General features: G+C 42.0%; 2 protein-coding genes across 2 annotated transcripts; both read right to left on the minus strand.

The window, feature by feature from the left end:
• Nucleotides 1-15537: 15537 nt before the first annotated feature.
• Nucleotides 15538-41128, minus strand: BBOX1 (gamma-butyrobetaine hydroxylase 1). The gene is made up of 7 exons (XM_066320473.1): nucleotides 40756-41128; nucleotides 38984-39098; nucleotides 26525-26723; nucleotides 23046-23151; nucleotides 19751-19947; nucleotides 18901-19067; nucleotides 15538-17766 (listed from the first exon to the last, which is right to left on the minus strand). Exons 1-7 carry the CDS (start codon nucleotides 41002-41004, stop codon nucleotides 17603-17605), a joined length of 1197 nt encoding a protein of 398 aa, XP_066176570.1. The 5' UTR covers nucleotides 41005-41128; the 3' UTR covers nucleotides 15538-17602.
• A 10200-nt stretch (nucleotides 41129-51328) lies between these two features.
• Nucleotides 51329-55847, minus strand: FIBIN (fin bud initiation factor homolog). The gene has a single exon (XM_066320468.1). It carries the CDS (start codon nucleotides 55822-55824, stop codon nucleotides 55201-55203), a length of 624 nt encoding a protein of 207 aa, XP_066176565.1. The 5' UTR covers nucleotides 55825-55847; the 3' UTR covers nucleotides 51329-55200.
• Between the last annotated feature and the right edge of the window lie 16242 nt (nucleotides 55848-72089).

Genomic DNA, 72089 nt, shown 5'->3' on the forward strand with positions numbered 1-72089 from the left:
GAAGCCCCCTCCGAGGCCACCCAAAGAGGCTTGCTGCACTCTCGCTCTTCCTGTGTCACTGGAGGCACGAACGATAGTCCACAGATTTCTCTGCTCCTGGAGAGCACCGACAGCACGCAGGGCTCCTGTTCCAAGCAAAGACACAGAGCCCCTCTCCGAGGCCACCCAAACCGGCTTGCAACATTGTCCCGCTTCCCGTGCCACTGGTGGCATGAAAGATGGTCTGCAGCCTTCTCTGCACCTGGAGAGCACAGACAGCACGCAGGGCTCCTGTTTCGAGCAAAGCCACATATTACCCCTCCAAGGCCACCCAAACTGGATTGCAGAATTTTCCCTCTTCCTGTGCCTCTGGAGGCAAGAACGATGGTCCGCAGACTTCTCTGCTCCTGGAGAGCAAAGGCAGAACACTGGGCTCCTCTTTTGAGCAAAACTAAAGACTCCTCCAATGCCGCACAAACTGGCTTGCAGCATTCTCCTGCTTCTCGTGCCACTGGTGGCACAAAAGATGGTCCACAGCCTACTCTGCTGTGGAGAAGCACAGACAGCACGCAGGGCTCCTGTTTCGAGCAAAGCAACATATTCCCCCTCTGAGGCCACCCAAACTGGCTTGTGGAATTTTTCCTCTTCTGGTACCTCTGGAGGGCACGGACGATAATCTGCAGCCTTCTCTGCAAAGAAAGCACGCTGGGCTCCTGTTTCGAGCAACGCCACAGAATCCCCTCCGAGGCCACCCAAATTGGCTTGCTGCATTTTCCCGGTTCCCGTTTTGCTGGAAGCACGAACTATGGTCAGCAGCTGTCTCTGCGCCTGAAGAGCACAGAAAGCACAACGGGCTCCTGTATTGAGCAAAGCCACAGAAGCCCCCTACGAGGCCACCCAAACCAGATTGCGGAATTCTCCCGCTTCCCGTGTCACTGGAGGCATGAAGGATGGTCCACAGCTTTCTCTGCTCCTGGAGAGTACACGCAGCATGCTGGGCTCCTATTTCGAGCAAAGCCACAGAAGCCCCCTCTGGGGCCACCCAAACCAGCTTGCGGAATTCTCCCACTTCCAGTACCGCTGGAGGAACGAAGAGTGGTCTGCAGCCCTCTCTGCTCCTGGATAGCACACCGGGCTCCTATTTTCAGCAAAACCAGAGAAGCCCCCACTGAAGCCACCCAAAGAGGCTTGCTGCACTCTCGCTCTTCCTGTGTCATTGGAGGCACGAACGATAGTCCACAGATTTCTCTGCTCCTGGAGAGCACAGACAGCACGCAGGGCTCCTGTTCCAAGCAAAGACACAGAGCCCAAATCCGAGGCCACCCAAACCGGCTTGCAACATTCTCCCGCTTCCCGTGCCACTGGTGGCATGAAAGATGGTTTGCAGCCTTCTCTGCACCTGGAGAGCACAGACAGCATGCAGGGCTCCTGTTTCGAGCAAAGCCACATATTACCACTCCAAGGCCACCCAAATTGGATTGCAGAATTTTCCCTCTTCCTGTGCCACTGGAGGCAAGAACGATGGTCCGCAGACTTCTCTGCGCCTGGAGAGCAAAGGCAGCACACTGGGCTCCTCTTTTGGGCAAAACCAAAGACTCCTCCAATGCCGCACACACTGGCTTGCAGCATTCTCCTGCTTCTCGTGCCGCTGGAGGCATGAACGATGGTCTGCAGCCTTTTCTGCGCCTGGAGAGCACAGACAGCACACCGGGATCCTGTTTCAAGCAAAGCCACAGAACCCCACTCCGAGGCTACCCAAACCGGCTTGCAACATTCTCCCGCTTCTCGTGCCACTGGTGGCACGAAAGATGGTCTGCAGCTTTCTCTGCACCTGGAGAGCACAGACAGCACGCAGGGCTCCTGTTTCGAGCAAAGCAACATATTCCCCCTCTGAGGCCACCCAAACTGGATTGTGGAATTTTTCCTCTTCTGGTACCTCTGGAGGGCACGGACGATAATCTGCAGCCTTCTCTGCAAAGAAAGCACGCTGGGCTCCTGTTTCGAGCAACGCCACAGAAGCCCCCCTCCGAGGCCACCCAAACTGTCTTGCGGCATTCTCCCACTTCGCATGCCGTTGGAGGCACAAACGATGGTCCAAAGCCTTCTCTGTGCCTGGAAAGCACTGACGCTGCGCCAAGCTCCTGTTTCAAGTAAAGCCACAGAACCCCCTCCAAGGCCATCCAAATGGGCTTGCTGCATTTTCCCAGTTCCTGTTTTGCTGGAAGCACGAACTATGGTCAGCAGCTGTCTCTGCGCCTGGAGAGCACAGAAAGCACAACGGGCTCCTGTTTTGAGCAAAGCCACAGAAGCCCCCTCCGAGGCCACCCAAACCAGATTGCGGAATTCTCCCACTTCCCGTGTCACTGGAGGCATGAAGGATGGTCCACAGCTTTCTCTGCTCCTGGAGAGTACACGCAGCACGCCGGGCTCCTATTTCGAGCAAAGCCACAGAACCCCACTCTGAGGCCACTCAAACCGGCTTGCAACATTCTCCCGCTTCTCGTGCCACTGGTGGCATGAAAGATGGTCCGCAGCCTTCTCTGCACCCGGAGAGCACAGACAGCACGCTGGGCTCCTGTTTCGAGCAACGCCACAGAATCCCCTCCGAGGCCACCCAAATGGGCTTGCTGCATTTTCCCGGTTCCTGTTTTGCTGGAAGCACGAACTATGGTCAGCAGCTGTCTCTGCGCCTTGAGAGCACAGAAAGCACAACGGGCTCCTGTTTTGAGCAAAGCCACAGAAGCCCCCTCCGAGGCCACCCAAACCAGATTGCGGAATTCTCCCGCTTCCCGTGTCACTGGAGGCATGAAGGATGGTCCACAGCTTTCTCTGCTCCTGGAGAGCAGAGACAGCATGTCGGGCTCCTGTTTCGAGCAAAGCAACAGCAGCCCTCTCTGAGGCCACCCAAACCAGTTTGCGTAATTCTCCTGCTTCCTGTGCCGCTGGAGGCATGTACGATGGTCTGCAGCCTTCTCTGCGCCTGTGGAGCACAGACAGCATGCCGGGGTCCTGTTTCGAGAAAAGCAACAGAACCCCCCCTCGAAGGCCACCCAAACTGGATTGCGGCATTCTCCCGCTTCCCATGTCACTGGAGGCACAAAGGATGGTCCACAGCTTTCTCTGCTCCTGGAGAGCAGAGACAACATGTCGGGCTCCTGTTTCGAGCAAAGCAACAGCAGCCCTCTCTGAGGCCAGCTAAAACGGCTTGTGGCATTCTCCCACTTCCCGTGCCATGATGGTCTTCCATATGGTGGCAGCAGGCCAGGCCACAGGACCCGGACCCCTGTAGCAGGGCCAGGAGAGGGCTGCAGCCTTCCGGGGGCCAGAGCAGGTGGCATCCGAGCCCCTTCTCTGGGGGCCAGCGGCAGCCGCCAAGTAAGTCCTCACCTCAACCACACGCTGGTTCTTGTCATGGCAGTGGAAGGAGAGCAGGAGCAGGCTCCGGTGCACGTGTGACTTCAGAGCCTTTTTTTCCCCTTTCTGGGAAAAATTCTAGCATCTCTCGGAAGATGAACATGGAGCACAACTGCACTTGGCTATCACGCAGTATGAAAGGAAGAGACAAAGATCACACAGCATGGGCTGCTTCCCACCCACCTGGGCCCAGGCCTGAAAATGCACAGGGCACGCCGTGTCCGGGTAGCAGCCAGTGGCCGTGGCTGGAGGCACGGAGCCTTACGCTGTCAAAGAGTGCCAGGAGCGCCTCACCCAGCTGCAGGGCCGGGGGGAAGTTATCAGGGCACCATTGTACAGGAACAAACAGCTGAGGAGAATGGTGGTCATCCTAAGCATGTCCCCATCATTTTCCTGCAGGAGCTCCACCAGCCTTTCATGCAGGCTCCACATTGTTCTGGCCTGTGTGGAACACGAGTGTGTGAAGGGCCAGGCTGCTGCCGCAGGGCCCAGAGGCCAAAGGCCTGTGCCCAAGCTCTCGGGCAGCTGAAGCGGGAGGCAGGAGAGCTGGGAGCAGCTGCCTCAGCACCCAAAGCCTGGCCAAGCCCAAGCAACTGCGTTCCCCAGCCACACGACGGCAGCACGGCTTCGGCCGCTGCCCCCTTCTCACCATCCAGAGATCCTTGCCGAGCACCACGAGGCCTCTGAGTGCCAAGCAATGCCGCTCCCTGCACTGGCTCTGCAGGTTCCATGAAAGGACCACCAGGACGCTGTCACGGCATGCACTAAAGTTCAGGCACTCCAGGATCTGAAAGGCACAGGCCCGTGGAAGGGGAGGTGGCGGGCAGGAGCCCGGAACCCCACACGGTGGGGCCCAGGCAGCGGTAGGGGTGTGGGCACCGTGTCAGGCATCTCTGGCTGTGGGAGGACAGAGAGGCGGGTGGCAGCACTGCTGGGGAAACAGAGGGGCCCGAGGGTCCTGGACCTCTCTGCCTGTCTGGCAGAGCCCATTGCACAGGCCGTGCAGGGCGATGGCCCTAATGGCTGGTGAGCCCTGAGCTCTCAAGGCAGGCGGGCCTTGTACCTGTCACATGTTGGGGCACAGCGCAGGAGGGTCAGCACCACGTCAGCTGGGTGTTTTTCAGCCAACCTCACAATGTTCATGGCCAGCCTGGTATCCACATGTGCCTGGGATGCCAGACTCTGGTGAATGTTCCTTACAATGGCTGGCACCTGGAAGAGGCACGGGGAAGACTTGGAGCGCTGTCCAAGGGAGCAAGTTCCTCAGCTTCCGCCAAGAAGTGCTTCCCTTCCTGCCACACTGTGCTGGCCTCAAAGGCTGAGGGGGCCCAGTGGCTGTGCCTTGAGGGGACACAAGATCTTGGAAGGCCTCCAGCCCTGGCCCCAGGCTGTTTACCTGCTGCTCAGAAGAAATACCACTCTTCTGCAAAATATCATTAGTGGGAGCTCAATCACCCGGCAGTCAGGCTCAGCCTCTGTTGCAGTGGTGCTGGTCTTTCTGTGCCGAATGCGCAGGAACTTCCGGAACATCTGCAGGAGAACAAAGGACAGGGAAGAGAGACATGTTGCATGGAGTTCTCCAAGCGTGGTGCTCGGCTGAGCAGTGACAGCAGGCCCAGCCCAGGCAGGGATGGCTGCAGGTACCTTCAGTGTTCTTTGGAAGAGGCCACAGGCAGGCTCCTGCTTTTGTGTGCAGTCTGTGGCTGCATCTGGCAAAAAGCGAGAGCAGCCAGAGCTGAGGGGCTGCAGGAGAGGCCGGAGAACACGGCCCAGCCCTGTCCTCCCCAGGCTGGGACTGCCCCAGGATGCCCCAGGGGATACAGCACGGGCACTGCTAGGTTCACCCTGGCCCCCCTTCCGTCCTGTCCTTGGGCATGTCCACAGCAGGTGGGATGGGATGGGATGGGATGGGATGGGATGGGATGGGATGGGATGGGATGGGATGGGATGGGATGGGATGGGCCAAGCTGTCTGCAGCCATCTTGCAGTGGCCCAGCTCTGCATCTCACCATCCTGCAGTGGCTTGAACTGCTCCACCTCTTCAGGCTCTTGTGCTGGGGCAGCTCCAGGGCCTTTCTTTCTTTTCCCCCGAATACTTTGGACAGGCCAAGAAATCTGCCCACCATGCCGCAGCACCCCTTAGAGAGAGGCCTCAGGAAAGCTCTGGGTCAACAAGTTATGCAGTTGTGCTTTGAAAGCACCTGCGACAAAGAAGCCTCAGGAAGGCTGCAGGACAGCAAGTCCTGCTCTCCGGTCTCGAGGGCTCCTGCCACAATGACAGGAGATTCTTCATAGAGGATTCAGGTCACTCAATCTCTCAGTCTGGCCTGGAGAGCACAGGCCACTGCGATAGGAGATGCCTTGGAAAACCTCCGAGTCGCCAAGCCTTGCAGTCTGGCCGTGAGGTCAGCTGCACGAGTCACTCCTCAGAAAAGCTCCGGGTCAGGCACAAACGAGTGCGCTGTGCGGGGGCTCCTCACAGCACTGCTCTGGCACGTCCTGTCCCGTCGCCTGCTCCAAAGAATGTGGCGTGGCTGCGTTGTTGCCAGCACCTATGTCACCACGTGTCACAAAGCGTCCTTGGACACCCTGTACCGTTCCATGCCATGGTGACCATGGGGCTCCAGCGTGTCACAAAGGGCCCTTAAACACACCACCACCTGCCCTGGGGCCACTCCCAGCCCAGCCAAAGTGGCCAAGCTTGGAAGGAATCCCTCGCCCCAAGTGTCTAAGACGGCCCTGGGACAGGATCTTTTGGAACGGCTCACACCATGGGCAAACGCTGCCCTGCTCTGCGGGCTCAGGGCAGCAGAAGGAGCCCCCAGGGCTGCCGAAACAGCCGCAGCAGGAAGGGCACGGGGCCTTGCACAGAAGCTGGCACGGCCTCCTTGGGACACATCCCATCTGGTGGCCACCCTAAACCTGTGGGTGTGACACAGACAAGGAACGTGTTGGCCAGGGCACGAGTGCTGCTCTGACCCCTGGGGCTGGGGGAGCACTGAAATCTGCAGGTGTGGCAGAGTCCCCGCCCAAGTAGAGCTGCCACTCCCCTTGAGCCCAGGCAGCGCTGGTGTCATCTCCTGCCCCAGAGACCTGTGCCCTGGGGGGCTTCTCTGCCACAGGGCAGCCTAAGCCAATGTGCATTGAGGGCAGTGCACCTTCCTACACAGGATGTTGGCAGGAGCACCTGGAGCAACTGCTGGCAACACTTGGTCTCTTGTCAGAAGCTGTTACTCCATGCTGACATTGTTTTCTCATTGGAGTGATTTCCTGCAGCACAAGATTACCTTCCTGCAAAGGCATAGAAAGATCTGGCATTTAAGAATCCTCAATTCAGGAAAGCTTTTCTTTCCATTGCTCAACTCAAGTAGTTCCAAAAGGTTTCAGACTTCCTAAATTAATGGGAATGGCCTGAGAACCTGATAGATTTGGAAGTTTCCTTCCCATCTCAAAGCAGCAACGCATTTGCCTTAAGGTCATCCATTGAATGTCACTTCACAAAACATAGGACTACACAGAGGCAAGAGAAAGGCTTTGCTTTGGTTTCAAGCATTCTTCTGTGAAGGGATGATAAGAACCTAATTCTCTTAAGGAATAAAAGCTCTCAAGGAATGAAAGTCCACTCAGTGTTACAAAAGTAGCCCAAACAAATGAGTCGATTGCAAAAGGGCCTAATCCTCCCCCTGCTACAAATATCTAAGTGGCCAATAAAGTACAGCTTTCCCATCTCCTTCGCTGCAGGAGAAGCAGGAATTCTAACAGAAAAGGCCCAAGTATTCATTCTGTCATCCATAACCAAAGCTTTTCCAAAGCACAGATGCTGCCTTCAAACTGGCTCCAATTCCAGCCTATACCTCTCACCTTGCAGACAACTCCTTCCCCAACACGCCCACCAACACCAACCCCAGTTCAACACCCCACCAGGACCCCCAGCTGTCCCCATCCCTCTGCAGGGCTTTCCCACCCTCCAGCAGACCCCCTGGTTCCCTGCACGTGCCGTGGGATGGCACTCAGGAGGATATGCTCCAAGGCCTTCCCCGGTAGCAAGCTCAGGCTGCCAGGCCTGGAGGTTCCTGGATCATCCTTCCCACCGATCCTTCCTGCGCACGGCTGTTCCATTTGCACATCTGCGCTCAGCTCAGACTTGTCCACTTAACCAGGACTGCTGGTAAAGGACGGACATTAGCCCGGCTGGCTTGTTCTCCAGCTCCCTTTTACTCTTGGGGACGGTAGAAGATTCCAAAGGAAAGCAAGTGGTGTTCACAAGGAATGGGCAGTATCAGGCACCTTTGGTGAGATGCCTCAGGACTGCTGTGTCCTGAGGGAACAGCATTGGCCTAGATCTGTGGGTACCTGTGCAAGCTGTAAATCCACTGCCTCATATCGCCAGAAGTTTTAACACAGCAGACAGGTAAGATGTGAGATGTGTGTGCGTGAAGGCCTCTTAATCCACAGCTCTCAGAGACAGGTTTTGGGCTCACAGCTGAACAGAGATGCTCCTGCTCACAACTCTGTCCAAAGGGGGGAAACACACCCTGCTGCAGGTCCTTGCCTTGGTCTCTGGTCCAGGTCCAGGTGGATTCCAAACCTGCTCTTCAAAGCCTTCTCCCTTCCCCTGCCACTCTTCCAAGTGTAATGGGCCTCAAGGACTGAAAGGACCACGGAGAGCTAAAGGGGGACACTTGCACCTTCCTCACAGGGAGCTCCTCAGAAAGCGCTTTCCTTGAGAAATAAGCCCCTTTCCCCCAGAGGCATTCCCCAGATTGGGAGCTTTCCTGGGGAACACAAACAGACTCTTAAGAAACCCTGGCAAGGCTGAATTCCTTGTGGTCCTTTCTGGACAGGCACTCCAGCTCTAGCGCGGATTCCCCCCAGTGTGGTTCCAGGTGGAGGTTCAGACGTGCAGCCCCAGGCCCTCTACAAACACAAGCTGCCCGCTGCCTCCTCACCTGCCCCAACTCCTGCCTGCTGTCACAGCAGCAAAACCAGGCTGTTCCTGGCCACAGACCAGAGCCCTGTTCTCACAGGATGCTCTTGCCAGCAGCTTCCAGGACTCTCCGCTGCACGTGCAGCACTGTTCACACCTCTCACCACAGCCTTTGGAACACAGAGAGCACAACCTGTCTGGTGCTGCTATTAGCAGACTGGTGCAGGACTTACCATTTACCACAAAAGAGGTTATCTATTGTATCAGCTGGTACAGTAATTCTGTGCATTCTGCCCTCCACATGATTCCACGAAAGGAGTTATCTCTGAAACCAGAGGTGTGATACAATAAACATCCCCTCTGATAACGACCTACTTGCCTTGAGGAAAAGATGTGGAGAGATAAGCTGGAACTTCTGACTGACAGACACTTCACATTACAAGCTATAAAAGCTACACAAACTTTGACCGAGACAGAAGTCTCCTACATACACCCTGGAAACATGTAGGACTTCTCCTTGAAGTTTGGACACGTCTTTGTGGATATTTTAAAGGAAATTGAGGGAAAGGACTGTGTATTCCATCGTCAATTAGATGGAAGTCACATTAATTCCTGATCTATACTATTTCTTTGCTAGCTGTAATGGAGGTATCTTTTGTCATCCATTGCATTTTTTATCTACTAGTAGCTCTTTTTGTTTCATCCTGTGTAGCAAGTAGTCTGTTTAAAGTCTTATGTCTGTTAATCCTTTGTCTATTCAATAAATAATTCTTTTTGTAATAGACCTAACAGGCCATTCTTAAGAACTTGCAAATGAGAGACATTTGGGGTGCAGGCTGCCTCAAACAGAGCTGCTGCCAGAAATCTGAGTCAAAGTGAGGACTTGTCTACATTCATCTCCATTTGTAAAAATCTGCACAGTTGGCAAGATATGGCAAATGATTTAGAAAAAGACTAGAGATGTACCAGATTAGTCATGGGAGCATGGTCTGCTTAATGACCCTTACCAGTACATAACTGGTTTGAGTGGGAAAAATTTCAAGAGAAAATACATGAAGGGCAGGAATCGCTGAGTGATGAGAGTGGAGAAAATATAATTTCTCATCCACTTGTATTATGCTTAAAATCTGCATGCCAATGGTAGGAACAAGTTATAAGAGAAAAGGACAAATTGAAAGAAGAGCTTAAAGAATCCAAAGAAATAAAACAAAAGCCTTAGAAGAAAAATTAGAATTGACAAAATGAAAAAAAAAAACAAAATCTTTGAATGTTAAAGAAATTCCAGAGTTGCTAACATTCTAGGAAGATGAGGATGGCAATATTCAGAAAAACTGATGAATTTGGTGATGCAAATATTGAATTGGATTCTGCTAAATGCACAGAACCCCCATCTATTAAAGAGGAAAAAATTCCAAAATTTAAAATGAAATTAATAATTAGAACTGAACTCTTAGAAGGATCCCAAGGTGGTCGGAGGAGGAATACAGTCAAACCTTTCCCCTAGCATTCCCTACAATTGGCAAACTTTCAGGAAAAATATAGACAAAAGGTGCGAGAAACAGAAACTGAGTATCTGGTGAAAATTTGTTTCTTAGGGAAAAATGGAACATTTTAGGATAGTATGGAATGTTTTGGATTCTGGGCTGTGAGTCTTCTTTCACACTATAGGACAGACCCTGCTGACAAAACCCATTCAACAATCAGCACAATTGCATATTGGGCAGGAGGAAGACATATTCTAGAAAAAGGGGAACCTACCTCAACCTCTACATTGTCAGCTAAGAATATCTCTGCTGCTGCTGCTACAAAAACTGATTGCTTACCAACAAAACACAGGCGTGCAGATGAAATCTCTGTAGAAAAAAATCTTAATGTATCACAACCTTTTCTGAGAGGGACCCCTACTGTACTAAGAGATAGTTTAGTGGGGAGATGGCACAAGATCAGGGGAGATGTTGTGTGCAGTTGTGCAATGGGAAACGACTCCTCACTTTCAAAAATTTCAAAGGCTTATTAAAAATCTTAACAAAGTAGAACAAAAGGACTGGATAATAAAGGCCTGGATAAAAGGACTGGAATAAGGAAAAATCTACAGTGCTGGGAGCATAGGACTAAACTGCCATGTGGTCATCCACAAAATGGCTACTCAGCATTTTGTACTCCTGGTGTTGCATCAGGCAACCCTGGCCTCTCCCAAAGTCTTTCTTGCAACTTGATTGGAGGCCAGGTGTTGCCATGCCCTTTCTCCTAGTAACAAGCTTTCCCTCCTCCCAAATACCTGATCCAGTGTCAACAACGCAAGGGGAAGGGGAAAGGGGACTTCGTGGAGAACAAATCACAGTAACGTAACTATAGATCAATAGAACTTCTCTTAACACACACATAAATTAATCCCTTAATTGCGAGAGCCAACGGTTGTATTACCTATCTACAACAATGCTTTGCACAGCCTGCAAACCCCAAGAAAATCAATCCCTACATTGGGAAACCTCCTACACCATGTCGTAAACTCTACAAGAAAAATGGGCTGGAAATAGCACAAAAGAAGACCAAGTATTGAAATATAAGAACCGCCTCTGAAAGCAAAGAAATGCGGAAAACTGCCTTGGCTTCCCAGTATGGAAAGCTGCTTTCCAGGCAGTAGAGGGGCCGGGGTTCGGGGGGGTGGGGGGTGGGGGCTCAGGGGGAGAAGACGTTGCTAATTCTAACCCAAGCACCTCATAGGAAAAAGGGATCCCTCCCAACCCTTCTTAAAACACAGCAGGGAGAAAAAACAAACTCTTAAATGCTAGATAAACTTCCAGCCTCCTCCAAGGCATTCCTGCATATCCATAGGCTTCTGATAAGAGGGATCCTTACATTTAGCTGTAGGAGCAGAGAGACAGCCTTTGAAAATTTGTATTTAGCACTAAAACTTAAAAATCTCATTGATTACTCTTACAGAAGCCAAAAACTAAACTTATACTTTAAAAACAAAATTGAAATTGTTTAACTAGCTTTAATTAAAGGTGTAACGTGTTGCACTGCAAAAATCTGTTTTGATGTAATTAAAAATTTAGAACGAAAACATTCTATTGAAAATACATTCAGTTTACAATTCTCCTGTTTTGACTAACAAAAAAAAAAAAAAAAAGGCAAACAGGAGCTAGTGTTTAACAATTAATTCTCAAATCTTAACACTAGCACGGAACATTTCATTACAACTATCCCAAATACCACCACACTGTAAGCATTTACACATTCATAAACCACACTTTGCATGTTAGCTGCCTACAGGTAAGTTCCAAATTCCCTCAGAAAAGGTGAAATTCCTGGAAACTGATCCTAAATGGGAAAATCCCAAATTGGTGATGGCTTGACAGCCATAAGTAGGGTTTGCTCAGGTTCTTAGAATTCCTTTTTTTTTTTTTTTTTTTTTTTTTTCCTAATGTGTGCGTGCATGCAAATTGTTAAAAATGGGCCAGGAGACTTGCTCCTTTGAAAGGCCTTTATTAGTCAGCTCTTTCAAGGGGGAACTCGAGGGGTCGCCTGCGCTGTCGCCGCTCCTGTTGCCGTTCTCGCTCTTCTCTCCCTTCTCGTTCCGGCCACCGCTGAGGATCAGGTGTCAGACGAATCTGCTGCTCTTGCTGCAGAGTCCGGAGTTCCCGGCCTCGTGGGAATCCCCAGGAACTGTACTGCGCTCGTGTGGTCTAGGGGCGTCACTGTTTCCCAGTCTCTTTGTGGTCATGGCGAGGTGGCAGAAGCAGAATTCAGTCCTTAGGTAGCTGAGGGTCTTCTCATTGTTGTAGTGTCTTTCTTTTATCTGGATTTTGTGCTGGGTCCCGGCTTTTGGGTCCGTTTGCCGGCAACTGCACTTCTGTTTGGAGCGGTGCATCATGGAAGTCCTTGGATTTTCCTATTAGGCGGGGCAGCAGTTCGAGGAGCTGGTGGGGAATGGGGACAGCCTAGCCCGACAGAAGGGGAAGGGAACCCGGGGTTTTAGAGGGGGTATACAACTTGGAATAGGGTTTTGAGGGTACAAATTTTGGTACAAACAGCATAACCTTCTCAACAGATGACAGTCTGTGCCAAAAATGGGAGTTTCTCACATTCTATTCATTTCAGGAGCAGCTGCAGATGAGAGCTGTGAGGATGAGGAGGGCTCAGAGCACCCCAGGTGTGAGCTGTGAGGATGAGGAAGGCTCAGAGCAGTCCCGGGTGTGAGCTGTGAGGATGAGGAAGGCTCAGGGCCACCCCAGGTGTGAGCTGTGAGGATGAGGAAGGCTCAGAGCAGTCCCGGGTGTGAGCTGTGAGGATGAGGAAGGCTCAGAGCAGTCCCAGGTGTGAGCTGTGAGGATGAGGAAGGTCAGAGCTGTGAGGATGAGGAAGGCTCAGGTGGCTCCTGCCAGGGCTGTTGAGGAGGGGCTCTCCCTCAGTTCCCTTTGGCAGGGGCTGCTGGAGCAGAGGGGTTTGTGTTTGGCTCCTGGGGTGTCTCATGGAATGCTGCTGGGATTCTCTCCGTGGCTCTGGATGCCCTTGGCTGTGGAGTGTTGCCCAAAGGAGGTGCCGGGGGACAAACCTTTGTGCCAGGCAGCAGCACTGGGTGAGCCAGTGTGGGATTGTAGGGGGACTTTTCTCCTTTCCCTCTGCAGTTTCATCTTGCCAACACCTTCCCCCGTGCCCCTGGAAAAAAATGGGAGTTATGAGGAAAAAAGAGATTTAAATTGAGGGAAGAAACTCCTCTTCCCTTATTGTCTGTGTTTAAATTGGCGGGAGTCTCCCTCCACCTGTGTCTTTATTAAATAGTGGTATTTATATGTGGTTTTTATTCAATACCACATTCTTTGGTGGTATATAGTGTTTTGTTTAAAACTTTGATGGTGTTTATTATGTGTAATTTGGTTTTTGAATGAAGATAACTTTATGGATGGGTTTGTTTGTATTTGAGGTAAAAATAATTCGAGTAGCTTTTTTTAATAGACTCCTGATAGGTGTTAGTGGGGTTTTGTCTATTGTGTGTAGGGATTGAGATTGGGCAGGGCCAGCTTGGCTGGTGGAGGTTTGGGTGTTTTGTTAGATGCAGTTTTTAATTTTTGGAAGTTTTCTCTGTTTAGTGGTTTTAAGGTAGTTTTTAATAACTTACTGTGTAGATTTATTTTGTTTGTAGATAGTGTATGATAAGGGATATGGTCTATTTACTGTAATATTTCTTAGTTCAGGTGTTGATCAGGTTGTTTTTGAACTGAGTTGATTTTTTTTTTATGGGGTATTTTATTTTTAAAGACTATGTTTTCTGAAGTTTACAATGGTGTAATGGGTTCTAATGTGAGGTATAGGGCAGGCTTTTAATTATTTAGTAGTAGTTTTTATTATGGTGAGTATGTAGTTTGTTTTGGTGGGTTTGAGGTAGTGTGATGTAGTTAATTTGTTAGGATTTTTTAATAATTAAAATTGGTTATTTATTATTGTATTATAGGGGTTTATTTATTTGCCTTGTTTGATTGCAGTATATGTTTCATAGTTATGGATAATTTGGGAGCTATTTTTATGGTTAAATTGATCTTTTGGTTTTGTGTGTATTTATAGGTGGTATTTTTGTATTGATGGTTTGAGGTATTATGGGTTTATTGAGTTAGGAATAATTTTTTGTGCTGTTATTTGTGACATTTTTAATTTTGTAGTTTGATTTGTTTGTTCTGATGTTTTGGGAGTGTGGTTATTGTAAGAGGATAAATATGAATGCAAAAACAATAAACGTCAGTACGGCATTTATCACTGCATCAGTGTGGATGTGTCGTAGCTCGGTCCGACCTCTCAAAGGGACCCTAACTTTAGGGCAGCTAGTCCAATTTTCTTCCCACAGTGGGCATTTGGAAATCTCTCTGCACTCTGGTTTACCAGCCAAAATTATTTGGCACATGCAGCAGGTGGCTGAATAGCAGCAGAGTGGAGCCTGTGCTGAAGTGATCCACAGAGATGTGAGTGTACTGATCTACCCAAGATGCTACTCACTTTCAGCAAGCTTTAAACAATAGCTGAAAATCTGCTATATAAAAGAAGATTTTTAAAAGGATAGCTGAAAATGGTGCTTTGGGATTGGATCCAATATCCATTGCTACAAAATGCAGTGGAAGAAGAATGCTAGAACAAGAGAGAAAAGGCATACACAAATAGTAAAATGGGTATGTATTTTTTCCTGTTTCTCCACCTGTGCTGGATGCAGCCAGCTGCTCACCACAGCCTGGTTAGCTGATGTATCATGAACACCACAAAGCTAACACAGCATTAGAACTTCTGGATTGCAACAGCTGAGTGAAATCATGTCCTTTAACACCCTCTGGATACAGCCCAAAAGCTTCTTCAGTGTGTCTTGCAAACACACACTGCCAGCTGATTCTTTTCTTGCTGCTGTAAGATGGGGAAGAAGGCTGAGCCTTTTAGACTTTGATGGTTGAGGTTCCCATGCTGGGTGACCAGCCTGTGTCTGTACTGCAGCTCCGTCAGAAGCTGGGGCTATCTTCAAGCTTTGCAATGTCATTCTTTGTGTGTTTTTGGAACAGAAGAGGAAAAAAACAAACAAACAAACAAAAAAACCCCCCACATTTGGAGCTTCCTCTATTATTTAACCTGACCAGGTATTAATAGTCATCAGGAGATCTACTTCACAGATAGTTACAGAAATACTTTTTCCAGTATGACTAAAGTATTAGGCAAAGGAATTTAGAATTACAATCTCTGACATAGATAGTAGCTGGATTGTAGAAGTTGAGCAGAGAGTTTTCAGGCACAAGTATAAGTTTTGATTTGCATTTGGTTTGTATGAGTAGTCAGACCCTTTTCCAGTTTAACTGGATATTGTGCTCATGAAGGCATTACAGGAATTAGATTTTTTTTACTTGTGCAGGGCTTCATGTTTCCACTCATGAACAGTTTTTACCATTATTTGTACTCCATTCTGTTCAAAGCTATGGGTTAATTATATTTTAACTATATGTTAAGTATATAGGACAAATGTGAATGGATTCAGGTCTAATAGCATTTACAAATATTTTTAACTGACAATAATGACTTCACATCTGTGTGCAAGATGACATGTGTGAGATTAGATACATGCCCAAACCAGCAATCAGTTCCACAACAGCTTTTAATAAAAGAAAATTTGAATGAAAGTGTTCAGAAAAGTATAGAATACAAGTGGAAAATTATTGACTGGTATAAATCACAGGATGTCTTAATAGTTATGAATTGCAACATTCACTCTATTTTTATAAGGAAAATATCACAATTAATGCAGAACATTGCCAGAATACATGAATATAGGTATTAATCTTTCCTCAGCTTTTTCCTCTTTTATAGCAGAGACAAAAAAAATATTTTCCTCTTGTTTCCAGAATTAATTATTAAAGGAGGCACTGAGAGATTTCATTACCCCTAAACCCCAGTTTTGTTAGACTATTTCATGAGGTCATAACTTTGACAATGACATTTCACTATTTAATAAAGAGGATTAGATTCAAACTGCCCTATGACAAAAAGGCCTAATTGAGTTTTATCTGATTATTCAGCTGATATCTGTTGTTAAATGATGACTAGAAGCTATGCATGTGTTTGCAAACTGATTTTAGGTCATAGAATCATAGAGTGGTCTGTGTTGGAAGGGATGTTAAAGATCACCTATTTCCAGATCCCCTGCCATGGGCAGGGACACTGTCCACCAAATCAGGTTGCTCAAAGCTCCATCTAACCTGGCCTTATTTTAATTCTATGGTTATTTAATTCTGTAGTTGTAGTTCTATTATGTTACCCTACTAAGAGGAGACTAAGATTTATTTGACTTGGAAGGAACAGTTTGAAAATACACAGCTGAACGGAAGGATTTGGGGGTGGAAGAATGGTAATTCTGTCCAGCTCACAGCATGGTGAGAGGCATCCTGTTAACTCTGCAGCTGTAAGAACAGTGAAAAATAAACTCAGTGGACATGTTGTTGAGTATGAAAACAAGTACTTGGGAAATTCTTTCTTTTTCCATTTGATGTCTGAATATAGGGAAAGAACTCCACTACTTTGACTGCAGTAATTTCTACACAGTGTAATTTTTATTCAAAATCCAGAGTAGCAGAAAACATCCTAAAATTTTATTTGAGGTGTAACAAAAATGGATTTGAGTTCAGTTGCCACCTTTCTGTCACGTGCAAAGTCAATAGCCACTTCTGCTTTGTAGTTTCTAGCCACCAAGCATCATAAGCATTCTTCCTCTCGCATTTACTCAAAAGCCTGCTGTACAGATTATACATGGCATCTGATAGAATTTCTGACTCTCTCTGTGACTTCTACACTGAGAGTGATTTATCTTCCTAATGCAGAGGAACATTAATACGATGCATTCTTTGGTAAGTTTGTAGTTTCTGAGCTTATGGACTTGGAAATGTAAGAAAAATTATTTGTGGCTGTCATAGTCAAAACATATACTGGGGGATATAGAGAATACAGCCTCTGTTCAACGACATCATGTATTACAGCAGAGTCCTACCTAGAAAGGTGTGTATTTAAAAATAACACCACAGCAGTGCCTTTTTTATTTTAATAGTGAATTTTAGTTATGATTTATGCAATAAAGAATGCTTCTCTGAAAATAGAGGAAGGTGCCATTCATAACAAAATTTAGTTAATAGTACTTTTTTCATTTTACCTTTCAAGCTTTCTAAGGAGGGCTGGTAGATATGTAGAGGAAGGCATTGTGATCCCCAGTCAGTTAAGTAAAGTGATAATCTTTCAAGCCACTTTGCACACTGATTTTTAAAAAGGCACATAAACTTACAGACATAGCAATGTATTTCCTTGATTCAAAGACCAGGGCACAGATAAAACTTAAATTGTTATGAACAAAATGTTTCTTAGCTTATAGAAATCAAAAATATATTCATGATAGACTCATGGAATGGTTTGGGTTGAAAGGGACCTAAAAGACCATCTTGTTCCACCCCCTCTGCCATAAGCAAGGATACCTTTCACTATCTCAGTTTACTTCAAGCCTCATCCAACCTGCCCTTGAACACGTCCAGGGACTGGGCAGCCATAGCTTCTCTGAACAACCTGTTGCAGAACCTCAGCACCCTCAGAATGAAGGGTGAAGAATGTCTTCCTAATATCTAATCAAAACCTACCTTCTGTCAGTTTAATGCCTGGGTCTATGACAACCCTTTGTCAAAAGTTACGTTAGTTTCTGAACAGAAGACTAATTTTTTTTTTTTTTTTTAATATTGCTGTTGTCACTGAGGTAAGATAATCTACTTTTAGCTCATTCTAGTTAGAAGAAAGGTCAATCCTTTTCCTAAGGATCCGGAGCCTTGACATGACCACATCCCAGTCTGCATAGGCACCCTCCAGGTGACGTGTCACTTCTGAACCTGATGGGTAGCTTTGACGACCATGAAGCACACGCCAGTTATCAAATGTCACTATGTCTCCTATAAAGAGATTGCACAATGGTCAATGGTTGGAATGTTACAGCTGATTCCTTCAAAAAAATATGGAGGTAGATTCGTATCAATAGTTAGGGAGCAATAACTTTAAGTAGCCCAGTTTGAGATACACAGCAACAACAGAGTAATTTTAATTTTCTCAACCAGAGAGGCCAGTTCCCTTTTGTCATCTCTTTCATTTCTTGTATAATGAGGAGTTAAAAATCAGAGTGCTAGAGGAGTCCACACTGAGAAAATCAAGCCTTAAAGAGAAAGGCAACTACAGCAAATCCATACAGGTGAAATAAATAAAATGGGTGAAAGCCACTAGGATAATTTTTATTTGATCAGTCTGGTACTATTTGTACTATACGCATACATACTATCCCCATTAAGATAATTTAATGAGAAAAAAGTCCAGACATTGAAAGTTAGGAAATCACATAATTAATGCTAGAATGCTAATTTAATTTTTCTCCCTTGTGTGCCACCATTATGATAAATCTTGAGTTGAATAAACTCAAAGTCTTTCTTATCTTCTCCCCATTCCCTCTACCACCACTTTGATGCATTAGTCAACAAAATGGATGGCCCTAATGTACTGTAAGGCACTTTGTTTTTCCATTAATGTGATCTTACGCATTATTTTACTGTGCGTTTCCGATGGAGAGAGATTAATTTCCTCACAGACATCTCAGACACAAGTATCATAGTATATGAGGCAGTCAGACACACCAATGAATTCACTTTTGAAATATCTCTTGAGAGATTCATATCTTTATTTTAATGCTGGGGAATGAAAGAACAGAGATTAAGGCCACACATGATATTGCACATGGTATTTCCCATCTATGCTGCTACTGATACATCAATTTCCAATACGTAAATGTAGCACAAAATGCTGGTTTGGGTTTAGTATAAAGATACATTCGACTAATCTATAGGTAGACTATTCCCTGCTATATTTTCTTCTTTAACAATAAGAAAAGATGTATATGAGATGAACTCAAGAATACAGTATGAAATGAAGTAGATGACAGAAAGAAGTTCCTCTCACTGCTAGTGCTAGCAGTGTTCAAGTATTTTGACTGTCAGGAAAAATATGTGAAAAACTGTTGTGAGGAGAAGCAACTTACTGACCTGGTTTCAGCTTGTAAGTGAACTTGTGTTCTGCACTGTTTAATAAATCATTAAATTCCTTTAGAGCTGCATAAAATGGCCTCACTTTTTCAGCTGGTATATCAAACACTGTGTCTCTTGTTGCATTATTATAATTGATGCGAATTGCTTGGCCTCTGGAATCCACGCTATGAAACAAAGAAAAAGGAAAAAAAAGAAAAGGAAAAAAAAAAGAATGTATTCTGTTGTTACTGAAACAGTTCAAGATTGTTAAACTCAATATAAAAATAATTGAATTCTCCTGCTGGAATATCAGTATGTTTCTACAGTAAAATTCAGATTGATTGGATTTTGCTAATTAAGCTTAACTAAGAAAAGGGATAATCAGGAGAAAATGCAGACACTTAATTTGCTCAAAAATCTATTGTAAACTTTTTAAAATAAACCATAAACGTTATAAAATCAGAAAAGAGTATGAGCATTTGCATTTCATCTTTTGATAGTATATAATTCTTAATCTAAATGTTTCAAATTATGACCTCTCCTTGGCATGATATATATGTGCATTGGCTGGCATTTAGTAACAGATTTGGCTGTTGCTATTACTATAGCGATTATTATATTACTCTAATTACCACCACTTCTCGTTTGTGTGTGGCAAAACAAAGTAAGTGGTAAAATGCACTGAACAAATTCCCCCAAAAAACAGACTACAGACCCCAACCAAGCAATCAACCAACCCCACCCAAACCTAGAACTACAGACCAAGTTAAACCAGTGTTTTCCCACAAGGTGGCAGGAGCAGACCTCCTACCAACATGTAATTCATCAGACGACAGGGATTTTTTCAGGTGTTATTGAAACTACTCACTCTATAATCCTTTGTTTACAGTGCACAGCAAAATCACAGTAATCCACTCCAACATCAATGTAGTCTACAGCAGTAGAGGACAGGATCTGATATGCCTCAGGGTTTTGTTTCTTCAGCTTGTTGGCCACATGAAATCCATCTACAACTTCACTTTCACCTCCTGCAGTTGCTTGCTTTATACAATGAAGAAACTGAACCTGGAATGAATTAACAGCTCTTGAAAAAATAAATAGCTTGCATATTTAACAGTTTATTAGTATCAGTTCTATCATACCTGTGGTTCTCTTATTCTGGTTGTTTGTTTTGGGTTTTTTTTTCCTCCAGTTACAGACTGAGTTCTCATTTACCGCAGCTCCCCAGCACTGCCACCAGTATCACAAAGGCAAAAAATTAAAATAGCATGTTCATAAATTCATCCTATTTGGGATATCTTCTAATGCTTGCAACCTGTGGGTCAGTGGCAAAGAGGTTTTGCTTCTTTCCTTTGAGTCCCTCTTTCTGGCAGTCACGTAATTTTAAATGCATTTCAGTCATATCTCAACAGGCATATTAGCTTTGTCCACAGAAACAAAACCTGATGTGAATTATCCCCTCAGTGAGGGGAAGAAATGGCTATCAGAGAAGGCCTGTCTCTGTGATAAAGCATCATTAAGACAGTTTTGTTTCACTTCAGAATGAATTTGCCAAGGTGTAAGATGGAGCAAAAAGCCTAAGCTGGGCTCTGGGTTGCACTGATACAAATCTGAACTGCTGGCACAAGCAGTAAAACTCTCTGTGGCTACAGATATCACACAAACTCTAACTGCTCATCCTGCAAATGACACAAAATACACTTACATCAAATGTTGTTACCTTTGTCATTTGGCCCTTCCATGATGGTGAATTATTTCTGAGACCGCTAGGAGAAAAAAATAACCAAACCAAACAAAAATCCCCCAACAACAACAACAAAGAGCAAGCAAGCAAATGAACAAAAAAAACCCCCACACAATCCCCCCAAACAAACAAACCAACTCACAAAAATCCTCCAACCAGCCAACCAAAATAAAACAAACAAAAAAATCCTCTAACCCAAAAAAGCACCCCAACACATCAACAACAAAAACCCCAACATAAAAACACCCCACGAACACAAGAAGCTGAAACAAATAAACAACAAAACCAAAAAGTCAGACAACTCACCAACCAAAAAGCCAAACCAAACAAAAACCCCCTCAGGATGGGAAAGAGGACTGGAACAGGGTTTGTTCTCCTTACCAGCTGGACCTGCAGATCTTTGTGATGGTGAGGAAGGGGGAAACCGAAGCTGTGGGCAGGGCAAATAGCCCACTGAAGGGAGCACAAGGCAGTAAGCTCTTTTTTTTGTGGCCACAGCTGGCCTTGTGTAAGGTGAGCACAGCTTGGCCCAGCTAAGGAGGGCTGCAGTAAGTTATGTTATGGTCCTAGGAAATCCTAAATCAGGGTTTTTATGGGACAGTTCTGAAACTAGTGATCATCAATTAATCACAACATGTCTAAAAGTTTGTAATAAATCACAGAATCACTAGGCTTAAACAGACCTTTAAGATCATTGAGTCCAACCCATGCCCTAACACCTCAAGTAAACCGTGGCACCATGTGCCACATACAATCGTTTTTTTAAACACATCCAGGGATGGTGACTCCACCACCTCCCCAGGCAGACCATTCCAGTACTTTATCACTCTTCCAGTAAAAAACTTCTTCCTAATATCCAACCTGTATTTCCCTTGGCACAGCTTAAGACTGTGTCCTCTGTCAGCCTCTGTCCTCTGGCTGCCTGGTAAAAGAGACCAACCCTCACCTGATACAACCACCTTTCAGGAAGTTACAGAGAGTGATAAGGTCACCTCTGAGTCTTCTTTTCTCCAGGCTAAACAACCCCAGCTCCCTCAGTCGTTCCTCACAGGGCTTGTGCTCCAAGCCCCTCACCAGCCTTGTTGCCTATTCCGGACATGCTCAAGTGTCTCAATGTCCTTCCTAAACTGGGGGCTCACACTGGACACAGCCCACTGAGGCCACAGCACTTGGCCTCACCAGTGCCAAGTACAGGGGCAGAATGACCTCCCTGCTCCTGCTGGACACACCATTCCTGATCCAGGCCAGGAGCCATTGGCCCTCTTGGCACACTGCTGGCTCATGTTCAATTGGCCATTCACCAGAGCCCCCAGGTCCCTTTCTGCCTGGGCACTGTCCAGCCACACTGTCCCCAGCCTGCAGCATTGCATGGGTTATTGTGGCTTATATACGACTTACGAATTCAAATACTGCGTAATAACTGGATATATAAAGAAAATGGCCCATTCAGGACAATGTTCAAAAACATTTCAATGTACTTTAATAGTTTTATTTCCAACAAGCACATTTGAATGAAAAAGGTTACACTTTTTTTCTCATGTTTCATAGCAGAGTGTGAGCTTTGGCCCCAACAGGACAGTGAGCTAATTCACATCTGGTCTCTAGTATTGGAGCCCTATTCCATTCTTACTCCACATCAATGAATAGTATCTAAATGATGAAAAGATAATCTTAGTGTGAAGTATTTGGTACTTCCCTATGGGTAAGTCACATTGGCTTTTTATTTAAATACAGAAACAACAGAGTACTCCACAACAACAGAAGAAAAAATTTTATAGTGCAAACTTTTCCAGAGTTAGCTGCGTTCCTTTGTACCTGTTCCTACTGCTTTCCAGTTCTCTGGAATTATATGCATTATGTGAATTACACTTTGATATGACAAGGATGGGGTGAAAACATATTTTCTGTGGTTGTCCAGTTTTACAGAATGGCCCTGTTTATTTGTCTGTTACAAAATGGCAAACAAGTGTTTATCTTGTACTAATTCACAGAAAACAGAATATACCATCTTAACTGTATTTCTTTCCCTGTTCCCTTCCTGAGCTGAAGAGATGAGTCCTAAAATGTCACAACCTGACTATACCACTTAGACACCTAACTTTTGTGAAATAATGAGAACAGTATTTAAAGCATATAAAAGACCCTAAAGTTTTCTCATATGGCAATATTTTTAATACTTTGTGAATTGCATTTAAAAATTATGGGATTTATGGGAGACTTATGCTGAATTTACATAATACTGTATAAATTGCATACCCATGTATATATAGATTATCATATGAAGATAAATATATTGGTATTTTTACCTTGCTCTTTGAAGACAAAATTCAGAGCCACTGATCATTAACCATATTTCACACTACAGGAACATTTCCCTTTCCCCTTTTGTGGGGTGAAAAATTCAGTAAATTCAACTTACCCCAGGTGGATGCTGCAGAACAGGGTAATCAGTGTGAAAACAGAGTCTCCCAGTTGTATAAGCCACATTGTTAGCATCTGCTTTGTCTTGCACTTGCCAAGTTGGTCTTTATAATGAAAAAGAAAAGAGAAAACATGTTAGAACATCCAGCCAGCATGCCAGACAGTATACACTGAAGTTGTGAAATCACAGTACAAGAGTAATTTTATCTTTGGACATGAAAATATTGTAACATTATAAGGAAATAAGAATTTAGTTGTGTCCCTCCACCCCAACAGAGTCTTGTTTCAGCAGTCCTAGATAAATTTCAGTGGGCCAAGGGACATCTGGCACCAGGAGAGTACCTAGAAAAACAATGGTTTTCCAGTGGTGGCAGTCTGCTAAATGCAAAGGCCAGCTGGAGACACTAACCAAGAGGCTTCTGCCAGTAGAAATCATCTTAGTACTGATATTTCAGAAATAGGTGAGTAGAAGCTCGCCCATTTATTTTTACTGACCTTCCACTTTCCCTCTGCCACATGGAGCGCATTATCAATGAAATACAAAATTTGTAAAGGCCATGTAACTTTCCCCAGAAGTTATTTTTAAGGCTTTATAATCTTAGAAAATATAGAGTATCCTTTACAGGGGCATCTTTCCTGTAAGTTGAAGAGTTGCTACTGAAGGAAAATGTCTTGACGAAAGACTTGGAAGCTTCCTCCTTTTCTATGACACCCTTTTTGAGAACTAGCTCTGTTTATTTTATTACACAGTTTCTATCTTGGAATTTGGCACAATTCAGTAAAAAAGTTTTCTGACAACTGCAGTGAAGAAAGAAAGTCACAACTATATGAATACCTCATGTTGCTGCGCACACAGAATGTGTTTGGAGTGACACGCCATGCAGGAGGATTTGAGACCAAGAACCACAGGTTTTGTTTACACAAAGTTCAAATGATTGAAGATAGTCCTTAGCAGACGCATGCTATAGATCCAGATGTTTGTCTGGAAAAGTGTAATTTACCATACAGAGTCCATATAATGGCACGCACATAAGTGATGGAAAAGAAATCACGAAACTCATTTTCCCTTGTGGAATACTATAGACCAGATATGTTCCAGATGGTGCACACTTAGCTTTACTTCTTAATAACAATTTTAAAAGAAAATAGGCTAAAGAACATGCAGATAAAGTTATTTATATACAGTATGTTAATGCTTTTGTTCTAGGACTGGTATTTAGTATAGAAATTATGCAAAATGCTAAAACTAGATTTCTTCAATTGCCAGAGGGAAAACCCCCTTGAATATTTGCAAACGTGTTTAACTGCCTAGGAGAAATAGTTTTTATTCTTTGGTATGGCACATATTCATCAGTACATTACTTGAGTAACAGCACATATTCATCAGCACATGACCTCAGTATTCAAGTATGATAATTTCAACCATATTTCCACAGTTTGACAGCCAAAAAACAGCCCCTTTATATCATTCCTGTAATTAGTGCTGAAGGCAGCTAGATTTGCTCCATCTTTAATTCAATAGCCTATGGTGTCACTTGATGGTTCTAAAACAATTTAACACATTTTAATTGTCTCATTTATACGAAATATATAAAATTGCTGGAGTGATAACATTTTATAAAATCATCATAAGCTTTTGTAAAAGCAGTCATTGCTTTTGTGCTGTCAGGATTTGCAAGGGAAGCTGCTCCCCAGGAGCCTTCCTTCCACACAGGAAGTTTTGGTTAAAGCCCAAGTTCCTGACTTGAAGTCAAAGATGCTACTAGGGAGCTCAGCATTGAACATGGAAAAAGCAATGTTACTTTGTCTAAGTCTCAACTGAGCTGAAGCATCAACTTGGCTGTGTTGGGCACACAGATAGTGAGGGTATGTCAGAGCACTCCTGTTCCTTAAGGAGAGCAAAGTGTGTTGGAATGGTTTATGGTTTACTAATTAGGGTCAGATTTCAAAGCTCATTGTTCAGGCTCTTTGATAGGGTAGGAAGATTGGCACCAAGCAGGTGTAGCCATTTTTTGCATTAGATTGCAACATGGGCTCAGTCTTCATCAGTAGAAAACCAGGCTGTGACATCCTTAGTCCTGTGAAAGTGCAGGAACTGAAGGCTCATTTGAATCATTTGGTCTTACACTTCATTAGAAGTCTATGGCTCATACAAATGAGATTTAGGACACACGTCCTTTTGCTGCTGAAGATCTCCAAGTGGTAATGATGGATTGGCAGTGTTCATGGGAGTGCTGGCACCCTAAGGAAGGCCTTCACACCACACCAAGCACTGGACAAGGCTTCAGAACAGAGGAGGAACACAGGGTCTAGGGCATGAGAGTTTGGAGAAACGAATTGTGGTATGACTGGAAACTTCATTAATGCAGTTTGGTCTCCATAATGGAAAGAAAAAGGTTAATTCAAAAAAGTGGGATCTCTTGATGTTTTTATATGGCTGATACAGAGAATGTTTCCACTTCATACAGTAATGACATTTTAGAAAGGTCACACCAAGCCAACATCTAGATAAGAAGAAAGGCTTTTTTCTTTCATGTGTTAGAATTATATTCATTGCTGTTACATTTCAGTTTAAAATTCAGCGTTCTGTTGAATTTGGAAAGTTTGCCAATTCTGAGTTTATCCTTTTATTTATCATATTTTGTAGGCCATGTATTTGGCTCCCAATGAAATAGCAGGGAAATTACCCAAAGTTACTATTTTATTACAGTGGAAAAGCCATCCCAGAATTGGATGTCAGTAAGAAATGAACTTCTGTTTCAGAGGTGAAAACTATTTTAAGTATTAGCTACAAACACTACTTCTTAGTTAGATGGAGGTCACTGGTTCAGCTCAGCAAGATGTGAGCTGCCATCATCATTTGTCTGCTCATTTAGTAGGCGCTTGCAGAGGTACAGCTTTAGACTGCCACTTCTTGGCATCAAAAGGATCATTTACAAGTTGCCTGCGTGTGTGCTCTTTCAAGGTGAACTCTGCTTGTTGGGATTGGTTATGGCTTTCCAGAGCATACTCTCCTGAATGCAGGGATATGGGTATTCAGCCCATCTTCTTGGTGATGCGGGCCACCATAAGCATCATCTAAGTCTTACCTATACCATGACTCAAAATCAGACTAAGCAAAAGTTTCAGGACAGATAACTTTCTCTGTTCAGAACAGGATTGGATTAAGGATTTTTGGTTTTGTTTCATGGCATAGGTAAGTAAGTCTACCACACTGTTACTCTATATTTGACAACACTTGTTTTCAGGCACTTTTCCTTCTTTCAGCAGTTGATGTTATTGCTGCTCTTCATGACAGCAAAGCAATTCTCTTGCACAGTATATAAACATGATGCCAAATTTTCTACTATATATATAAAAAACCATACACCTTGCTTTAATATATTAATCCACGAAATAGACACAGCAAGATTATGTGAAGAACATGAGAGGTGATTACAACACTGGCAAAACAAAGATATTACAAAACAAACTCACCCATAAAATGTGAGACGCAGGAATCCAATCCTGTGGCCAAGTCTAATCAATTCTCCCTGCCTTGTAGCAGCTCCTGTCAGTAGAACAATTCCTACTTTCTTTAGAGTGCACAACCACTTGTATGCACTTTCATCATTGTACATGATTTCTTCAAAAGGCATTATGGGAAGCTGAAGGCCTGAGCCCCAGTAGTGGCAATCTGAAAAGGAAGAAACAGAGAAACAAACTCTTAGCTGTTTTAGCATCAAAACTCAGGACATGGTCAAAGCAGGAAGTTAGAGGGATTTCTATGTATTTGTGAATATTCCTCAACCCTGCAAACCTCGAATGGAGTCCCTGAGTTCGCATAGATAACAAGCAAACTTAGGATGAAATTCAGCAAGACATTGCAGTATCGAAATTTTAAGTCAGAAGTTGAATGAAAGGACAGTTTGAAAGGAATATTTTTTGTTAACAGTGCATCAGAAATGTGTATATTCATTTTTCTGTCTGTACTGGCAAGACACAAGAGTGAAAATCTGAAAATACGACTGCTTTGAAAAATTTGAAAGTCAAGGGTGAAAAACCATGGAGCACCCTGAGACATCCCTCATACATCAACCCATGGGGTTACTTGACTTCAGACCCATCACTTGGGACCAGAATGGTGCTACCTGGCTTCAACCAATTAGCCTGTGGGGCTACTTGAGGTCAAATTCATGAGTTTGGACAGTGCTGGAGTCATGTGAGGTCAAACACTTAGCTTATGGGGTCACTTGAAGTCAAACCCATTGGTTGGGACTGTCTGGGGTAACCTGGGTTCACCCAATTAGCCTGTGGAGGTTAACTGAGGTCAAACTCATGGCTTGGGACCATGCCCATCCATGCAGAGCTCTGTGAAGAAGCTTCTCAAAACCCAAGGCCAGTTGTTTCAGTTTCCCTTGCCTGTGTCCATGAAACACTTTTCATGCCCATTCATTTTCTGCCTCCTTGCTCTGCTGAGACCCCACCTTGAGTACTGCATCCAGCTCTGGCGTCTCCAACATATGAAGGACAGTGACCTGTTGGAGTGCAGCAGGGCATGCCCCCTGCCCTCTAAGAGCTTTTCAGCTGGTACAATAACTCAGGGCATCTTGCGTCTCACACAGGTTTGCTAATTGGTGAAATAAACCCATTAAGACAGCTTGTTTTGAATTAATGACTTATTTTGGCACCACAGGATTACCATTCCCAGTTGACAATAAACATCTTGCTGTGGAAGCAGATGTGGAAAGATAAGCTGGAATTTCTGACTGACAGACACCTCACTTTACAAATTATAAAAGCTACACAATATGTTCACAAAGCAGAAGTCTTCTGCACATTCCTTAGAAATGTGTGGGGGTCTTCTCCCCAAAGTTTGGGATGCCTAGTTTGTGGTTACCCTCTTGAGGGCTGAGTGAAAGGACTCTGTGTACACTATCAACAATTCAGTGGTAAGTCACATTGACTCCTAATACATACTCCTTTGCTAGCTATAATACAGGTATCTTTATGTCATGCACTGTTTTATGTAATCTACTAGTAGTTCTTTTGTTTTAGTAGTTAAGTTACTGTGTTTAAGGCCTTTTGTCTTTTAATCTCCTGTCTATTCAATAAATAACTCATTTTATAATAGACCTAATTGGCCATTCTGAAAAACTCGCAAGCCAGAGCAATTTAGGTGTGGGTCTAAGTTGAGCTGCTGCCAAAAATCTAAGCCTAAGGCAGCACCTTGTCTAAAGATCTCACTTGATTCATAAGATGCCATGAGACCAGAGGAGGCCACGAAGTCGATCAGAGGGATGGAGCACCTCTCATATGAGGAAAAGCTGAGAAAACTGGGATTGATCAGTCTGAATAAAGGTGGCTTCAGGGTGACTTAACCGTAGGTAGTGAGGCACTGGAACAGGTTGCCCAGGGAAGATGCAGAAGTATTCAAGGCCACGTCTGATGAGGCTTTGAGGAACCTGGTCTAGCTGAAGGCGTCCCTGCCCATGGCAGGGGGCTGGACAAGATGATCTTCAAGGTTTCCTTCCAACCCAAACCATTCTGTAATTCTATGATCCCAGAGCACAGCTGGAGGATCTCTACCACTGGGGTTCCCTCACATCTCTCACTAGGCATGCTTCGCTTATTTTTAACTTTGGTAAACCTTAACTATTTGGCCTGAGGTTTTCTGTGGCAGTATCTGCCAAAAGTTTCAGCAAAGACTAAATGGAATCAAACCCCTAGACCAGTGAGAAGTATAATGTTCATATCTTACCATTAGCGTACAGGAGATTTAGGAAAAGAACTCTGATAGAGTAATTTGTCTCTGTGGAGAAGCTAGTAGGAAGCACCACTCTGCTAATCATCTGTCTAAAATTTCTCATTACATATATTTTAAGATTTTCAGACACAGATGCCAAAAGCAAATTGATATCCTTCACTAAAAGGCAGTGCTGTAGCTATTCTTTAGTGCAAGCAAAACCACATAATAACAACTAAACTCCATGATTCCTTGTTTTGAGCTCAATATCATAGGCCAAGGTCACTTAAAATAATAAAAGGTTGTTCCACCCCTCCCCATTCAACCCTCATTTTTTTCCCCTCAAATTAATGTTGCCAGGACTAATTTTACTAAACAGCAGTGAAATGGATATCACCTAAGTTTTAATGGCTCTAGTGTATTCAGCCAAGAACTCAAGAGAATAGTAATGTAGAAAGGAAGAAGGTAGAATATTTATCATAGAGCCCAAATCACAGCTTCTCACCAGGACACTTTCTGGAGCCTGACAGTGCAGTTAACTTGCATTTAATTTCTCTGTACTGTTGACAAAGGACACTGGAAGCTACAGCTGTGAATCACTTCTGTTACAAATAATAGTGATTTTCTTCTGCAGTTCATAGAATTCCAGAGAATGTCCAAAAATATTGTATGGTGTACCTGGACCACTGAATCCATCTTTGTCTTTTCTTTATTTGTTCATCCATAGGGATTTTAAAATAGTACAGGTTTTAAAGGCAAGTAAAATGGCTGCCCATGCAGGTAAAAGAAAACTTCTATGGGTAGCTGGTAGTGGTTTTATTGTAACAAATTGCACTTGTAAGCCCCCTTAGTACACATAACCTGAAACTACTATAAGTTTCCGGTGCAAATGAATCTTAGGTCAAGATATAACTTCCATTAAGCTGCCTAAGCCTAATAACCCTAAACTGCCTTGCTAGAAAGCACCATTGGTAGTTGTCTTCTCCTCTGTATTTATACTAGTGCTTGTCACAAAATACAGAATCACAGAATGGTTTGGGCTAGAAGGAACCTTGAAGACCAGCTGATTCCAACCCCCCTGCCATGGGCAGGGACACCTTCCAGTAGACCAGTTTGCTCTAAGCTCCATCCAACCTGGTCTTGAACAGACCCATGGACTGCGCATCCACACTTTCTCTGGGCAACATCCTCCAGGGATGCAGCAGGTCTTTTCTATTTCATCAAGGTTGTCTGGGGCAAAAAATGCTGAGAGGAGGGATGGCTCAGACCAGAGAGCCACAAGCCACCAAGCACCCAGGCTCTGTCTACACAGCTGTGCCCCTGTGCCAGTTGCCTCATGGACTTCAGACCTGCTTTCTCCACTAACACCACTTACCACTACCCAAAACATTCACTCTGTGTAATCAATAGGAATCCACAGTAAAAAATCACTTTATCATTGAACAGAGAGCATGCAAGACTTTAGAATCCTCCCACCCCACAAGCACTCTGTCCCCTCCTCTGATTCCAGCTGGGCTAGCTGTGGTGCCAGAGAGCAGCAGCCAACAACTGCAGCTCAGCTAAGCACAGAAGCGAAATATCCTGGTGATCATGACTCTCCACTCTTTCATAGCAACTTCGGGTCTTACATGTTTCAGACATTTTGTGGGCTATGAATAATGGAGCATGCCAACTTTCAGAATGAGGAAATGAGGTGTGATCTGCTGATTTGATCTGAACAAGCTGTGCTGATAGCAGATAACAAAGACCATTTGGACAGTTAAATGGGCCTTTTGAAGGTACAGTAAACAGAGGTAAAGAAATAGATGTTGGGTAATTACTTTTTCTCCTGTATAAGAGACCTATTTCAGATCCTCTCTGAATGTAACACTGCTTGCTTCTCGTTCTCTTCTTCCTTATTTCCACTTGTAATATCTTCTATGTTTTTCAGTTTACTGGCTTGTATGCACAAACAAACACATACAAACCTTCAAACCAAAGATAGTGCACAGTAATGGGTAAAAGGACAAAGATGCTATTTCTTACTTTTTTTGTTTTGCATAAAGTCAGAATTGATTCTATTTTTTTGCAAAACTTGAAACATTCCTAGTTTAAGTCAAGCGGTCTCTTAAATCTTTAATCAGAGCTTTTATTCTTACAGTAAAGAGATACTTGTTTTTCCTTGCTTTTATATATTTAGTCTGAAGCTGCGTTTCTTAGAAGAGTGTACTATAAAGCATGAAAAGATTTTATCTAGAATAATTGTTTTGTTAAAATCACAACTACCTTACTTGGTATTTTAGCTAATATTCAGATAACTTGCCCAATCATCAATCACAGAGATCACACACTAGAAATGAGACCACATAAACATTTGTGAAATTATGCAGGTGGCATCACTTATAAAACACCTGTATCTCTATTTATTCCAACATCGCTTCAGATGGACAGAACCAATAAAAACTATTACAAATTCCAAGGAGCTTTCAGAATTGAGAACTCTGGGTAATCCTACCTGGTGACTGAGGGACATACTATACTTCAAATAGATGTGAAGGCCAAGTTTGGGGCTTCATTTTTAGCTCTTTCTAGATATAGGTAGGAAGCAAAAAATATAATGTGCTCCCAAAAAAAAAAAAAAAACAACAACAACAAAAAAAAAAACACACACAAAAAAAAAAAAAAAACCAACAAAAAAACCCAAAAAAACCCAAAAAAACTCAGACACCACAGAGTTACAATATTTTTCTAGGAACTAGTGTTCCTCTTTCATCTGGCTAAGGCTAGTTTAGACATGGTCCAAGAATCACAACACACATGCCCAAATACAAGCTATCCACAAAGACTATCTTTTAAAGTCTACCTTTTATAGTCTACTGCTGTTTCAAAGCAGCACCAGTATGACTGACAAGCTGTCGAATTTTGTAACATGTTCACAAAATAAAAAAGTGCAAACCTTGAGAACAGATTTAATCTCACCTCATTAAATTCCTTTTTGAGACCACTCCATGGTCAGTTATTCACAGCTCCACTCTGTTTAACTTAATATACATCTTTTCACACACTTGAAAGATGGTGAAAAATAGAATATGAATGTTTTCCCTTTTTTCTATTAGAAGTTAAGAAATCAAAATAGCTTTAAGTATGTTGTGTGAACTGCCAAGAATATCCTTTAAAAGACAGGGAAGGTAAATAACCATGTGAAAATGAATGGAACATTTTAAGTTTTCTTACTGACTTGCTAATAAATATTTTCCTAATCTTCCTAAAACAAGAACTAGACTTTCAAGGAATATACCAACAGATTTTTCTTTACTTTGGAAAATAAATACATGCATCTGGAATTGAACTGCAGCTCCAGGAATCCCAGGCTTCCAAGGGCACATGGGCTATAGTGTCCTGTTGTTCAAATTCCCAGTGCCTATTGTTCTTACTAGAAGTTTCACCTGATATGGGATGACCCTTCTGCAGCAGGACATGGACTGTGGTCTTGACTTTTCAGGTGGTTTTGGTTTTTGTTACAAACACGTGCTTTGTCACAGCACTACAAAACAGCACATGCTCAGCATGTCAGTCTGGGACTGTCTTGGATTTTGGCATAACAAACCTGTCATCCCTTACAGCTGGCCTGTGGAACAACCATCCATTTCATCCTCCACCCAACTAGACCTTCAAGCACTGGCAACTGTCATCTGGCCTCACATCCAAAAAGCTGTGCAGCCAAAGGGAGACAAAAGCTAAATTCAAAATGTTTCTCATATCACTTAACTTGAAGAGAAATACTTTTTCTAGGAATCTGGCCTTTGCCAGACTCTGAAGTCTATTTGGGAATAATACCATAACATTGCCCACTGACTGAAGAGATATTTAACCTTTATGGTACAATGTGGAAATTGCAGTGTCAAGGAAACTGAACTCTCCATTGATTCTCTCAAAACAGCTACTAAAACTGAAAAGTTTTTTTTTTTTTTAACGTTTCACCACTTTGCATTTTAAAAACACCAACAAACAAAAATAATTCCCAAACATCTACAAAACAAAGAAAGCTAGAGAGTAAATATGGTTCAATTCTGCCTTGCAAGGCCATAAATTCTTTTCCTCAAAGTTTCACTTTTCTCATATAAATTCTCTTCCAGTGACAAGTGTAGCCAGCATCCTTATTGGTTTAGGTTTGTCTTTCTTTTTAAAGCTGTAAACTGTTACATGAGTGCTTATAAATCCTACCTCCTATTTCAGAGAAGATAGGCTCCAAGTTTTCAGCCCTTCAATGACATGTTGATGCAGTCAAGAGCTTTGAGCAACTGCAGGAGTAACCTTGCTCCCTTGACATTTGCCACATACACAGTAAGGACACCGTGGTAAATACACTGGAAGTTCAGACCATGCATATAGCTCCAAGTGGTAATATCAATGTGACCACTCCATTTAATACTACATATACCAAAGAAAATTATGAATTTTAGCACAGAATTTCCCGCAGACATTTTAATCTTTACGCTTTATGTATTAGTAATTGTGGGGTTTTTTTCAGAGAGCTTAGAGCTTAATTTAAATATACAAGTGTCTATTTTGATCCCTCTAGTAGCTGCAATAATTCTGAGGTCTAATTTCTAACACTTACGTCTGACATACGCATGAACTGCTTTTAAACAGTTCATATTTGTATGAAAAACAGTGAAGGAATTCTCCTGACTGGTCCCAGACATCATCACAGCTTGGTGAGCACAACAGCAATATGTGAGGGGCAAGTCATAGGTCTGCACTAAAAGAAGCAGCATTTATACCTTTGCTCCAGATAAAAATGCTATATATTGTCCAATATTTACAGTTTGACAGATTACAAGGTCCATAATTATTTGGAAAAGGGACAGGAAAGCACAAATCAGAAATGGGAAAAGATCTTGTGGTATGAAGATAGTTACATTCTTCCATTTAAAAGTATTTTTTGAAAAGACTGTCTGAAAGTCTTAGAAAACTGTGTGCCTCCATGGCATGTTTTTCTTCCATAAACCAAACAACAGGAACTTTCTACCCATTTTTATTCACAAAATCTCTTCAGCCTGAGAATCTATCAAGGAGCTCTACTGATCTGCACAGGGATTTTACTCTGCCAGTTATTTCCTGGTGGTAACTGATCCCACTCAAGCTCTTCACTGTTTTATCGTGTCACCACAGAAGAATTTTTTCCCACAACCAAGGCATTAAATACAGTTTCCACTGTACTATAGTAGAAATATTAGAACATATGCTCTAAAAGCTGAAGGGGAAAGAAAGACAGGAATGAGTCATAAATGTCTGGATAGCCTTAGGTCTCACTTACACAGCACAGCTGCAGTTGCCAAATAAAACATCTTTATGTTTTATATCAGAGAATCAACTAGGTTGGGAAAGACTTTTGTGACCATTAAGTCCAGTCTATAACCGAACACCATCTTGTGAACTAGACTATGGCACTGAGTGCCACATCCAGCCTTTCTTAAACACCCCCAGCCATGGTGACTCCACCACCTCCCTGGGCAGCCTATTTCAACGCCCAAACACCCCTTCTGTGAAGAAATTCTTCTTGATGTCCAACCTCAGCCTCCCTGGTGCATCTAGTCTGTGTCCTCTTGTTCTATCACTGGTTGTCTGGAGGAAGAGACTGACACTTGGCTGGCTACAACCTCCTTTCAGGGAGTTGTAGAGAATGGTAAGGCCACCCCTGAGCCTCCTTTTCTCCAGGCTAAACAACTGAGCTGCTTTTCATAGGGCTTGTGTTCCAGATCCCTCACCAGTCTTGTTGCCCTTCTCTGGACATGCTCCAGCATCTCAACATCCTTCCTAAACTGAGGGCCCAGAACTGGACACAGCACTCAAGGTGTGACCTCACCAGTGCCAAGTACAGGGGAGGAATGACCTCCCTGCTCCTGCTGGCCACACCATTCCTGATGCTGGCCAGGATGCCCTTGGCCTTCTTGGCCACCTGGGCACACTGCTGGCTCATGTGCAGCTGCTGTCACCAGAACCCCCAGGTCCCATTCTGCCTGGGCACTGTCCAGCCACACTGTCCCCAGCCCACAGGGGTTGTTGTGGCCAAAGTGCAGGACTTGGCAATTGGTTTTGTTAAATGTCACGTTGTTGTATCCAGCCCATCAATCAAACCTGTCCAGGGCCCTCTGCAAATGTAACTGAACAACTCATACAGGATAAAAACTAGTCTTGTAGAATTATTTTGTGTCTTTATTGATAATCTAAGTTATGACTACTAAAACCCCAGATCTAGGTGCTTTTCAAAATGAGAAGAATGAAACACTTTTGAAAGAATTAATTCCTCTTTCAGTAATTTCAGAACAATAACTTGGGGGGGGAAAAGATAGAGAAAACAAATATCCCATTTCTCAATCATACCAGGTTAGTCCTAACTACATTAGAGTTTGCATAAAATGAGAAGATGCCCTTTGCTCAGTACTTGCAGATGGTGTGCATGCATCAACACTTGGAATTATCCAGCATTTACTACACAAGTTGGGACAATGCTGATCAAAATCTTTTGGAGAAATATTGGAAAGTTTAGACAACACTAGAATAAATTACTACATCTAAAAATTATTTTGTCTACAGCATGTATTTTAATGTTTGTTGAAAGCTAAGTGTATTTTTTGCTGTATTGTGAGTTATGTTTATGGCAGCTTAGCTCATGTTGTTAATCTCTTATTAGTTATTACTGCAGGAAGAATTCAAATTACCAAGCTTTTCAAGTAAAAAACTACTTTTACCTTCATTCTCCTAAAATTATCATCTCTCAGGGCCTAGCAGAGAACCTGAAAACACCACTGATGCTGTTAACATACTGATTCAAACTTTTGTGGAGCTGGATATATATATGCAGTATCATATTAGCACATTTTAAAGAAGTATCATCATCTGAAACCTTGAAACTGCTGTTAAAACCTTAACCTAACCTAAGGTTAAAAATATTAAGTACCACTACAAACTAGCTCTGCAGATTATTCTGTTTCACCCAGTGGGAAAATATCACTGTGATGTTCTCTAATTTCCAACTCCCCAAACCCCCAGCCCCATCCTGCTGTTGGTATGCCAGCATGTTGGAAAATGAGCCTCAGCAAACACAGTGAATGTATGATGAAGTTAGATACTGGATACTGGCTTACTTAGTGTCTCTCACAAACATCCTCTACTAGACCCAGCATCTGAATTACAGACATGGTAAATCATTCTTGTGACATCTGCTGGGTAGAACTCAAGTAAACAGAAAGAAAAAAGAGCGTATCTTTGAGACACCACAGCTGTAGAAGTAGAATATGGCTCTTCTGCTGTTCTTTTGGAAGCATCTTGTAAGCTGGGCTGAAATGAGCCTTGACACAAATAGCAGATTTTGATTTTGCATATTGCATGGATAGGACCTGGCAATGTTTTGAAAGGGAAATCTTCACATACTGCCAATAGAGCTATTTATAGTCACTTCATCATGCACTGAAAATCTGACTTACTTGTCTTTTTGGGTTTGACACAATGTCTGACATCTACGTTATTTGAATCAGAAACTGTGATGGAAAAAAACATTTTCTTAAAAAGCAGCACTAAAAGCAAATATCCACTAGAAAAAAAGGAAAGGAAAGGAAAGGAAAGGAAAGGAAAGGAAAGGAAAGGAAAGGAAAGGAAAGGAAAGGAAAGGAAAGGAAAGGAAAGGAAAGGAAAGGAAAGGAAAGGAAAGGAAAGGAAAGGAAAGGAAAGGAAAGGAAAGGAAAGGAAAGGAAAGGAAAGGAAAGGAAAGGAAAGGAAAGGAAAGGAAAGGAAAGGAGAAAGGAAAGGAAAAGGAAAGGAAAGGAAAGGAAAGGAAAGGAAAGGAACAGGAAAGGAAAAGGAAAAGGAAAGGAAAGGAAAGGAAAGGAAAGGAAAGGAAAGGAAAAAGGAAAGAAAGGAAAGAAAGGAAAGGAAAGGGAAAAGGAAAAGGAAGAAAGGAAAGGAAAAGGAAGGAAAGGAAAAGGAAAGGAAAGGAAAGTAAAGGAAAGGAAAGGAAAGGAAAGGAAAGGAAAAGGAAAGGAAAAGGAAAAGGAAAGGAAAGGAAAGGAAGGAAAGGAAAGGAAAGGAAAAGGAAAGGAAAGGAAAAGGAAAGGGAAAGGAAAGGGAAAGGAAAGGAAAGGACAAGGAAAGGATAGGGAAAGGAAAGGAAAGGAAAGGAAGGAAAAGAAAGAAAAGAAAAAGAAACAAAAGAAAAGAAAAAGAAAAGAAAAGAAAAGAAAAGAAAAGAAAAGAAAAGAAAAGACAAAGAAAAGAAAAGAAAAAGAAAAGAAAAGAAAAGAAAAGAAAAGAAAAGAAAAGAAAAGAAAAGAAAAGAAGAGCCACAGCTGTGATAATCTCAGCAGTTACGGTTAACCTTTAACTACAGCAGTCGGATGATCTTTTGCTCCTCTTCATTAAATCAGCATGCTGGGCTGGCATTTCATATCACTGTCTGTAACACTACACTGCTGGGATTTGATTAGCTGCTTATAAGGGCATGTAATTTGCAGAGTGCATTTCCACTCACCACAAGGAAGCGTGTTCTAAACTCACCACAACATACAATGAAAAACAGACCTTAAAGAGCCAGCAAGCAAACTCATAGGATGCAGCCTTTTTTGGCAACTGAAATGTGGGAGAAACTGCAAGGGGCTCATAATGAACCAGGACTTGCCTGAGATTATGAGGAAGAGATGAATGACACCACTAAAAAAGGCCAGTTAACTGGTGCAACATTAATACACTTAATTTCGTCAGACCTACCACGTGAAACAGAATTTGAAAACGCATTGCCCAAAGAATGAAGCAGATCTTTGGTGTATATTTTTATCTGGATGGTTACAGTGGAGAACAGCAGTGGCAGAGCAGAGAACTACCTTCCAAAACATGCCAGTTTTTATATGCCAAGAATATATTTGTATTCTGAATTTATAAACCAAAAATAAGCACCATGCAAATGCATGCATGTGAAGGCAAATCACAGCCAGTTAAGACTTCATAATGGGTGAAAATAGCAGCATTACATCTGAAATATTGAGATCTCAGTAATTAATACCTTTGCCAATGAACACAACCTGAGATCTAGATTATTTTGTCTAGGTACTAATTAAAGTAATGTTCAATTTACATTAATCCCTTTGAAGGCTACAAAACATTCTGCTAGTTTTCACAGCATATTCATTTTCATAAATAAAGTTCTTACCATCTGAAAAATCAAGTCTAGTTTCCCTGAATGAGGTTTGTTTATCTTCGCCATATTCACTCTGGAAGCATGCCAAACCCTATGCCTCTATTTTTTGCCAAAATTAAAGTTATATATAGTTAAAAATCTAAACTTTCATATTATCAAGGGAAAGTAGTTCCATTCTGCACTATGAAGAGTCTGTTATAGCATCCACTGAAATTAATGGAAATACTTCTCATAATTTAAGTTTTAAACCAGTAATGTCCTATTTTAACAGATACTGTCTTAACACTGAATACAGATGCACAGCTTTCTGCAACAGCAGATCTCACAGGAACAGTGTCAAGAGCAATTGCTGGCATCTTTCAAGCTTTCACACTTTCATGCTCAGTCTGAAAGGCTGTCAAAGTAATGATGATATGCATCATGCCAAACCTAGTAGGTTTATAATTATTCACTTAAAAGGGAAAGTGATTTGCACAGGGTAAATGTTACAAAGACAGTTGTACAAAATACTTAGTGATCAAAAGACAGTCTACCACTAAAATATGCATGGGAAGCAAAGCAAACACAACCTGACCTTCAGCACTACACACTGCTATGCTACACAGTTACTTTTTAACATAAGGGAAAAAATATTTCAGGTGTAACTCCCTTGCAATTCCAAATAATCTTTCCTTTTAGAAAAATTTAGAAAAATTTAAATAGGTTAAACAGCACTCATACGTTTTCATATTCACAGATCACTGCTGGTCCTTGGTTCATTTGTGAGACCTACTAACACTTTCTAGAAAGAAAAGGCTTTTAGGAAAGTAAATGCAACCCAATTAGTTGTACTTCTCTCAAGTATAGAAGGTAGAAGAGGGAAAAGATAACCACGAGTGCCTGTCACGTATGCACAGCCTGGCACTGGGCACCAAGAGTTGCTGTTTCCACTGGTTCAGCTGGGTAGACTGGTCCTCACACAGGCACCTCTAGCCAGGACTGTCAGTTTCAAACCCCTTGTACTTGACACAAGCACAGCAGACAGAGATTTAATTCCTACCTGGTAAAAATAAATCTGCTCGCATGACAGCTCTGGCTTCTTCAGAGAAGCATCGTTTTTTCAACCACTCAGCTTCATATTCACTTGTGTGTTCATCAGGCCATGTAATTGAGATCTTTCAACACAAAGGAAAAGGCGAGTTTAGAAAAAAATATATTTTAAAAATATCATCTAGAACAACAAAAACCCTTAGAAATGGCAGAAATTTTAATACTTAGATCAATAATATCAGAGTTAAACTTCCACTGAAGCATCATAACAAACAAGTAATGAAAACCCAACCTGAACACCATTCAAATTCTGAACAAATTCCGATTTTTATAAATGTTCATTTTCCTTTCAACCCATGACCTAATTTGCTGTTTGTGTGGAGTGTTTCCACTGTGGGAGCTGCACTCAACAGAAAGAACAGAATTGTAAAAACTGGCACATATTACTGGGGAGAGCACTTCACCCCAACTCAGAAGAGTGAAAATATCTTGCAAAACATTGACAGGTCGTGAGAAAAGAAAAAGAACAAGACAGACAAGGACCTTGTGCTAGGAGAGAAATCTGTCTCCTTTTGCAGTCTTCCATCTATCAAATAAATTTTTAAAAAATACTGGGTTTTTCAATTCCTGAAAAAAACATGGAAAGAAAGCATATGGCCTTGCTACTCAGGAACTGAAAGAGCTCAGTCCAGCACAGACCCTCAGATGAATTTTTAAGGCAAATGCGTAGGTATCAATTCTCGATTCGCATGACTCTGCTCATTTATACGATGGTAAAACACCATCAGTATAATTTTAGTGTTAGTGCTGTGCTTTCATCAGTTTCTGAATATAAGTGGAAGCAGACAATTCCTAATTTGCCTAAGCAAATGATGAATTTACATTGCATTAATTTTGTCTACAATCAACCTGGGAGCCCAGAATTCCTCATCAGAGACCCTGTGGCTGAGACACTCGCACATGAGTCAGCCTCTGCAAACTGCCCCTGCAGTGAGGCTGCCCCATCTGACCCAAGGTTGACTGCTACAGATTCAATATGTTTAAAACACCTTTAAGTATAAAACGAAGGAAATTAGTTTGCCAAAGGAGCCATGTACTGCTTCTAATAAAACATAAACCCCCTAAATAATATGATAGGTTTTTATATATCAGGAAAGACTGAAATTCATAAGGAGGGCAGCTCCTATCCTCTTCCTTGATAACCTTCCATTTTTCAGGAAGAAATGTTAATGTAGGTAAGTAGATAGGGATACAGACATTACTTCAATTCTGATTATTGGATTCAAGTTTGGTTTGAGTGTTCACTCTGAGATCAAGGCTTTTTACGCTGAAGATTTGCTAATAAGCTGATATTTTTGTTATGGATTAAGGTCATCATTGTTTTGCCATGTGTTTTTCAGATTTTCAAGCCATTTACTTACAGAATAAGGAGAGGAAAAAGTGTAAGTGTAATTAAATGTGTAAGAAATGTCTGTATTTTCAACAACTAGTGATGAAGAAGCACATGGTAGAATTTTAAAAAGCATTATTATATTATAAAAGCTGAAGCCTGGGTTTATGCAGCCTCTACTTAACATCTATAAAGTGAAGTTTCATATGAAGGTGGAAAGACCTGAGTTCCCCAAACTGCGATTCTTCCCAAAAGCTCTGCAAATAATCTGGTAAGGTTTGCAAATAAGCAAACTGTGATTAGAATACAACTTGGAATTTTCTCAGATTTAGATTAATGAGCACTGTTTGACAAGTTTCATGAGAAGGTGAATGACGGTTTGCTACAAATACCTTTTTTCTATCTGCCAGAGCAACCTGCTTCACCACGATGTTCACATCCAGGTCCTCGAAGAGCAGCCGGCGTGCTCCGGCAGAGGGCAGGAAGCAGAGGGGACACTGGCAGTTGTCCCTCAGCCAGACACAGGGGTAGCTGCTCTCACCTCCATCCTCCCACTTCACACGTACCAAATGGCCCTCATCCAAAGCTTCCACCTTCTGTATCCCGGGGCTCACACTGAGCTGCTGGCCGGTGTGGAGCATGCCAACTGCAAGCCTGAGTGCTCCCAGAGAACTGCTCCCAGCCCTCTGCACCAGCAGCAGGCAACACACCTGGCTCCAGGGACTAGGGTCCTCAGCAGTGTGAGCCACCGTCCTCCACCTTCTGGGTTCTGCATTGAAAACATCAGGGGGAGACGTCAGAGGGAACTCTGTCACAGAGTTCCGAAAACACCACTGAGAGCAGCTTATTACTGAAGACATCACTGTAGCAAAAGGAGAGTGTTACAATGATTTCCTCTTCCCTTCCATCCACCTAGACTTTAGGAATATTCATTATATGTTCCTTACAGAGGCTGTACTCAGACACATCTATCCAAAAATCCCTTCAATTTGATCCAACATCATCTTGGCTGTCTTTTGTTGCTACGCCCTCTGACCAGAGATTATGCTACAGCCCTAACGCCTCCTCTACCCTTAGCTGGAGTAACAGCATGTGCAAACCTGGCCTCAGCAAATGAGTCTGTGAGCTATGACCTCCCCCACCCTGAACCCAGCCAGAGTGGATTTTCAGGACAGATTCTGGGTCTGGCTTTCTTGTAGATACGTTCTTTTTCCTCGACTTTGTTTACTGCTCCCTAGACCTGAGCTAACTGGACAACAGTGTCACCGTTTTCTTATCTCATGTTCCTTTAGGTGGTTTAACTCACAGTCCAAAGTTCCAATCAGGAGGCATATTCAGGAAGGAATGGGCTTTAGTGGTCACAATTTCTTTATACAGTTTTGCCATAAAAGGCAAGAAGTCCTTCATAACGTTTAAGCCCTTAGCCATGATGTTTCAGTCTCTCACAAAAAGACACCTCAAATCAAATTCTATGAACCAAAAGCTGCAGCTACTACCAATCCTGCTGAAAACCTAAAGCATGAAAACACACACACCATAATCCCTGCTGTGGATACTAAGGAACAGAAAACACAGAATCCACCTCCCTGCAAGGCAAAGCTTTGCAAACACAACTTTAGCAACAGCAACAGAGTTCTGCAAGAGTTCCTCTCTCCTGTCACAGCCAGACCGCCTTCTATAGATACACTCCTTTTATTTAAAGCCAGCTGCATATTGTACTGCAGAAAGATGATGTATCCAGATCCTAGAATTCGAGAAGTTCTGGTCTAATGTTTTTCTTATTCAGAAAAATTCTGAATAAGGGAGCACCCCGAATCAGTAAGTCATTACATATGTATGTTAATAGACTTTATCAATGTCAAATATTGCATATATATTATGCTCTTTTTGTTCTTGAGCTCACAGGACAAAATACTGATGCTACCAGGATCAAAGTCTCACCACTTGTCTCTGTGCACAAAAAAAAAAAATGTCCTGGACTTCAGTATTTTAATTCACAAAGGCCTACTGGAGTTACCAGATTGTTTTTCAATATTTTTCCTTTGCTGTAGTTTAGAACTAGGCTACACAGGACTCCTGGGTCTTGATTTGTTTTTATTTCATTTAATTCAGTATAGCAAAGCAGAATACTGGGGGCTTTTTTTTCTTTCTTACATTTATGAATAGTAGTCCCATTGGAACCCAGTAATTACTAATCCTCACCTGCAATGCAGTACAGCTAGTTTTGTGCACATAGACTTAAACACATTTTATCCAAAACTGTGTTTATATCCAGATTGAATATATTTTCTTTTATACAAATGTGTACATAAATATACATATATGTGTGTGAGTATTTCTACCATACTGCAATTTTCTTTTGAACTGTAAAAATATTTATATTGCAGTGCTGGCTTCAGTGTCCTTCTTAGATTTCTTGGACAAAGTTTTATTATGTATGGCTAAAAAGTTTTGTTAGGCTTTAGGGTTTAAAAAAGAAGAGACCATTTCATCATGCCATAAACTTTTGTTACTTCCGTACTCATTTCAGGATAGTTCTCTTTTCAAGGTTAGCAGTTCACCTGATGGTAATGAGTGGCATTGCCTGACACCTGGAAAATGCTGAATTGCCCAGCACAAAGCATAGTACTCACATCCACATAATTTTAAGCACCCGAGCAACAGAAATGGCCAGATCAAATTATTCCACTTACCTTTCAGTGTATAAGGAATTCAAGAACAAAGCGCTCTTCCCAGAACCAACCATCCAGTTCCTTTGGGGATAGAGATGTTGTTCCCTGTTTACTGAATATAGTAGGTACTCCTGCAGGTATCTGCTTAAGACAAGACCATGAGAACCAGAATTTGCTTTAGAAGTTTAACGCCACCAGGAAGCTCCTCCAGCTTATTAAATGGGGGAAGCAGGAGAGATCCAAAGAGATCTGGATATACATATTAAATGCCTAAGTATTTCTTCAAAGTTTCGAAGTTTCTCCATAATGTATTTCATACGTTCACTACATTCATCTATCCAGCAGTCTACACACTGGCTTTGTACACAAATTTCTCATCTTATGTAAGTGGATTGCCAAATAATTTTAGTATTATCCACACGCTTAGTGTTTAACCTAAGCAAAGGCTCTTCTTCAACTTTAGCATGGTGGTTATAACTACCTGGATTTTGTATATGGATATTCTACAAACATTTTTCTTCAAAATGTCAAAACAAAGGACTGGAAAATATATTAAGCCTTTAATTTCTGAATGTCTCAAAGGGAAGATTCATCACTAAAACTGAAGCCTTATGTGAAGCTTGCCAGATTTAAAGGGCTTCTACACATCTCCTATTTTACTATTCAATTAAGAAATCCAAACATGCTCCTAAGAGGCTCCAAGGACACTACTGGTAATAGAAAATCACATTTTTTACGGCAAGCTACTGAGGTGAATTTACTGTCTTTCTATCACAAATGTCACTTCACCGGTATTTGTTCATCTGGTAATAGATAACTTGGTTACACAAAATGCATGTCAAGCTGTGAAAAGCCAATTTCCTTTTGATTTGTCTCAACACTGATTGTCAGAGGCATCTGGATGAGGGGTTGCATGAGTGCCCCTTGCAGAAGGCAACTAAGAGAAAATGGGAGAAAGCCTTGTCTTTGGGGAGACTTCACCTGGCAAACATTTCATGGCAGTCAGCAGAGGAACACCAAGGGCACTGTACCCTCCAGAGAGGTTCTCCAAACAGATGGCAAAAGGTCTCCACCAATGCACTGCAGTGGAATGTCGCACTTGGCCAATGGTCTCCTGTCAGCAGGCGGACTTTGGAAGGAGCCAGGGGGCACAAAAGTAACTGCGTCAGAAACTATGGGGCTTTTTGAGTCTTGGCTTTTTGGGGCTTTTTTGAGTCAGGGCTTTTAGAGTCTGGGGGCCTTTTGAGTCTTGTTTTTTTTTTTTTTGTTTTGTTTTTGGTGTTTTTTTTTTTTTTTTTTTTTTTTTTTTTTTTTTTTTTTGTTGTTGTTGTTGTTTTTGTTTTTGTTTTGGTTTTTGTTTTGGTTTTTTTTTTGCTTTGGCTCCAGCCTGCTGAGGTCTGCTTCTTACCCTGGCCCTAACCTGGTTTTTGTCCCTTTTGCCCTGGCCCCAGCCTGCCTTTTGGCTCTTCTGCCCTCACTAGCCCTTGCTCGTCCTCACATAACGTGCCTTTCCTCTTGCTGGGAGCTTGGCAGGACACTGGCTGACCTGTGAGCCTCACGTGTAGCCTGTGCCCTGCCCTACCTCTTTGTCTGCCCCAGCCATCACCTGTCCTGCTTCCCTGTGTCCCTGACAGATGCCATGTCCAATTCATCCCTGCCTTCCTGCCTGAGCCACTTGTGTCCAACCCTGCCTGCCTCCTGATGTTATATTAAATTATATAAACCTATAACTTAGGTCAATTTTACCAGGTGCTTCTATATAACTTGAGTTGTAACATATCAATATAACCTGATAGATCTATATAACCTGATATCAATATAACCTGAATCGTAACTTTTATTCCTACATAATCTGATATAAACAACATTTTATACAATGTAATGGCTAGTATATGGTTAATTGGTTGCTAAATGCTGAATAGAAAAAAAAAAGGAAAAAATCTCATCAGGTGGATAGCTTTAGAGATAGATAAGTATAGTACTAATGAGAAATTGGCAAATGTAAAGCCAATTAGTCACAAAACAAAGAATTTAGACCAGTTAGGACCAGATAGACCAATGAACATTGTGACCATGCTCTGAAGACCAAGTTGAAAAGTTCAGATGCAAAGACCTTGGAAGCCTTCATCAAAGACCCCGTGATGACCCTCGAATTGGGGAGGCACACGCACAGTGCAGAAGAACTATCTAATAACCATGAGATCATACTAGATAAATTCACTCCAGCGCATATATGATGATGTTACAGTGACACAGTAACACTCAGCAATACTTACAGTATAAATATACCACAGCACTTGACAAAGTGAGTTAGGTGGAGATACCCCCCTCACCACCAGTGCAGTAAAAAACAAATACCTGCTCTCTAGACATTCGTCTATGGGGATTTATTTGCAGCCTATCTCTCGTGCACCACTCTGATGCAGCCCGCTGCCATCCTGCCCGGGGTGCCGTGCCTCCTGTCCGATCCCCACTCACCCTGTGTCCCGTGGCCGAGGGAGCCGTGCCTGTAGAGCCGGGCAGGCTCCCTGGCAGGTCGTGAGCACACACCCTCTACCACCTGGCTGCCGACAGCACTCCCTGACCCTCTGCTGGTAACACCCTCTTGTTCTCTGGGCATCCCCTCTCTCTCCCTACCCATCCTTTTCCATTTTCCTTCCTCATTTTCTGTCTTTTCTAGTCCTCTTTAGTAGGGAACCCCCTTTTTTCGTTACCAATAAACGGTTCTCAGATATAATGCTGTCTCGTTTGAATTAATTTTGTCCTAGACCATCCATTTCAGAACTCCTCACAGTTCCCCAGAGTAGAACAGAACACAAGCAGAATCTCTTCTAAATCCATGACAGCAGGTTTGTAAAAGCTTTGTAACAGAAGGTTAACCTAAAAGAAACAGACACAACCAACCCACACAGGCACAGTTTCCAGACATTTTTCCTTTAAAAAAACAAAACAAAACAAAACAAAACAAAAAACCCAACAACTTCTTGGAGGTACTGAGGTGAGATACACGTAACTTAAGTTACCATGGGAAAGGCTGTAAGCCAAAGGAAATTTTCATCTTTGCTTGGATGTGAAAGGCTTTTACAGCTGTGTTTAACTCACCTAACTTGAGATGTACCATCATGACTTACACCCAAACATCAGATAGACCAGCCCCAACACTCCTCAGTAACAGTCATAGTTGGATCACAGTTCAGCCAACCTTTTCAGAAATCTACTTAAGGAGGAGACAAACCAAAATCTTTTTCCTCTCCACTAAGTACCAAAAAGAGCCTCAGTGACTAGCTCCAACACACATATTACACCATGTTACTTACACTTTAGCAAGACTACTTTTCATGGCATTAATTTTATGATTCACTGATGCTTTTATTTACTGACACCCTTCACTATGTACAATTCACTGAACACTAAACTACAGAGAGAATCACAAATGGTGCCAGCCCTAGACTTTACTGCGAGACAGAAAAAGCTAGGACTGCTGTCAGTGATGCCCCTGTCCCACAAAGCTGTAGTTTTTGGTAGAAAAACCTATTGTTAGTCATAGAGTATTTTCTTGAAATATTTTCAGTCCTAAGAGCCAGAATCTGAAAGAGCCACTGCATCCTACAGAGAGAGAGAGAGGAGGATCTCCTTCACAGGCTGCAACAGGATCATTTCATATCTTCAGGAGAGGAAATGATTCCACTGGATGCTTTGCAATGTTAATAAAAATCATTACATGTGGCTTTTAAAATATGTGAATCTACTTGTTTCACTGCCCCAAACATATTCAGCTCTTTCATTTATGCCTACTTACTGAAGTCAATGAACTTGTAACTGCCTACCACCATTGTTAATTAGGAGAGAATTGGGCACTCTAGCTTCGGTATTATTCAGTTTTCTGGTTATGCAAGAGGAAGTGTGAAAATTATTATAGCAAAAACATTTCCCTTGTAGTAAAATTAAGCATTTACTATTTAAATATACTGTAGTGTTTGCATTAGACTTCTGTTTCTGTCTTCACTGTAAAGCAACTCTTTGGGTTACTCACCTGCCAAGAGAAATCCCATAATAAAAAAGGCTGTTTGTTATTTTCCTTGAGTCATTCATACCATAGCGTCACTGTTAAAATGAAAACTCAGTTCAAAGCGCCTAAAAATATTTGCTACAAAACACCTTCTAGATGTTTTTCTACTTGGATACACAAATTGAGTAGATCTGCAAGTCTAGTTTTCGTCCCATACACACAGCACCAGACCAGAAGCTTCTCCTCTCAAGAGGATTTTTTTCTGACTTGCATGAGTGGAGTGGTAAGAGCATCCTGGGTTAAGTTCTGCACAAGAGGCCACCCGGCATGTCTTCACCAGTCTACCTCAATAAAGCACTTTACAACAACTAAATCTGTCACTACTTGTACTACTGTGCTCAAGCTCCCTAGGTGGGACCTGTGTGCCAGCGATTGTCAGGCACATAGTCCTCTCTTTCTCAGCTGCACCATGCAAGACACAACATCTAGTTTCTCTGACTACCCCTGGCCTAACGGCAGTGAGGAGATGAAAGCATCAGATATAGAAGCCCTAACTCCATCAGTACTGCAATAGTGGAAAAGAGGAAAACAGACGTTTAGTACTGGGAGCAGGACCTATTGGGTACGCAGAAACAATGCCTGTAAATGGCTTCTTAAAGGATGGTTTGGTTCCTACTTCCAAGTAAGTTTTAGGGTACTTTGGCAAAATCTGCAATAAGAGTTAGGGCAAAGAGAATATTTTCCACCCAGGGAAGGCAGGATGATCTGAAATACATCCCTTTGATTTCAGAAAGCAAACGATTATGCTTCACACTATGCCCCATGCCCACTACCTTGTCCTGCGAGTTTATATAAACAAGCTAAATAGGTCATTAGAAGGGGGAAATGATACTATTTAAGTATCAAATAGCATGTTCTATGAGCTCCAACAAACAAATGGTGGCTCTACAAACTGGTTGGTTATATTATCTGCTTCTCCCAAGCAAGGAGGAACATGTGTTATTACAGGACAGGAGTGTTGCACTTACATCAATGATGGGTTTGATGTCTACCGGCCAGGAATCACTTCAATAGAAAGAGCAGAAGAGGGGCACAAACAGGAAAATTCTTTTTGGTGGGATTGACTGACTTCATGGCTACCAAATTGGACACTGCTACAAAATGTATTTATGGTAGTCATTGTAATCATTGTAGTGAGCATACCTGCTTGCATTATGATTTAATATTATAGTTCTTGTAACACTTTGTGCTGGAAAAGGAAGCATTGAGACTTGCCTAAAAGACACAGTCTCAAGAAAATGGGGGACTTGACAGCTTGACAGACAATAGACATTTCCAGTTATCCCTGAAGTTACCAAGCAGAGCTTAAAGACTAACTAGCAAAAAAGAATGCAAAAGTAGACACAAAGGATGTTAAATGTAGCTGGAACCAGTAGATACGCAGATAATGAGGAACATTGTGGCTTTTGTAGCAAAGCCATGCAACAAGAAGCAAAAGCACGCACCCTCAGATAAGTTCAAGGTGAGGTCGTCTGCAACACTGGGGTGAGTATGAACACCAGAAACCCCTTAGACGACCCTCTAGGACCACATAAGGACGCCCGGTAAGAGGTGGATACACGCAAACAAGTTCTAGGAAAAGCGGTGCTGGTGTATTAGCTAGGAAGTACATTGTAATGAATATGTATGATTGCGATGGAATAAATAACTTGTTGTCAAGTTTCATGACATATCTGATTAGGGAGATATCCTCTGAGTGTGTTCAGCACACTGAGAATAAAGAATGCCTACTTTCTAATGATTCAAATTGTGTAAGAAAGTTTGTTTTCTAGCTGAAATCACCCTTGATACGACCCTTGCCTAAACACAGGTCATCTAGCGGCTTTGGTTGCAAGGTTACATTACATCATCTTGTACTCTCAGCGTGCCAGTGCCTGCTGCAGGAAAACACTTGTCTGATGCTGTTACCTCACAAGCAAAGCAGCAAACACGCAGGGCAAAGGCAGAAAGCCCTGTCACCCACTCTCCCTCACGGCTGCACAGCACTGCGTGTGAAGGGTATCTGCTCAGGAGCCAGGCGGCAGCCCGCCTGTGGTCCCGTCCAGCCCTGCATTTCCTTACTGAACAGAGAGCAGACGGCGAGGGAGGTCACTCGCACAGGCAGCTGCTGCAGACAGGAATCCCTCCGGCGGAGCACTGCCGGCTCTCCTCCCTCAAGGATGGGAGCGGCCGATGGATCCCCGGCCGATGGATCCCCGGCCGATGGATATCCCCGGCTGTGTCCCGCGGCTCCCGGCCGATGGATCCCCGGCCGATGGATATCCCCGGCTGTGTCCCGCGGCTCCCGGCCGATGGATCCCCGGCCGATGGATATCCCCGGCCGTGCCCCGCCGCTCCCGGCCCGCCCCCGGCAGCAGTCAGTAGGTAAAAGGGCATTGCAAAATTTAAAGTCGCAGGGTAACATACAAAAAGCAAACATCTTAGGAAGCAAAGTCCGCTTGCTACCCCGACATGACAGTAAAAGGCTACAGCCTAGACCAGTATTCCCACTGGACTCAGACATAACCAACAGTAACAATGTTTTCTGTGTTCTGTGAGCTGCAGCTCTGTGCGCATGCTAAGGGGGATAAAAGCTGCAACTTAGAGCAGGCCAGAGATGTAGGTAGAGTGGGGCAGACTGAAATGTAGCTTAGAAATGTAGAGGAATTACTGTTAAAGTCAGTGAGATGTGCAAGTAAGTAAATACAATACAGCCTGCATATGGTAGTGGAATTAGATACAGTGGGAAAATTATTTGAATAGGAGCTATAAATCAATATATAAGTAGTACAAGGGGAAGCCTGACTTTCTGGAAAACCTAATTGACAAAGAAATATGAGTGTTAGAAATGAAAACTGAACATGGCTGCAGATTAGCTTCTAGGGTAAATGAGCACATGATGAACTTCAGTTCATTCCTGATGTCCATGGTCAGATTAATTCTTCTGCACTCACATAAGGAAAAAAAACCAAAAACATCTGAGTGAGGCTTACTTCTTGTTCATTCGCTCTTTTTTTCTAGGGTTACTTTTTTGAAACTAGAGAGTATGTGACATATTATTTAAAGTCACAAATCTAATAGCATCCTAATTTATTTGCAGATCCAGTTATAAATTAACTTGTTGTACCTCTGTTTGACTCCTGAGTAAAAAGTGCATTACTTTATTACAAATCTCAGATGAATTACATTAAATTAGAAACAAAATAATATCAGTTTAAAAAGAACAAAGCCTATTCTAAGAAAAATTGACTGCTCTTCATTAACCAAGAAGTTGTCCACACAGAAAGTGCAAAGGAAATAATTCTTCACCATTAACCGGAAAAAAGGCATGACAAGGTCTTAGATAAATTCAGCTAAGAAACGAAAACACCACTGAATTAATTTTTGTGGATTAAAACCTAACACCAAACTGAAAATCATAGTCATATTATTTTTGAGAAGAGATAACAAGTGGACAGAAAAAAAAAAATCTTGCAATTTAGAATGTGTCCAAAGTTTTAGTGTAAATAATAGTATTTACACTATATACCAAATATATAATACCAAACTGTTAGAAAATGCATGGAAAATGTGATGCAAGTACATAGCTTTTTTTGGTCCTCGTGCTCTTCACAATATTCACATTATCCACTTCATTGGATAACGAATCTTTTCCCTAAACCAACCTTCTCTAAAGACTTCTCCCCCCAGGAAAGCTGAGACATGAACAATGACTACAATACAGACGGTTTCTGAGCACTTACAAGGGGTGTACACAGTCTAAGGAAGGTTGTCATCTGAGAAAATACGATACTCTTGGCATTGTCTTTTCAAATGAAATAATGTTAATGGCATGTTGGAGACTGCCAGCAGTAACTCCCCAAGGTAGTTTTCAAGGAGGAATGACTCTACACAGACATGGAATGACTCTGTCCAAGGCACGTCATTAAAAATGTAATGGTTATGGAGACCATATGTTTTCCTTGTTACAGAAGAAGTCATTAAATTCTGCCTTTTCCAGTTATAAACTGATCTTGTAGGCAGGATAACAACTCAATGAGGAAAAAAAAAGTAGGCAGTTTTAGTCATTTTTTTATACATATGTTCTGATAATAGCTTTTGAAAGACGCATATAGTATTTTTTCCCAGTTTCACATAGTATAGGAATGAAATACAGAGGCACAAATTGAACAATTTTTTGCTAACGGTTCACCAAAAAAAAAAAAAAAAAAAAAATCTAGGTAATAAAACCCCCGAATTCCCCAATGAACTGCAAGTAAAAATACATTTTAAAAGACAGAAAAATTACAGACTTTGAATCCACAGGCTTACTTCAGGAATAGTGACTGTGAAATGCACTTCACTCACAACACTTTAGTGTTAGCTGAAAACTTCTTTAATAATCATAAAATTTACATTCAAGAAGCATGAGCAAGAAACTGGTAAAGCAACATGAAGACCATCTAAATAAAGAGCCACACCAACAGTAACAGACACATTCAATAGAATTTATCCACCAAATACACATTTCCTAGGCAAGATTATAACCAGAGCTCTGTACCTCACAAGGTTGTTTCTAGTAACTAAGCCAGGTATATTTTTTGCATATGAGGTATACATCTCGCCAAACTGCATCTGAGTACATGACAACCTAGAGGAGCAACAATTTAGCTTCAAACAATTAATACACCCCAGCTTGGTACACATAGGGTTTTTTAAAGGCTCACCAAGTTTTTGAGAGTGTCCCTTGACTTTTCTGTGTGAGGATGGTTCTGGATAAGTCAACCTGTGAAACTGGGCAACCTGTTCCTCTTGATGAAAGACTTAAGTATTAAGTAAGCTCTGTATGACTGTTCCAGCTGCAACATTTTTTTTCCCCAGAAAATGGTCTTTTGCTCTTCGGTACCATCAACTCTTTAATAAATTCAGAAATAAGACGTGTTTTGAAAATCATCAGAAAACTCAAAAAATCCTCACTGTCAGCTCAATTTTAGCTTGAACGTCTGCATTCTGAAAAGGAAGAAAGAATCGATACCCATGCAATAATGAAACAGAAGGACATAATGGGGATGACTGCTGCTACAATCATCATTTTAAAGCTCTCTGCTTAGAAATAATTACCAATTTTTCAATGATAAAAGGGCCTTTACTATTTAATATAGGCTGTATGAAGATCCAGATCTGGGGAAATCTTCATACCTTCCAAACAAATAAGTTTTATTAGACAAAAGCAAAAGCGGGACATTTCTAAGATTGCAAAGAGTATTGCAAGATAGTTTTCATAGCTTTTAAAGAAAAAAAAATTGAATTTAAAACTTTAAACTGCTGAATATCATTAAGCACTCAGTTCTTGCAGGCAGCTCTATAAAAACCATTAATGGCTCTGATGCAAAAATTTTATCTTTAACATATACATTTGCTTAGGTCAGCCAAAATTATGTAAAACAAACTAGTAGATTTAAATGTCCCAAAAGATTTTTGTATTGTCTTCATCAAATCCACCTAAGAATGACCATTTTTAATGAAATGTGTGAACTTATACATAGACCAGACTCAGATATCTTCATTTTCTCCTTGAAAGGACCATTAAAAACCTTCCAAAATCAATGCTACTAAAACAAAATCAGAGTGCTGCCATATTTCAAATATAAAAATTTTACATTTTACGAAACATAAAAAAGGTGTCAAGAATTCATATTAATCATATGAAACATTAGCGTGGATTGTAAAGTCTTGTTTCATTAGATGACAATTTACAGGGCATTGAGTGGAATGAGTTATACTGTAAACACTCACAGATGTCCTGCTTTGAAAAATAAGCATTTTGCAAACATTTACTCTTTTGGTATTCTGCATACACTGGAATAGTTCCAGCTGGACCAAACATTTGCTACCGCAAATAGAATAGTCAAGCTGCTTAAAGCATATTCAAGAAGCTGTGTTTTACACTACTACTACTATTTTTCTATTAGGATTTGAATACTGCTGTCATATACCTAAAAAAATAGCACAGTCATGCTATTTTTGTTTATTTGCTGATGTTTACAATTCATGTTATAGCAAATGACTCAAAGTGGGTAAACAGAGACTAAAACTTTCTTTCAGAAGCCTCTGGGCACAAATGAAACTGCATGACATCTTCGTGGGAGACTGTTCTCAGGCACTTCTGGAGCTTGGTCCAGCCCAGAAATGCTGTTATGTTTTGCTAAGATAGTAAGCACACAAGACTCAGTGACTCAGCTCACTTTTGTGTTGTACCGTCCATCCCCAGCGGCAAGGAAAGTATCACAAATAAATTAATTTTTAAGAGCTAGAACTTGTTATATATTTTCTAACTTGAGAACAGCAAAATAACACTTCGTGGTTCCACCAGAGTCAACCAATAAAATGTTTCCTTTTTTTTTTTTTTTTTTTTCCAGCAAGTCTTTAAAGATACTGAGGACTTGAAAATGCAAAGTGACATCTAAAGTATCTTTCTGGTAGGCTACACTTCACTGCCTTCAGCAAAATGAGCTGTCTGGTTCTGTAAGCACCTGCCTTCATCAGACTTTCCTGGTGCCTTCAGCACTCTAGTCCAAGCTGACTTATGCTGACCCACTGCACTGCTGAGTAACTTACCCACTGAACAGTTTACAGACTGAAGTATAACTAATTGGGAATAGGGTTAACAAGAACACACCACAAAAGCACATCAGTTTCTCTTCCAGTGCCATGAGTGCTTAAAAAGGCTTAAAAACTCAAAAAAGTCTGCTGCACGAGCCCTTTTGTATTGTTGCTTTTATTGAAATTTGCTTACCCCGAGAGTCTGTAAATTTTTATTTGTTTTTACTAAAAAGCAAGTTCTTTCACTTGGCAGGGGCTAAAATCTTTCAATTTTTTTTTTTTTTTTTTTTGCTGGAAAGACACATTTCAACAGAACATTTTAAAATCAAGAGCATCTTGGAAACAAATAACAAAAATGTACTTTAACACTGTTTTCAAATATTTATTACAACAACCTCTAAACTCTTTTCATCCAAAAGGTATTCTGCCGGCAGTATCTGTAATCTAATAGCCACATTACCCCAAACTGTCAGTTAAATAGCAATGAGTCTAAAAACCCAAATAATCCCCACCCTCCTTCCCACCAGGCACTTTTGCTATTGTCCAGGACCGCAAAGTTTTATTAATAATTTAGCTAGCAAAATAATAACTTAGCTAGCAAAAGTACAAAGTCACCACCAAGAAAAGTCAATGCGCTTGCACAGACAAAACCTTTTTGTCTGCTTTAGAAATGTGTTCCTGGCTTTTAAATCTGGAATCCAAAAACTCTACTTACCGCTAGGGCTCATTCTTTTTGCTAGAAAAATCTCCACCAGCATTCTCAGGATCTGACATAAGCCTTTTTGACTGCTTCTTAGGGTTATGATAGCTTAGAGTCACAGATAAGCAAGCCTGAAACTACAAATCCTGCCAGAACAGTTCCCATCTTTCCAAACACAAGTGAAAAATCACAGCTTTACGTAGTGGAACAACGTTTAACAAGCATATAAATATATATATCATCAGAAAGGAAGTTAATAGAGGGCCAGAGGTTTTACCCTGAAAGACTAACAACAAAAGCAATTTAAGTATTTGCTACGCAGGAGTCTGGAAGGAGCTGGCCAGCACCTCACTTCAGCTACACTTACGGTAGGTGAGCCACAGCAGAACAGGTGATACAAAACCAAACAGGGAATCAGAGATGAGAAAGCCTACTTCACTCCGCAACCAAAGATGAACGATATAACGGAGGGCAGATTTTTGAATATGGGATATTAACTTAAACATACCTCGAACCTCCCGATCTATAGAATTACGCTATTTGTTTAGAAGGTAAAATAAATAAGGTTTTCCATGGAGAAGAATGTAATTTTGCTTGGGTTACTACCCTTGGAAGCGTTCAAAAACGAGTAAATGCGGCACTTTTCAATACGGTTTAGCGGGCGTGGTGGCGGTATTCAGCCAAAGGTTGGACTTGATGATGATCTCGGAGCCCCTTTCCGACCTTAATCCTTCTAGGGTTTATCCAAGGAGGTGCTCCTTCCCGGCCGACGCTCGGGCTGTGTCTCCCGGGGGTCTCTCTTGCAGCTGGCTCCGGCGGGGCAGGGAATGCCGTCTCAGGCGCGGAGATAATCGTTCTTGAGGCGGCTGAGGCGGGCGCCGTGGCTGCGGACGGTGAGGGCCAGCAGGTCGTACTTGTCGCGCAGCCCGCTGGAGACGTGGCGGGTCTCTCGGAGCAGGGCGCGGGCGTGCAGCAGCAGCCCCAGGAAGCTGTCGCCCAGACGGAACTCCTCCCGGCCGCCCTGCTCCTGCCCCTGCCGGAATTTGCCCTCCAGCTCGCTCAGCGAGCGGTCCGAGCTGGAGTAGGCGTCGCTGATCTGGGCGGACTCGCGGCGCAGGTAGGCGCCGTAGCTCTCCTCCCCGTCCAGGTCGTAGGAGATGCTCCTGCCGATGCCTTCCAGCACCCGGCCCGCGTCCTCCACCTGCCGCCCCAGCACCGTCAGCTCCTCTCGCAGGCTGAGCCCGCCGCCCGCCGCCGCCGCGCCGCACCGCCGCTGCTCGCTCACTCGGAACAGCAGCTGGCACCGCTCGGGGTCGTCGTTCTCCTCGTAGTCCCCATCGGGCACGAAGTAGTGGTGCAGGCTCCCGTTGGACATCTCGGGGTAGAGCGGGCCCTCGAAGTACCCGCGGCAGAGGCTGCAGAGCCCGAGCAGCCACACCAGGCGCAGAGGGACCGGCATGCTGCGGCCGACGGGCAGCCTAGGGCCGCATGGGTGTCCCCGGGGCCGCCGCCCGGGCCGAGCAGCGCAGCCGGAGAGCTGGCGGCGGTCTGGAGCCGCCCGCGCCGCGCCGCTCTTTAAAGCCGGCCGGGGCTGGCCGAGGGGGAAGCGGGGCTGGCCGGGGCTGGAGGAGGGGGAAGCGGGGCTGGCCGGGGCTGGAGGAGGGGGAAGCGGCCCCCCGCGCCGGGCAGGGCCGCCCCCAGCCCCGGGCACCGCCGCAGGGCCCCGCCAGCACCGCCCCCGCATCGCCCCGCGGGGCTGCCGCGCACCGACACCTTCCCCTCTCCGCAGAGAAAAGCGCCTAGACCTGGCGGCGCTCGGCTCTGCCCTCCTTCCCCTCAGAAATGACTGCTGTGCTAACAGCCTGCTCTGCGCAGCGGCTCGAACACAGCGCTTGGGACAGGCAGAGGGGCTTCTCAGAGTTGCTCAGGCCATATATAGTTTGTCATCGATATAAACCTTGGATGGGGAAAAGATGCAGGATCGAGTATAAAGTGTAAAGCAATAAAGCTTGGTAGGGTAAGATGGGAAAATGAAGCACAAATTTGTTTTTAAAGAAAATATCTGACGTGTTCAAGGAAAACGCCATTACAGCGCATCCTATGGGGCTAACTTCATAAGAAGTGGGTTTTTTTCGTAATATGTTAGTTTCTGGGCTGAATCTAGTAGAAGAATTGTGGCACAGTTGAACTCTGCATGTAGCTTCTAGAAATCTGTCTTTACCATTTTTGAGTTGTTAAATCAAGGTGAGATCACAAAAAAAAAAAAAAAAAAAAAAAAAAAAAAAAAAAAAAGGCTCTGTAAAGTTACCATCTCCTTTCACATGATTTTTCCTCTTTCATGGAAAAAATCACCCCCTAGCAAAGATTACACCAAATCATGCTGTCATCCAGAGCTTAAACTCCTGCTACTGTTTGTGAGAGATTTGCATACAACAATATTTATATTGCATCCATAAAGTAAGTACTTTAACTATCATCTTGACACTTTCTGCATGTTGTAAATAGCTATGGTGCTTACAGTTAATTTAGTTGGGGAAATAAGCCAGACACTTGAGATGTACCTCTGCTTTTTCCACTATTATTCTGGGAATTGTAGATTAAAAGCTTATGGGGCCTTTGGGTCAACCATTTCTTATGCTGCCATCATTTTAAACACCTATAATTCAAATGCAGTCTCAAGCCCCTTCCCTCACATCAGCTTCATTCTGTAATCATAAGCTATCCTGCCTCTGGACATATGTGAAGCAAATAGTTGCTGTAGAGACCAGCTGCTCATCTCAATTTCAAGTGTTCAATTTCAGAATATAACAACTGAGCTTCACAAGCTGCTCCCTTCTTTGCTGACTGTTTCTTGAGAGGATTCAGAGAGGCACCTCTTTCCATGTGTCTGGTAGGTTCCTGGGAGCTCAGTGATGTATTTAACTGCATAGCCAGGCCCTTTAATGTGAGGCACATAGCTACTGTGGGTCCAAGCTGTCACTTCTGTGTGGCCTTTAATACTTCATGGTAACACGTGATATCAGTGTGCCTGGGTATTGGCTTCAGAGCTACTGAAGCACTTTACATAAGTGCAGATGGTCATAAGACTAACACCAAGAGACAAAAGCAAAAAAATAAACCAACCAGTCAGGCAATCAACAGAAAACTAACCAGAGGCAGCAAGAGTAATAACTGAAGTCTTCACTTGCTTGCTTGATTTAAAGTAGTTTCTGCAAGTTCTGCAGTCGTTTGAGATCACAAACACAGACACCTCAAGATGTGAAATATTTGCAGTGTTTAGGCAGCTTCTCTTTCCAGGCAACTTTCTGTTGAGAAACCAGGCTGGACAAGCTGTTGTAACAGAAACACGCCACTAATTTGGAAATTTTTAAAATTTGTAATTAAGTTCACAAAACACTCACATAAATTGGTTGGGTTAGGCTAAGGTACTGTGCTTCAGCTTTCTATAAAATGTTTAAATCTTATTCATCCGAGGCTATTTGGTATTTATGTTAGCCAACGGGGGCTCCTTGTAACAATTCTCTTCCCAGGGTGCTCTTGTTTCACCTCATGTTTGGTTTAGATTCCTGTTCTTTGCTGACCATGGTACATTGTTTCCATCCATTTCCACCCAGGCTGGTATTACTGACAGCTGATTTGGCTGGTACTTGGGTTGTAGTGGACTCCACTTTTGATGTCTCCTCATGGAAGTACTTCACTATAAATCACTCAGCTATAACTTTGTCAGCATGGTTATGCTTTCACCAGTGCCACAGAGGGTAAAAAAAATCCCCTAGTCTTAGTAAATATTTTGTCTCTTTGCACATTTAGAGACTAAGAGGTGTGTATGCTGTTCCCTGCTGCAGTTGCTGACTGTCTGCCATTTTCAATCGAGCATGCATTATCCAGGTTTAATTTAAATTTTATGCCCAAATAGTCTCACCCCAGTGGAAAGCAGACTTGAAACGTCTATTTTCAAAGGAGGTCTGCAACTTGGAATCTGCAGTCTTAATGACTCAGTGGACATAGGTTTGGTAAAAACTGGAACATGATGAAAGATACACAACAGCCTGATACAAGGCATTAGCTATTATGGGTCAGGATTACAAAGCAACACAATTCTAAGTTTTAAACTGAGAAGCATCAAGCACTGGAAAAAAATGAAGGCTCACACTGACAGAATAAGACTGTGAAAGAGTTGCCATTATTAATTCCAGAATCACACCTTGAAGACGAAAGTCTTAGGACTGCAATGAGATGATCTAATATGAATACCCTTAAACTGTTCATGAAACCATGTGCATAGAAATGAAAATCAGGTTATTTTTTTTTTCTGAAAGACATGCACTGACAGTAGCAATTACCTTTATCCATCAAGACTTGAGATGAAGGGTCTGAAATTTTCATCACAGTCAGCAGCAGGACACCACAGCAAAGGCTGAAGTAACAACATAAAAATCAGTCAGCGTAGAACTTAGTAAACTAATTTCTGGTAATAACTGGAAGTTCAGAGGGCAATAAAATGGAAAGAAGACAAAAGGGAGTTTCTCAGGAATACCAGAAACTTGGGGTGCAGAGAACCAGGGAAGAGAGCAAGCCATTTTTCTGCTGAATATTGCATTTTCTGCTGGGAGTCCATAGGGATAGTTGCATGACATCAGATATCTGGGAAGCTTTTGGGATGCATCGAAGAAATAGATGCCTTCCTTGTGGCATGCTTCCATGAAGGTCCTCATTTAAATCCTAGCATTGTCAAAAGACTGGTTGATACCAGTATTTTATCCTCCATGCCTGCTTAAGCATTTAAAAGTTCTTTCTGTATAAATGAGGAAAAGAGTACAGGAAGCAAAAACAAAGCAGCAAACTGGTACTGCTGTCTTACAAATATTTAGCATGATATACTTTGCTGTGGTGGAGCCACTGTTTTTCCATTGAAAAACATTAGTTTAAAGTAAGATAAAGGACTGTGGAATTTGCTCTGCATAACCTGCTTATGCAGCACCAAAATCAGCCTCCAGCCCAGAAATTGCCTATAAACTGATGGCAAATACACAACTCAACATTAGATTTCAGGCGACAGTTGTATACATCTTCTTCTGCAAACTATGTCTCATCTTTGGTTTTTGGCTCACATGCAGTTGCTATTTCTGTTGTAAATCACGGTAAACTTTGCAACATCAGAATATTTCAGATGTAAATGGCCATTTATTTGGAGAACACAAATATGTTGTATGGTCCTAAAGGCTCTACAGGCTTTAGAGTACAAATGCTTTCTAACTACTCACTTCTGTTTTCCTGCTGTGAACTGTATAAAGACACCTTGTTTAAAAACAAGACTAAAATATGTGTATGTAATTTCTAATTGTGGGATGCAGTGCTAAATGCTCAAATGGCATCAAGTGAGGGAGGACATGAAATAGTCCATGAAAGGGTAATGCCAGGGGTTTTTGTAGGAAAATTTACTTAAGAACATACCAGAAATTCTGTAGAGTGAAAAAAAACCCAACGTTTGGGAGATAAAGCTCCCAAATGTGTTATAAAACACATTTAGGATTAATTCAGTCTAACTTTGCAATGCAGCAGAAATTCAGAATCAGTATGCTGAAGCACAAACCATACTGAGTATTCCAGGACCAGAAGCATGTCTGGGGTTTCACTGAAATTTTGAATTTCTCAGAAAGGCATATTTAATTCAGAATTGGAACAGCTCACTAACAGATATTCAAAAACAAATTTGTAGAGAAAACTTCTTTGTTAGTTTATTTAAGCTAACTGATTCTGATAAACTTTTTCTCCTTCACAAACTTCAGGCTGAAACCACATCTGTGTCTGGGCATAGGATCCTCTGACTCCATTAACATTGGCCTGTCTTGGATAAGGAGTACAGAAAACCAAATTCAAAAAACACAAGTAGCTGTAGAAAGATTGGGTATGAGGTTGGAACTGATGGAAAAGGTCTGTCAGGCTATTTGTCTTACAAGAGTTTGCAATTAATACTGAACCTTCTTCAGCTTTAGCCAACACCAAAATGACCTTGGCCTTGGCAAAAAATATGGAAAAAGATTTTACCACAGCCTGTCTCTGTAGTGGATGCTGGTTTACTTTATGGAAATATCATTTCCTTAAAGCACAAAACTGAAGCTATGCTCAGTTTACTTTTATACAGTGAAGTGATGCATCTGGATGCTTCCTTAGAAGGGAAAAGGTTAAAAGAGAGTTGAAGCAGGACAAATATGTAATAGAACTTTAGTAGTGCAGTTTCTGCCTGTTAATGAAAAACCTTGAACCCCAAAAGGGATACTGCTAGCATCTCTTCAGCAAAGTTCCTGAAGTGGAAATAATGACACTTCCTCAGTGGAAATGAAAACACTTAAAAAACATCATTGCTGGCCAGCACATGGAGAAGTTTTCCAATTACTGTAAATGTGGTTTGTTACAGAGACAGCATATCATGCTTTTAGCATGTTGACTTGATTTTCAATCCTTTCCGTGTTATTTTTAATGCTCTCTGTAAGCATGAAAAGCCTGCATGTGGAGACACATACTTTACAGTTGTAACGGAAACATAGTTCACTAATAATTCATAAAAAAATGCTTTCTCCTTACCTCTAACCTGTTAGGAGTAAAATAAGATTTTAAAACCTCCAAAGTTTCTTCTTCCTCCTCTCCGTAACTCACAAAATGGAGAAAGCTTACAATCTGACATGTGCTTCTCAGGCAAGGGTAGCAAAGAATTCAAATAAAAGCCTTGGAAGAAATCTAGGAGAGTGTGGTGATGAGACGCTGATGTCATGTCCAACAGGATTAATCTATTTATACAGTTTCTCAGGATTTATAGACTTGTGATCTAATGTATTCATTTGAGGCAGGGTCTTGAGAACATAAATTTTTCTGAAAGATGGATTTCGCCAGGTCTGTTCTTTAGGTCAGTTCCCCAACAATTTAAACACACTAAAGAATTTCCAATTTTATCACCTTTATAAAGATGGCATTTTCTGACTTATACATGTAGTCTTATATGTTAAGATCAGGCATGAATTCCTGAATAAAAGCTCGATCCTGACATGTTTGTACTGACTAGTCATCAAATTTCCTCTTCTCACTAATGTTTTAAAGTCCTTGCTCGTGAATTTAAAGGAGGAGCCTACCTCCTTTTTAGGTAGCCTAAACCTACCTGTTTAGGCTAACCAACTGCATGTAGTTTTATTAAATGTCTCTCCACAGAGGATTAGCCTTCCTGCCTGAAGTGAAACTGAAATATATGTAATAGTATCCTCTGTGCAGATAAAAGTAAGATGAGGTGGAAAATGTAAAAAAAAATCATGGGATTTAACTAGTTTAATCTCCTCTCAGCCACACCTTTCCAGATGTAGTGTAAAAAGAACAGCCCCATGATGCTTCTATAGTAAAATTCCCTTGTATTCACAGATCTATTAATTAGAAATTGAAAAATGTCCTTTTTGTATCATAACACATTCACTCAGATTTTTATTCAGTTGTTTTTAGCGGTGTATTAAACTTAAAACTAGTCAGATTTGTATGTGAGCAGCATAAACCCAGACATATGGTCTCAATTCAAATATACCAAAATCTCTGTGTTAAAAAAAAAATCCCCAAACAAACCAAAACGCCCCCCACATTCCCTTTAACAAACATTTTTTATAAGATCCTACTAGAAAAATCAGGCGAAGGAATTACTTACAGTCAGCTGTATATTTATTTTTGTGCAGCCGTGATTGACTATTCCACAGGTTTTTAATGACTCAGTGCACACAGAGAACTCATTCAACAGCCTGAACAGTGCATTATTCTCCCATGCTTGAGGCTGGTGCAGAATGTCAATATGGAATTTATACCTCCTGCTACAATTTATGACTTTTATTTGGAATGGCACGGCTTAGGAATTGGCATTCAAGGTTATTTCCTTGTGGCTCTGCAGATCCATCTGCAGAGGATGCAATGGATGCTGGTGAAATTTGCCTCTGCAACTTGACCTGGAGCCCCAGAATGGTTGTTTGCCCTTGCTGCTTCTCAAACTGCAGGAACGTGACCTTCCTGCTTCCACATTTATGGCCAAGAAGCAAAGACCTATGATTGGCTTTAAAGTTTGGGCACTAGTTTAGGCTCAGGAAATAATACACCTCTTCCAGCTTGGTTGCCTTGGATAAGAAAGTCCCATTTAGTGTCACACAGCCCCTGAACATCATGTTTGGTCTCACAAATCAGTTTTTTCAGGTTATTTGATCCCACTTTGGTTTACGCCTCCAGAGACTGTACCAGCTGGAGAAGCTGTCCAAGATTTCCCTAGGCAGTGTCTTTTCTGGGTGCTGGAAAGTGTGAGGCAGCAGTGCTGTAGTACCTTGGCAAATTTGGAAGGGTTTCCCACAAGATTAAGGAGGTGATGCCTGAGTGTCAATATGCAAAGGGATCTCAGGGCCCAAACCCACAGAAGCACACAAAAATGCAGTTTTCCTCTAGTAACAGAAAGAATGCTCCTGTTTCACAGTAAGCAGCTTTGGAGGCATTTGAACAATTCCCTATTCAGAGCTCTAAGAAGGTTCAGCAAAACCAAAACAGTGCTGTGACAGCTGTTTGAAATTAAAATTAAGAGGGTATATTCAAAAAGAAGAAGTATCTGGAAGGCAGGACAGGACAGCCCATTCTCTCCACAAGAGTAGCCTGGAGTATATCTCTGTGGGTTAAATGGCTGCATCATGTGCTGTCTATCATACAGTAGTTTGGGTTGGAGGGGGACCTTTAAAGGTCATCTAGTCCAACCTCCCTGCAAAGAGCAGGGACATTTTCAACTATATGGGGCTTCATCCAACCTGGGCTTGAATATTTTCAGGGATGGGGCATCCACCGCCTCTCTGGGCAACTTGTGCTGGTCTTTCACCACTCTCATTGTAAAAATTGTCTTCCTTATATCTATTCTAAACAAACCCTCTTTTGGTTTAAAACCATTATCTCTTGTCTTATTACAACAGACCTTGCTAAAAAGTAGGGTCCCATCTTTCTTGTAGCCCCCTTTAGGCAGTGGAAGGGGCTCTAAGACTCCCAGAGCCTTCTCTTTTCCAGGTAAAAAAACTTCTAGTCCCCTTGAGAGTAAAGGGAGCCTGTCTACAACTACAGGTTGCCTCACCTTCCCCTCCTGCTCTTCTCCCAAGGAACACCCTGTGTAAATACATTTCCAATATTAAATCTGCAGGTGGCATCAGTAGTGGCCAAACACAGGGAACAGCAGAAGCTGATTCTCTTTTATTCTTAATTCACTGACAAGAATGTGAGCATGGCTCTGAGAATGGCATCTAGACGTTTTCTGCCATTGCTTCTGCTACAGCAACAAAGAAAGGATTAGGAGTCTGATGTGGCTTCAGCATTAATGGAGAAATGAACTATTTTATTGATGAAGACTCTCAGAAAGAGATACCAAGGACTGCATTTTCTAAACTACTGCTCTCTAGCTCTTGTTGAAAGTGATGGATACACTGCTCATGCTTTTGATGGGGCACTGTCAAACTTGGAAATACTTTGTTCTGTATTGTAACTGGCTTGCTTGTGCTTGTCTTCCTTGCAAATTACTTGCAAACAGTAGCCTTTTATCTTTTCCTTTTCTCTTTGGTGGGGGCCCAGTGAGTAATCTGTGAATTAGCACAATGATAACACAGGAAACATTCTTCTATTTTCTGTTAACATAATTTTCTAGAAATGTTAAGCATTTCCAGATATGAGTTGTAATTCCTAGATTGTTCATTTTGGTAATTCCAGATTATTTAGAAAATGAAGATGTTAATCAAATGACAGCCTATATAGTGCTTTCTAACAGTTCTCTCTGACCATCAGCTAATTATAGGTATTTGGTGGATAGCCTTGGGATAAAGTTGTTGTGTGAGAAAATCATCATGGCAAAGAATCCTTCTGATAGAAATTTTCAGCAGAGCTTTGTTTCTGATGAGGTGTGCAAAAGTGTTGGCATTTATCAGTTGTGTTGGTTATCAAATATTCTCAAAGAATTAACAGTATGATTTGATTAGGAACAACTCAGGATCTTGAAGATCACTCTTTAGAGGAAGTTGGTACATGTCAGAGCTAGTGGGGGATTTCAAAGCAGGCAGCCTCAACCATCAGAACTTTTGACAGCAGCCAGCAGGTTTCTGTGACACTGTAACAAACCCAAAACAGGAGTTCTCCAGAACTCATCATCTGTATGTCAGCCAAGGCAATGAAAGCCATCAACACATCTGCATCTTAAAAGAAGTGAGTGGCAGAGAAAATTTCGACAGGCAACATCATGCTATTGACATGGCTTTTCAATAGCCCCAGGGATGGTGAGTGACTCCACCGTTTCCCTGGGAAGCCTGTTCCAGTGCTTGACAAACCTTTCGGTGAAAAAATTTTATCGACCTTCAATCCAACCCTTCCCTAGTGCAACTTGAGTCCATTTCCATTTGTGCCTTTAGACAAATTAAGGCTGAAGGAAACATTCCTGTCTATATTTAACTGTGTTTGTGTCCTACCAAGCTCGGCAGGGCTAGTTGTATTCATAAGGCAAAGCACATGCTGTCCTCACAAAACAAGGCAGGACAGTGGATGTTTTCTGTACAGAAATCTCCACTAGTAGGTGACCCAGGTGAGCCAGCGATTTTCAAACATCATGGGTGATCTCCTAAGGAGGAGTTGGGAAAATGGGTTGACCACATGTCCGTTAGAGGCATCTCAGCTCTTTCTCCCTTTCCCATTAATTGTTGTATACTTCTGAAACTGTACTAGTCATTTTAAGGGTAACCAACAAAATAATTATAGAATTTCTGTCTTACCTATTTAATACACATGTATTACTAGAAGCTGACCATATCAGAACAAAGTAGAAACAAGTACAAGCCAGAAAGAAGTGAAAAAAGTGTTTTCTCATAATGACTGTGAAGGTGAGAAAGACAAATATGGAGAGATATGCTTGCAAATTAGTAAAGATCAATGAGAAAGTGTCAGGAAAGTGTATTTTTTAAATGTATGAAATGGAGAGTGTTGACTAAATATTTTTTGTCAGAAAAAAAATCCATGTAAAAGATCAACAGTTCAAATTCTTGGACATCTGAGGCTGGCAGCTATTTAGCATAATCAAAATATTGCCTTTGAGCAACCTCATCTACTAAAAACCCAGTATCCACTGTTGCTGTTACTTGCACCACTCAAACATGAAAAATAAAGTATCAAATCTTTCCTGAAAGCTTTGCTGGATCCCAAGGCACACTTGGATGTAAGTTCAGACTCCCACGCTTGCATAGATCAGCAAGATATGTTTTACCTTACTGGATTTTGCAAACTTTATTTAGGAGGTCCTTTTAGGTGTACAGTTCGACTTTTGTGGGTCATGTTTAGGAATGGGATCATGGCAACATAATTTCTCATAACCACAGGGGAACTGTGACTTCTGTACCACAGTTAATGGGTGTGTACACTGGATATACAGCACATCCAGGGACAAGCTGCTCTGTGCAGCACATCACTTAAGAGGCATGATACTAGCTATACAGATGAAATATTTTTTGCTTTTTCCAGTAATTTTATACCTGAAGAAAAATGGGCTTAACTTCCTACCATGACATCACTATGAAAGATTCAAACCATTTACTTAGGCTGATTTTAAAGGCAACATTCCCCTGATGTTTGAATGCTAAAATATCCAAGAACATGCAAATGTTTACACTGCTTGCTGCTGATCCATTCCTTGCACTAATTCTTAGCCATGCACATGGCTAGAAACACTCTTTAGCAGAATCTCTTCTGTATATATACATATATATTTCATAGAACCATAGGATGATTTGGGTTGACCTTCAAAGATCATCTAGTCCAAACCCCATGAAATAGGCAGTGACATCTTCAACTAGAACAGGTTGTGACTGGGAAGTTGTGATTGGACAAGAGGTCCCCCAGAGGAAGGGCAGGACTGTGTTGATCCAACTTTTTTTCTGCCTTAAGACTTAGGCTCATTGCAACTGCATCAACTTCCCCAACCACAACTCAGTTCTGGGAGGGCTTGAAATGGCTGGTGTGGACCAAATGACATGAAAAATCTAGTTTGCATAAGAAGCATGCACCAGGTTAACTATAAAAGGAAGTAAATCCATCCCTTTCTCTTTTTACTCCCTTTCTCTTTGTCTCACTACCCCAGATCTGGACCACCCATGCAGCAGGACCAACACAAGATCTAGGACCTGGTGATCTTCTTTCTTATCTTTCTCTCTCTTCTGCATTTAATTCTCTCCTCTCTTTCTTTGTCTTGAAAAAGTGTGGCTATCATATTATACCCATTATTCTATACAGAAGTTTGTTTGCAGGAGTTGGGATCTTGTTGAAGTGTGTTGTAAAAATTAAAGGCTTGTGAGCCAAGGCATTTGAGACTAAGTAGTGGGCTAGATGCCAGAGTTAAAAGAATTCTACAGTAAAGCAGAAGATTCCCTGGCACATGGACTGGTGTGTTTGTTCAGCCTGACAAGAATTTATAATGAACACCAATTCCCCCTATCAAGTGGTTCATGATACCAGGAAATAAAGCTGGAGATCTCTGTCTGCATAATCAAATTCCCTATAGACATACAAGGTTATGGTAATACTAGTATTTCTTTTCCATCTTTTCTTGCAGTTATTGTCATACCTATATTTGACAAACTCTAGTAGATGCTGGCAGTTTCACAGTTCCAGTGCTGTGGGGATAGGAAGCAGGGATAAACTGAAGGAGTAAAGACCAGACTATTTGTCATACTTTTCATATCAGGAAAAAAAAGACCTCTAGGTAATATAATCCTGTGTTTAAATCAACTACAAAGGACAGAGCTTCAGTAAACATTCAGCACAAACAAAAGTGAACAAAAAGGATCAGGTTGAGATCATATCATTCTTCTCATAGCACTGAGGAATGCTCATGTTCAGTTTTCCCAGGCAGTTTCTGACTTGGTGGTGGCAGCTTCCACTACTCAGGGATTGCAAAGCATTTTTGCTTCAAAGGTCAGCTGTTTCAGGGACATAAACTCAGTTTTGCGCCAAGATTTGGTATGCAGTGTTTGAAATGCTGAGGATTGTGTGAGTCTGCCGAATATCAGAAAGCTCAGAGAGCCTTCAAATATATAAATCCCCAAACTCTTATTTTTTTTTTTCTTAGACGTAACAAATTCTAGCAATATTGGTGTGTGCAGGTTCCTTGATCTTGTTCAGGCCACCAGAGAACATCTCCACCTCCTATAGGGCTTTGGCACTCTGGGCAGGGTAGATCAGCATCACAGCAACTCATATTCACGAAAGAGGTTTGTAGTTATGAGTCTCAGGGCAAAAAAATGGCATTACGTGGTATAGCTGGGAAGATGGGAGTCAAAAAAACTTTCTAGTTCAATCAGTTTGCACCTGAATACCTTTTGTCCTTATGCAGCACAGCTTAAAATTGGCTTCAGATAAACACCCTGGCACAAAACTTCTCATCTCAGTGAAAATTTGTGCTTTGGCAGAGCAGACATACAATAAAATATGGTTTTGATCAGCAAGATAACCCTGCTAGTGCTATTTTGATCAGCAAGATAACCCTGCTAGTGCTACTTTGTGTTTGCTGACATATTTTGCAAGAAATGTTTAATCTGTTTACATCTGTTTATGGAAAAAAATAGGAATTTCCACAGAAAGAGAAAAAAGGAGCAGCAAACTGGGAAAAGGCTTTCTTTGTCAGCACTATGATATGAATAGCGTTTGCCATTTCACTCAGCAATAAATGACAACTCATTGGTTTCTTTAAAACAAAAGGCAGCAAGAACACACCCTTAGCCAAAACCATCCCAGGCAAAAAGGCCAAATTTCTGTAAATGCAAGACCACATTAATTATATATCTAAACAGTCCTCAGCATTTGCAGAAGCAACAGATCTTTTTCAGAGTGCTACTTTTGAAATGTATTTTCAGTGCTGGACACAGTTGATCAGCAAAATAAACACCATTCCCAAGCAGGACTCTATTTGCTAGGGCTAGGAATGCTGAAATTTTGGGAGCAGGACAAGTCCCATGTACCTGGACAAGGGGCAACTGGGGCATCTGGCTCACATTCAGTCTCCTCTCAAATAAATCAGTTCTTGAATTTCTGGTTGTATCATTTCATAGACAGAAGCTCAATTAGTTCTTGCTAATTCCTAGCAGTGAAATATTACTATTCAAGCTTCATATGGCTTGAGTTTATTTCTAACTCCATATATAGTTACGGAATGCCAGTACAGCAAACGCGCTGATCCAGCCTAGCTCCTTCCTTTTGAAAGTCTGACATGAGAAACAGCTCTTTAAAATTTAAAGAGGCAAGATTGAATGGACCTGTAAAATTATTTTATTTTATATTTGTGTTTACCAACAGTAAAGGAGTAGAATTTCAGCCTGTAAATGATCTTTATCTCTATGAATCTGGCCTGCCCTTCAGAAAGTCACTTATCTGAGGGTTTAACTCCAAGCAAGTGCTTTAAATTAAGCACAAAGTTCTTCATATTATGAAATAAAAAGCAACAGTATTTCTCTATTTTTTTTCATTCACTGCACAGACATACCAATTTCTTTTCCAAAATAAGAAAACCCTTTTTAATTTCTAAATTTTTCCACAAAAGTATATTACAAAGTTAGCAATGTGTGTAATATGTGTTTGTGCAATCTCATCTGAGGTGTGAGGAAGTTCACAACCATTTTTTCTCAGGCAGAGCATGAGATTTACTCATTTTCCTCAGATAGAAGGAATTGATTCAATTTTCAAATTGGAGCACTTAAACAGAATAAGCAGGTACTTCTGAAGTGAATTAAGTTTAAGCACAAGGTCTGAACTAAACTAAATTTTGTATTTCTAACATGCCATGGTTAAGCTTTTTACTTGATGAAAAATCAGACAGGAAGAAAACATTATGTCAAAGATGGGAATGGATTTTAGATGGAAATGGCTATTAGATGGGTATGACTTTTAACACAGATGAATGATTTTGTGGCTGCCCTTCAGGCTTTGAAAGCACTGCCAGTGTCACACAAGACTGGAATCTGATATAGACCAGTTTTCACATCACAAGACTCATCAGCAACCAACAAAATTTTATCTAATTTTTATACTTATCACTATATACAATTAATGACTGAAGTTGCAGTGACATTTTCATCTTTGCATTCACTTTGCATTCTTTGCTGCAGTGAGCTGATAGCGAAGAAGATAAAAGCAGATGTGGTGAGATGAAATAAAGCAAAGGTGGTGAAATGAAATCAAGAACTCAATGCTAAGAAAAGTATGCAGCCTAATTCCCAGTCTGTGGGACTAACAGATGTAAGAAAAGAGTTAAACAGAGAATGATGGCAGCAGCAGTTGGTCTCTCTGACACAGCGTGTACCTGAGACAGAACTGAATGAAAGAGTTTCTACTTCTACACAGTTTCTGCGTCAACACATACAAACAATCCTCATGCACAGTCTCCACGCTCCTTTACCATAGCTTTGGGAAGAACAATGGAAAATGTCAAGAACAGATTTATCGTAGTACTATGGTCACATCTGTAAGCTGTAACCAAAAAAGCTTTTAGGAGTAAAGGTGCATTTGCTGGTGCTTCCAAATAAACCTTAGATTCACTCATATGCACCTAGAATCACTCTCTGCTGGTGGGTCTCGTTCCTTCATGTATCACACTGACTTTTATGTGTGTGCTTAGCTTAGAGTGTAGGTCTGCCCAAATTCTTTTGCTCAGGGAGACACTTGGGATCCTGCAAGCAAAAAAGAATTGGAAAGTTATGGTATTATCTCTCCTACCCACATCTCCTTTGTTGCTGGGTGCATTGAGCACCCCATGCACAAAGACTGTTCTGCTAAGCTTCATTCTTCTTAGAAAAAAGACCATGATTTATCAGCTACAGTGTCTTTGAGTGCTTTAGCAGAGAGCCTACAGGAAAGGGAATGTCTGCTGCTGCTGCACTCCTGTGATGACCCACCAACAACCTTTTATCTTGGTGGTGAGGGGTTTTTTGGTGGTGTTGCTTTAAATTAGTTCTAGATTAGATTACTGTGAAATATTTCCCCAGATTTCACCCATGTGCATCAGTTTCCCCCAGTGTTTTTAAACAGACAGTTGTATTTTCTATTACAGGAATAAAAAACTTGCATTCCCATAGCTCTGCATGTTTGCACACTGCCACCAAAACTTACTGAAGGTTTTGGTGCTGAAAGACTATTCCTTTTCCCAGACTACCAAATTAGGACAAACTATTGTTCTTATCTCCTTTGATATTGATACAAACTCCTAATTTACTGAGTGAGGGTTATCTCCTTCACTCAGCCTTGCATAGGTTTGTGGATAGAAAAATTTGAAAGTCCTGCTCAGGGCAAGGAGTCGACACAGCACAAGTTAAGAATCCCTCCCTTTTTCCTAACTTGACATTTCTCTGGCTGTGTATAAGTCACTTTATTTTGTGTGACATAAATTTTTGTGCTTTTTGAGAGCTGATAGGTATTTCTTAACACAATATAGAACAAGTCTTTGTAGGAACACAGCTTGTGTTATGTTCTTGGAACTTGCATTTTCATGTAAACATTTAGGTTGTAAGTACCAAGGTATAAGAGGACCATATGGGATAAAATATTTTTTTTCAAATGTTACAAGCGTCTCACCTTATGTAGTTTAATTTCTTGGACAGACACTGTCCCTAGTGTTATCTTAGCTTATGGACATAGTTGTTTCTTCTGGATGTCAAGGCCAGGTTGGATGAGGCTCTTATCTAGTTGAAGATGTCCCTGCTCATGGCTAGATGACCTACTGAAAGGAAACAGCAAAGGAAACACTGCAGGAAATTCCTGGGAAGCACGAGAGAAAGGAGATTATATACTTTCTGAGAACAGGAAAGACATCCTGTTTCTTCAAAGCTTGCAAACCTTGAGGAAACAAACAAACTGTCAGGCTGACGGATTTATTATAGGCTTACAACCAGATTGCACGGACTGAACAAAGACTCTCACACTAAGTGTATAAGTACTGTCTTAACTCTGCAGTAAACAGGTTCATTTTGCTCTCAGCTTGTGAGTCTCATTTTCATACGCTACAAATGGCTCCCGATTCTACAGGGATTTTGGTACTACTGACATGATCCAGTCCCATGGCATACCCCGACTGAACCAAGGGTGTGTGTGTTCAGCTGATCACGATGGAGCTCCTTTCATTGCTGGCTATAGAACAGGTTAGCCTTTTGTGAATAGTTGGGCTATAGGCCTAGTATAGGCCAAGGCACAATGAAATTCCAAAAACTGCGTAGAGACTGTCTGTTGTGCATCCCCAGGGAACAGAGTTATAAACTCCAACTGCAAAGCCTCATCCTGTTACCTATATGGATCGAAATATTTTGTCCCCAGGATCCATCAGATGGTTCCTATGATCTTACTCACTGGCAAAATGTCAGTGAAAGTTTACAGATCCTCCAAGTTTCTCATCACAATGTCCACTCTGATGGTATTATTACTTGCCATGTGGTAAGTACTTGGCTTTGCAACAATTTAAAGAAGCAGATCGTGTCCCTGTGGATGCTCCGCCGGCATCACCATCAGATTCTGTTATTTTTGTTAATGAAACATCACCTGAGGATAATGATTCAGAGAAAAAGAATCCATTTGATCCCAGTCCTATTGATTCTGAACAAGAACCACATCTATATCCTTCTTTAGGCCCTGTACATGCTATGGCAGCAGGTGCTCCTAGCGTGGAAGAAA

This window comes from Sylvia atricapilla, chromosome 6 (assembly GCF_009819655.1).
Source record: "Sylvia atricapilla isolate bSylAtr1 chromosome 6, bSylAtr1.pri, whole genome shotgun sequence".
In the NCBI taxonomy this organism is placed as follows: Eukaryota; Metazoa; Chordata; class Aves; order Passeriformes; family Sylviidae; genus Sylvia; species Sylvia atricapilla.

What these genes read in the sequence shown, in the direction of transcription:
- BBOX1 (XM_066320473.1), bottom strand. Translation starts at nt 41,004, where the DNA reads ATGCTCCACACCGGCCAGCAGCTCAGTGTGAGCCCCGGGATACAGAAG. An exon ending in AGCAGATTTATTTTTACCAG is followed by an intron (nt 26,724 to 38,983) that starts GTAGGAATTAAA and finishes CTTCCTTTTCAG; the next exon opens with ATTGCCACTACTGGGGCTCA. An exon ending in CACTTACAAGCTGAAACCAG is followed by an intron (nt 17,767 to 18,900) that starts GTCAGTAAGTTG and finishes ATCTCTTTATAG; the next exon opens with GAGACATAGTGACATTTGAT.
- FIBIN (XM_066320468.1), bottom strand. Translation starts at nt 55,824, where the DNA reads ATGCCGGTCCCTCTGCGCCTGGTGTGGCTGCTCGGGCTCTGCAGCCTC.